This window comes from Salmo salar, chromosome 12, assembly GCF_965601325.2.
Source record: "Salmo salar chromosome 12, fSalSal1, whole genome shotgun sequence".
Lineage (NCBI taxonomy): Eukaryota > Metazoa > Chordata > Actinopteri > Salmoniformes > Salmonidae > Salmo > Salmo salar.
Window position 1 is genome coordinate 105,988,819 of NC_138302.1, and position 72,089 is coordinate 106,060,907.

General features: G+C 44.4%; 2 protein-coding genes across 6 annotated transcripts in view; both read left to right on the forward strand.

Moving 5' to 3' along the window:
• The first annotated feature begins 444 nt into the window (after positions 1-444).
• On the forward strand, positions 445-15,791 carry LOC106566270 (cleavage stimulation factor, 3' pre-RNA, subunit 1). 2 transcript variants are annotated; one of them, XM_045692001.2, is made up of 7 exons: positions 445-550; positions 1,110-1,307; positions 1,510-1,787; positions 3,495-3,692; positions 5,617-5,798; positions 13,728-13,936; positions 14,770-15,791. In XM_045692001.2, the coding sequence occupies exons 2-7, from the start codon at positions 1,139-1,141 to the stop codon at positions 15,027-15,029; spliced, it is 1,296 nt and encodes a 431-aa protein (XP_045547957.1). In that variant the 5' UTR covers positions 445-550; positions 1,110-1,138; the 3' UTR covers positions 15,030-15,791. The 2 variants fall into 2 exon arrangements, with proteins under 2 accessions (XP_045547957.1, XP_045547958.1); XM_045692002.2 differs by having other exon boundaries at positions 501-579.
• A 15,033-nt stretch (positions 15,792-30,824) lies between these two features.
• The window catches only part of LOC106566264 (lysine-specific demethylase phf2), a 215,829-nt gene continuing 174,564 nt past the window's right edge, over positions 30,825-72,089 (forward strand). Inside the window, exon 1 of one of the 4 annotated variants that reach the window (XM_082959534.1) lies at positions 30,825-31,500. In XM_082959534.1, the coding sequence (XP_082815660.1) occupies positions 31,403-31,500 (98 nt within the window). In that variant the 5' untranslated portion in view covers positions 30,825-31,402. The remainder of the gene's footprint in view (positions 31,501-72,089) is intronic. The other 3 variants (XM_082959532.1, XM_082959536.1, XM_082959535.1) reach the window with 3 other exon arrangements.

Below are 72,089 nucleotides of genomic sequence, written 5' to 3' on the forward strand. Positions count from 1 at the left end.
TCTAAGTTTGACATATTATTTTACTACACTGATTCCACAATTGAACGTATGTCATAAATCTCTTTATTTTATTAGGAAAATGTTTCATACACAAATCAACATTTATGAAGAAAAAGCCCCTTTTCTTAATTTTCTTTAAAACGTCTTTAAAACGTATACAAAACAAAATGTCAAAAAATGTATACGCTATATGTCTGTATTTGATTTGATATAATGTGGAATAGTTTTATTTTAAAAAAATTCTCATTTCTTTGGAATCCCTCTGGCTGTTATGTTTATGTTTTGCATGTTACTGTTAATAAAAAACGTTTTTTTTAAAAATACCAGGCAGCCATTTTGAGTGTACCAGCCAGGGTCAGAGCTTCTAAGGATGTTCTATTCATTTATATGGCCAAAACACACGCCCCGTTACGTACCGACGCATAGATGTGACGTAATATTCATTTCTGTGGTCAAAACACACGCCCCGTTACGTACCGACGCATAGATGTGACGTAATACGCAGCGCATGCTTTGTAACCCCCAAGCGCCCCTTTGAACCAAGGCAAAGGTATTTTTGCAACATTTGAAAGGTTTTATGTATGTAGCTAACGTTTCTTTAAGTTTTGATACATTTTCTTGATATTCCTGTTGTGTTATACATAATCGCACTCAATAAAACTAAGTTTTAACCCGTTTGGTGCAGTCGTTGCTTGCACAATGTTGTGCTAGCTAGCTAGCTAGCAGTTGATAACGTTAAATGAAAATGCATTCATTGAACTTATTTGATTTTACTTCCCTAAACTCGGTTGGTTATTATTGCAAACATTTAGGTGCTTGTTAACCGTTTGTACGGCCTACGATTTATGTTTGTAATGTGAATGTTACGAATGGTTTTGTTGTAGCTAACTACAGTAGCTATTTTGCATTGTAGGTCCCGTTGGTATGCTAACGTTAGTTACCGCTAGTTAACCAGCCATAAGTGGGCTTCCATAGTATTCCCATGATAGTTGAGCTTTCTCGCTAGCTAGTTGATATTATAGAAGTTAAGAGTCCATAATAAAAAAAAAACGTTTTATTTTTATTTTATTTATAGCAAATAATGATGACCATGTTTTGATCGATTTCAGCCAAGTTCGTTGAAGAAGCCTGAGCGGAGATGTATCGTCCCAAACCGACGCTGCGGGACCGGCAGCACCTGTACCGGCTGATCATCAGTCAGTTGCTGTATGACGGTTACACCAACATCGCCAACAACCTCATCACAGAGGTGAAGCCACAGAGCGTCGTGTCGCCCTCAGAGAACCTCATGCAGCTGGCCAAGATAGGTGAGTGGGTAGTGGACTAGCTCATATGAGAATGGTAGCGACATGTCTGCAGTGTCGTTGTTTTGAAACTGTACTGCTCCGCTGTTTCTTCCATCCTGTCGTCCCAAGACATTGCGAATGGCGACGGTGTAGTTTGTTAGCTAAACGTCCGTAGTGTTATGTCACTGTTTTTAATCAACTGTATTGCTCCATTCACCTCCAGGCATGGAGAATGATGACAGTGCTGTGCAGTATGCCATCGGCCGGTCTGACACAGTGGCACCAGGCGTTGGCATCGACCTGGAGTTTGACGCTGACGTCCAGTCCATGTCCCCCGAGGCGTCTGAGTACGAGACTTGTTACGTGACGTCTCATAAGGGTCCGTGTCGCGTGGCCACCTATAGCCGGGACGGACAGCTCATTGCTACGGGCTCTGCAGACGCCTCCATCAAAGTCCTGGACACAGAACGGATGCTGGCCAAGAGTGCCATGCCCATAGAGGTGAGACAGAGAGCTATGTCTGTCATTGTATCCTATTCCCTGTGTAGCGCACTACTTTTGACCAGAGCCGTGGTTGTATTCACTAGCAACTAAACAGAAGCGGTCGGGGACGAAACAGAGAGGGTAGTGTTGTCACGATACCAGAATTTTGACTTCGAATACCAGGTTTAGTATCACAATACTCGATACCACAAAAAAAGGCCTATTAGCCAAAGTCACAGAATGGCACTCGATCCAGACACACTCAGCTACTGCTCTGATCAATCATTGGCCATCTTTTTGAGTTCAATATCATTTACATTTGAACATTTGTATGAAAAACATTTTAGACAGCCATGTATGCATTAGTTGAATCATTTATACAATCAATTTGATTTTTTTTTTTTTACCAATCTAACCACAAAACAACAATGGTAATCATTTATTTGAAGGACATATAATTTTATTGTACTTCTCAACATTTGCATAGAAGAAGCAATCTCTTATTTTATTTTTTAAGTGTGCTTGGCTCTTTAAGAAATTAGTGATGTCATCGGGAGGCAGAATGTGGCTGTATAATCTGACTTTGTAGCTGTGGAATCTAGCAGAAACCAGACGCGAGGAAGCCATCTTTGAAATCAGTATATACTGCCTTATGGTTTCATATCACAAACAATGTACTAGGGTGGTGAATTCAGCTGTCGACTAGCATGGAAAGTTAGCCTACATTTAAAGCTGGAAGATATCAGTATGGTCTTGAATTGTAAAGTGTTGTAGCCTGTATGGACATTGTTTTACTAACAGTTTGAACATCTTCACATGCCGTGTTGCATTATTCAAGTAGGTTAACTTGTGTGCAACATGAGCGGGGAGATAATGCAGCCAGACAGATGGTAATGAATGATGAAGTGGAGCAGGCACTGCTCTTCGTTCTATAAAGGGGCTGCTCTGATAGACAGACTTGAACCTCTCAAACACATGAGACATTTGACAGATGGACCGAATGTAACAAATTCTAGCACCGGAACATAGTTTTTTTTGTACCGGAGGGGGGGAAATACAGACGTTTTGGTATTCCATGCAACACTACGAGAGAGACCTACCTGTGTTTGTCTATTAAGAACACCTGTTTTAGTTGTTTTAATAAGACCTAGGTGATCAGAACGTTCTGAAAGACATTGTGATGTAGGAATGTTCAGAACGTTCTGAAAGACATTGTGATGTAGGAATGTTCAGAACGTTCTGAAAGACATTGTGATGTAGGAATGTTCAGAACGTTCTGAAAGACATTGTGATGTAGGAATGTTCAGAACGTTCTGAAAGACATTCTGATGTAGGAATGTTCAGAACGTTCTGAAAGACATTGTGATGTAGGAATGTTCAGAACGTTCTGAAAGACATTCTGATGTAGGAATGTTCAGAACGTTCTGAAAGACATTCTGATGTAGGAATGTTCAGAACGTTCTGAAAGACATTCTGATGTAGGAATGTTCAGAACGTTCTGAAAGACATTGTGATGTAGGAATGTTCAGAACGTTCTGAAAGACATTCTGATGTAGGAATGTTCAGAACGTTCTGAAAGACATTCTGATGTAGGAATGTTCAGAACGTTCTGAAAGACATTGTGATGTAGGAATGTTCAGAACGTTCTGAAAGACATTGTGATGTAGGAATGTTCAGAACGTTCTGAAAGACATTCTGATGTAGGAACGTTCCTGTGTGTTCTAGGTGATGATGAATGAGACGGCCCAGCAGAACATGGAGAACCACCCTGTGATCAGAACACTGTACGACCACGTGGATGAGGTCACGTGCCTGGCGTTCCACCCCACCGAACAGATCCTGGCGTCGGGGTCACGTGACTACACACTCAAACTGTTTGACTACTCCAAGCCCTCTGCCAAGAGAGCCTTCAAACATGTACAGGTAACAACGGAGGCGGGGCCTTTAGACGGGTAACAACGGAGGCGGGGCCTTTAGACGGGTAACAGTGGAGGCGGGGCCTTTAGACGGGTAACAACGGAGGCGGGGCCTTTAGACGGGTAACAACGGAGGCGGGGCCTTTAGGCGGGTAACAACGGAGGCGGGACCTTTAGACGGGTAACAACGGAGGCGGGGCCTTTAGGCGGGTAACAACGGAGGCGGGACCTTTAGACGGGTAACAACGGAGGCGGGGCCTTTAGACGGGTAACAACGGAGGCGGGGCCTTTAGACGGGTAACAACGGAGGCGGGGCCTTTAGACGGGTAACAGTGGAGGCGGGGCCTTTAGACGGGTAACAACGGAGGCGGGACCTTTAGACGGGTAACAACGTTATCTCTCAGATTGTATGTTTGTGTAGACAGTGATGGGAGCTGGGGGGGTATGCAGAACCTATAGAAAACAGGAAGTTACATTTAATGTGTTGAGTAGAGATATCAGGGGTTTGGGCAGAACCTATAGAAAACAGGAAGTTACATTTAATGTGTTGAGTAGAGATATCAGGGGTTTGGGCAGAACCTATAGAAAACAGGAAGTTACATTTAATGTGTTGAGTAGAGATATCAGGGGTTTGGGCAGAACCTATAGAAAACAGGAAGTTACATTTAATGTGTTGAGTAGAGATATCAGGGGTTTGGGCAGAACCTATAGAAAACAGGAAGTTACATTTAATGTGTTGAGTAGAGATATCAGGGGTTTGGGCAGAACCTATAGAAAACAGGAAGTTACATTTAATGTGTTGAGTAGAGATATCAGGGGTTTGGGCAGAACCTATAGAAAACAGGAAGTTACATTTAATGTGTTGAGTAGAGATATCAGGGGTTTGGGCAGAACCTATAGAAAACAGGAAGTTACATTTAATGTGTTGAGTAGAGATATCAGGGGTTTGGGCAGAACCTATAGAAAACAGGAAGTTACATTTAATGTGTTGAGTAGAGATATCAGGGGTTTGGGCAGAACCTATAGAAAACAGGAAGTTACATTTAATGTGTTGAGTAGAGATATCAGGGGTTTGGGCAGAACCTATAGAAAACAGGAAGTTACATTTAATGTGTTGAGTAGAGATATCAGGGGTTTGGGCAGTTACCTATAGAAAACAGGAAGTTACATTTAATGTGTTGAGTAGAGATATCAGGGGTTTGGGCAGTTACCTATAGAAAACAGGAAGTTACATTTAATGTGTTGAGTAGAGATATCAGGGGTTTGGGCAGAACCTATAGAAAACAGGAAGTTACATTTAATGTGTTGAGTAGAGATATCAGGGGTTTGGGCAGAACCTATAGAAAACAGGAAGTTACATTTAATGTGTTGAGTAGAGATATCAGGGGTTTGGGCAGTTACCTATAGAAAACAGGAAGTTACATTTAATGTGTTGAGTAGAGATATCAGGGGTTTGGGCAGTTACCTATAGAAAACAGGAAGTTACATTTAATGTGTTGAGTAGAGATATCAGGGGTTTGGGCAGTTACCTATAGAAAACAGGAAGTTACATTTAATGTGTTGAGTAGAGATATCAGGGGTTTGGGCAGTTACCTATAGAAAACAGGAAGTTACATTTAATGTGTTGAGTAGAGATATCAGGGGTTTGGGCAGTTACCTATAGAAAACAGGAAGTTACATTTAATGTGTTGAGTAGAGATATCAGGGGTTTGGGCAGAATAGAAAACAGGAACAGGTGTGCTGGGCTGGCGGGGCAAATCCGTGGTATCATCATACTACTTGGTGAGAATTGGCCTTGTATCACATGGTTAGTAAAATGTTGGTATTGTAACAACGCTGCTCTGAAACATAATAATATAATTGTCACCTTTTTGGGCCCAGCAGTTAGATATACTAACAGTAGTGTGTGTCTGTGTGTCTGCTCTCCGCAGGAAGCGGAGATGCTGCGGGCCATCTCTTTCCACCCGTCAGGAGACTTCCTATTGGTGGGGACGCAGCATCCGACCCTCCGCCTCTACGACGTTAACACTTTCCAATGCTTCGTCTCCTGCAACCCTCTAGACCAGCATACGGACACCATCAGTGGAGTCAATTACAACCCTAATGCTAACAGGTAGCCCTGACCTTTAACCCCTCTAGACCAGCATACTGACACCATCAGTGGTTAACTACAACCCTAATGCTAACAGGTAGCCCTGACCTTTAACCCCTCTAGACCAGCATACTGACACCATCAGTGGTTAACTACAACCCTAATGCTAACAGGTAGCCCTGACCTTTAACCCCTCTAGACCAGCATACTGACACCATCAGTGGTTAACTACAACCCTAATGCTAACAGGTAGCCCTGACCTTTAACCCCTCTAGACCAGCATACTGACACCATCAGTGGTTAACTACAACCCTAATGCTAACAGGTAGCCCTGACCTTTAACCCCTCTAGACCAGCATACTGACACCATCAGTGGTTAACTACAACCCTAATGCTAACAGGTAGCCCTGACCTTTAACCCCTCTAGACCAGCATACTGACACCATCAGTGGTTAACTACAACCCTAATGCTAACAGGTAGCCCTGACCTTTAACCCCTCTAGACCAGCATACTGACACCATCAGTGGTTAACTACAACCCTAATGCTAACAGGTAGCCCTGACCTTTAACCCCTCTAGACCAGCATACTGACACCATCAGTGGTTAACTACAACCCTAATGCTAACAGGTAGCCCTGACCTTTAACCCCTCTAGACCAGCATACTGACACCATCAGTGGTTAACTACAACCCTAATGCTAACAGGTAGCCCTGACCTTTAACCCCTCTAGACCAGCATACTGACACCATCAGTGGTTAACTACAACCCTAATGCTAACAGGTAGCCCTGACCTTTAACCCCTCTAGACCAGCATACTGACACCATCAGTGGTTAACTACAACCCTAATGCTAACAGGTAGCCCTGACCTTTAACCCCTCTAGACCAGCATACTGACACCATCAGTGGTTAACTACAACCCTAATGCTAACAGGTAGCCCTGACCTTTAACCCCTCTAGACCAGCATACTGACACCATCAGTGGTTAACTACAACCCTAATGCTAACAGGTAGCCCTGACCTTTAACCCCTCTAGACCAGCATACTGACACCATCAGTGGTTAACTACAACCCTAATGCTAACAGGTAGCCCTGACCTTTAACCCCTCTAGACCAGCATACTGACACCATCAGTGGTTAACTACAACCCTAATGCTAACAGGTAGCCCTGACCTTTAACCCCTCTAGACCAGCATACTGACACCATCAGTGGTTAACTACAACCCTAATGCTAACAGGTAGCCCTGACCTTTAACCCCTCTAGACCAGCATACTGACACCATCAGTGGTTAACTACAACCCTAATGCTAACAGGTAGCCCTGACCTTTAACCCCTCTAGACCAGCATACTGACACCATCAGTGGTTAACTACAACCCTAATGCTAACAGGTAGCCCTGACCTTTAACCCCTCTAGACCAGCATACTGACACCATCAGTGGTTAACTACAACCCTAATGCTAACAGGTAGCCCTGACCTTTAACCCCTCTAGACCAGCATACTGACACCATCAGTGGTTAACTACAACCCTAATGCTAACAGGTAGCCCTGACCTTTAACCCCTCTAGACCAGCATACTGACACCATCAGTGGTTAACTACAACCCTAATGCTAACAGGTAGCCCTGACCTTTAACCCCTCTAGACCAGCATACTGACACCATCAGTGGTTAACTACAACCCTAATGCTAACAGGTAGCCCTGACCTTTAACCCCTCTAGACCAGCATACTGACACCATCAGTGGTTAACTACAACCCTAATGCTAACAGGTAGCCCTGACCTTTAACCCCTCTAGACCAGCATACTGACACCATCAGTGGTTAACTACAACCCTAATGCTAACAGGTAGCCCTGACCCAACGGGGCTGTATGTTTGGCTGAGGGTTTTTCCTTTCGCCTGAGTTGCCTCGTTTCACTGCCAAAAATACAATTTAACCATCTGGTGTTCAGCAAAATAACAACACAATGTCAAATACAGGTAGCCGAGTCAAATAATGAACATCCAATCACATTAAGCGTTACTCTCTCGCGGGAAACCTTCGCTCTTACACAGACATTTAGAAACGAAACATGACAATTTGAAAAATAATCCACGGGTGTTTTTTTGAGCGAGAATCAAGACGACTTTCGAGTAGTAAGACATGTATAAAAGCAACAGACTACATTAATCAGAAGGGGCTAGAAGCGTCTTATATGGTGAGCTACCGAGTGGCTAGGACAGGCAAGCCCCATACTATTGTGGAGGACTTCATTCTTCCTGCTGCCGTGGATACGGCTGGGATAATGCTGGGGGGAAAAGGCCCAAACAGACAATGTCTTCATCAAACAACACTGTTTCACGACGCATCAGAGACATGGCAGGAGATGTTTTGAAACAATTACTGCTTCGCATACAAGCCAGTGAATTATATGCGTTACAGCTGGATGAGTCAACAGACGTGGCCGGCCTGGTACAGCTCCTGGTATATGGATGAGTTAACAGGCCTGGTACAGCTCCTGGTATATGGATGAGTTAACAGGCCTGGTACAGCTCCTGGTATATGGATGAGTTAACAGGCCTGGTACAGCTCCTGGTATATGGATGAGTTAACAGGCCTGGCACAGCTCCTGGTATATGGATGAGTTAACAGGCCTGGTACAGCTCCTGGTATATGGATGAGTTAACAGGCCTGGCACAGCTCCTGGTATATGGATGAGTTAACAGGCCTGGTACAGCTCCTGGTATATGGATGAGTTAACAGGCCTGGTACAGCTCCTGGTATATGGATGAGTTAACAGGCCTGGTACAGCTCCTGGTATATGGATGAGTTAACAGGCCTGGTACAGCTCCTGGTATATGGATGAGTTAACAGGCCTGGTACAGCACCTGGTATATGGATGAGTTAACAGGCCTGGTACAGCTCCTGGTATATGGATGAGTTAACAGGCCTGGTACAGCTCCTGGTATATGGATGAGTTAACAGGCCTGGTACAGCTCCTGGTATATGTCCGTTACGTTTATGGGGGGTCAATTATTAAGGAAGACATCCTCTTCTGCAAACCACTGGAATCCAGGACAACAGGAGAGGATATTTTTAAAGTACAGGACAGCTTTATGACATCAAATGTACTTTGGTGGTGAAGATGTGTTGGTATCTGTACTGATGGAGCAAAAGCCATGACAGGGAGACATAGTGGAGTGGTTACGCGGCACTTGGGTGCACTGCAGCATCCACCAAGAGGCTCTTACTGACAAGGGAATGACTGACAGCTTGAAAGACGTTTGACACTACAGAGAAAATGGTTAACTTTGTTAAAGCAAGGTCCCTGAACTAGTGTATTTTCTGCACTATGCAATGATATGGGCAGCGACCATGTAACACTTTTACAACATACAGAAGTGCGCTGGTTATCAAGGGGCAAAGTATTGGCACGGTTTTTAAATCGAGAGACGAGCTTCAAGTTTTCTTTACTGACCATAATTTTCACTTGTCTGACCTCTTGCATGATGACAGGTTTCTCACATGACTGGCCTATCTGGGTGAGGTTTTTTAATCTGAAGCCAATGCCAGATTTCTGGATTGGGCTGCGCTCAGAGTATCCTGCCTTGGCAAATCCTGCTGTTAAGACACTGATGCCCTTTCCAACCACGTACCTATGTGAGAGTGGACTCTCGGCCCTCACTAGCATGAACACTAAATACAGGCACAGACTGTGTGGGAAATGATTTAAGACTGAGTCTCTCTCCAATACAACCCAACATTACAGAGTTATGTGCATCCTTTCAAGCACACCCTTCACATTAACCTGTGGTGAGTTATTCACCATTTTAGATGAACAAATAAGGTTTTATATGTAAGATGGTTAAATTTATAGCATAATTATTAATTATTATTATTTGTGCCCTGGTCCAATAAAGAGCTCTTTGTCATTTCCCACGAGACGGGTTGTGACAAACATTCACTAATTCTTATGTTTAATAAATGTATCGTATAGTGTGTGTGTGTGACAGGCTTACAATGATGGCAAAAAACAGCATTTGAGAGTACACTGACCCTGGTGCTAGAGGGGGTACAGCTGGAGGGTGAATGTTTGAAGGGGTACAGCTGGAGGGTGAATGTTTGAAGGGGTACAGCTGGAGGGTGAATGTTTGAAGGGGTACAGCTGGAGGGTGAATGTTTGAAGGGGTACAGCTGGAGGGTGAATGTTTGAAGGGGTACAGCCGGAGGGTGAATGTTTGAAGGGGTACGGCTGGAGGGTGAATGTTTGAAGGGGTACAGCTGGAGGGTGAATGTTTGAAGGGGTACAGCTGGAGGGTGAATGTTTGAAGGGGTACAGCTGGAGGGTGAATGTTTGAAGGGGTACAGCTGGAGGGTGAATGTTTGAAGGGGTACAGCTGGAGGGTGAATGTTTGAAGGGGTACAGCTGGAGGGTGAATGTTTGAAGGGGTACAGCTGGAGGGTGAATGTTTGAAGGGGTACAGCTGGAGGTTGAATGTTTGAAGGGGTACAGCTGGAGGTTGAATGTTTGAAGGGGTACAGCTGGAGGGTGAATGTTTGAAGGGGTACAGCTGGAGGGTGAATGTTTGAAGGGGTACAGCTGGAGGGTGAATGTTTGAAGGGGTACAGCTGGAGGGTGAATGTTTGAAGGGGTACAGCTGGAGGGTGAATGTTTGAAGGGGTACAGCTGGAGGGTGAATGTTTGAAGGGGTACAGCTGGAGGGTGAATGTTTGAAGGGGTACAGCTGGAGGGTGAATGTTTGAAGGGGTACAGCTGGAGGGTGAATGTTTGAAGGGGTACAGCTGGAGGGTGAATGTTTGAAGGGGTACAGCTGGAGGGTGAATGTTTGAAGGGGTACAGCTGGAGGGTGAATGTTTGAAGGGGTACGGCTGGAGGGTGAATGTTTGAAGGGGTACGGCTGGAGGGTGAATGTTTGAAGGGGTACAGCCGGAGGGTGAATGTTTGAAGGGGTACGGCCGGAGGGTGAATGTTTGAAGGGGTACGGCTGGAGGGTGAATGTTTGAAGGGGTACGGCTGGAGGGTGAATGTTTGAAGGGGTACGGCTGGAGGGTGAATGTTTGAAGGGGTACGGCTGGAGGGTGAATGTTTGAAGGGGTACGGCTGGAGGGTGAATGTTTGAAGGGGTACAGCTGGAGGGTGAATGTTTGAAGGGGTACAGCTGGAGGGTGAATGTTTGAAGGGGTACAGCTGGAGGGTGAATGTTTGAAGGGGTACAGCTGGAGGGTGAATGTTTGAAGGGGTACAGCTGGAGGGTGAATGTTTGAAGGGGTACAGCTGGAGGGTGAATGTTTGAAGGGGTACAGCTGGAGGGTGAATGTTTGAAGGCGTACAGCCGGAGGGTGAATGTTTGAAGGGGTACAGCCGGAGGGTGAATGTTTGAAGGGGTACAGCCGGAGGGTGAATGTTTGAAGGGGTACAGCCGGAGGGTGAATGTTTGAAGGGGTACAGCCGGAGGTTGAATGTTTGAAGGGGTACAGCTGGAGGGTGAATGTTTGAAGGGGTACAGCTGGAGGGTGAATGTTTGAAGGGGTACAGCTGGAGGGTGAATGTTTGAAGGGGTACAGCTGGAGGGTGAATGTTTGAAGGGGTACAGCTGGAGGGTGAATGTTTGAAGGGGTACAGCTGGAGGGTGAATGTTTGAAGGGGTACAGCCGGAGGGTGAATGTTTGAAGGGGTACAGCCGGAGGGTGAATGTTTGAAGGGGTACAGCTGGAGGGTGAATGTTTGAAGGGGTACAGCTGGAGGGTGAATGTTTTAAGGGGTACGGGACTATAAGAAGGTTTGGGAACCACTGGGCTGGTGCATACGGATGACATTCCCCTGCCCTTGTCCCTGTCCGTTTCATAACAGACCATTCTAAACATTTAACATATTAGCAAAGACCAGATTAAACTGAGAATAGTCTGAATAGTGAAAATATGATCACTGGATGAGAGACCAGCCTGAGGAACAGTGCTGTTCATCATGAATAGCTAGTCATCAGTACAGGAGTATGTGGACACCCCTTCAAATGAGTGGATTCTGCTATTTCAGCCACAGCCGTTGCTGACAGCTACAGTGGGGAGAACAAGTATTTGATACACTGCCGATTTTGCAGGTTTTCCTACTTACAAAGCATGTAGAGGTCTGTCATTTCTATCATAGGTACACTTCAACTGTGAGAGACGGAATCTAAAACTGGTATTACCGGGAGACCCGGCAGTCTGCTGGTATTACCGGGAGACCCGGCAGTCTGCTGGTATTACCGGGAGACCCGGCAGTCTGCTGGTATTACCGGGAGACCCGGCAGTCTGCTGGTATTACCGGGAGACCCGGCAGTCTGCTGGTATTACCGGGAGACCCGGCAGTCTGCTGGTATTACCGGGAGACCCGGCAGTCTGCTGGTATTACCGGGAGACCCGGCAGTCTGCTGGTATTACCGGGAGACCCGGCAGTCTGCTGGTATTACCGGGAGACCCGGCAGTCTGCTGGTATTACCGGGAGACCCGGCAGTCTGCTGGTATTACCGGGAGACCCGGCAGTCTGCTGGTATTACCGGGAGACCCGGCAGTCTGCTGGTATTACCGGGAGACCCGGCAGTCTGTTGGTATTACCGGGAGACCCGGCAGTCTGCTGGTATTACCGGGAGACCCGGCAGTCTGCTGGTATTACCGGGAGACCCGGCAGTCTGTTGGTATTACCGGGAGACCCGGCAGTCTGCTGGTATTACCGGGACACCCGGCATCAGGTGGGTTCACTAGACTAGCTCAGCCCTCAGGTCCCTGACCCCTGACCTTAACCCTGACAGTGCCAACAGGTAGGTTCACTAGACTAGCTCAGCCCTCAGGTCCCTGACCCCTGACCTTAACCCTGACAGTGCCAACAGGTGGGTTCACTAGACTGGCTCAGCCCTCAGGTCCCTGACCTTAACCCTGACAGTGCCAACACGTGGGTTCACTAGACTGGCTCAGTCCCTGACCCCTGACCTTAACCCTGACAGTGCCAACAGGTGGGTTCACTAGACTGGCTCAGCCCTCAGGTCCCTGACCCCTGACCTTAACCCTGACAGTGCCAACAGGTGGGTTCACTAGACTGGCTCAGTCCCTGACCCCTGACCTTAACCCTGACAGTGACAACAGGTGGGTTCACTAGACTGGCTCAGCCCTCAGGTCCCTGACCTTAACCCTGACAGTGCCAACAGGTGGGTTCACTAGACTGGCTCAGCCCTCAGGTCCCTGACCTTAACCCTGACAGTGCCAACAGGTGGGTTCACTAGACTGGCTCAGCCCTCAGGTCCCTGACCTTAACCCTGACAGTGCCAACAGGTGGGTTCACTAGACTGGCTCAGCCCTCAGGTCCCTGACCCCTGACCTTAACCCTGACAGTGCCAACAGGTGGGTTCACTAGACTGGCTCAGCCCTCAGGTCCCTGACCTTAACCCTCACAGTGCCAACAGGTGGGTTCACTAGACTGGCTCAGTCCCTGACCCCTGACCTTAACCCTGACAGTGCCAACAGGTGGGTTCACTAGACTGGCTCAGTCCCTGACCCCTGACCTTAACCCTGACAGTGCCAACAGGTGGGTTCACTAGACTGGCTCAGCCCTCAGGTCCCTGACCCCTGACCTTAACCCTGACAGTGCCAACAGGTGGGTTCACTAGACTGGCTCAGCCCTCAGGTCCCTGACCTTAACCCTGACAGTGCCAACAGGTGGGTTCACTAGACTGGCTCAGCCCTCAGGTCCCTGACCCCTGACCTTAACCCTGACAGTGCCAACAGGTGGGTTCACTAGACTGGCTCAGCCCTCAGGTCCCTGACCCCTGACCTTAACCCTGACAGTGCCAACAGGTGGGTTCACTAGACTGGCTCAGCCCCTGACCCCTGACCTTAACCCTCACAGTGCCAACAGGTGGGTTCACTAGACTGGCTCAGCCCCTGACCCCTGACCTTAACCCTGTGTTATTGTCTCCAGCTACGTGACGTGCAGTAAGGACGGCAGTATAAAGCTATGGGACGCTGTGTCTAACCGCTGTGTGATGACGTTCGATAAGGCTCATGATGGGGCGGAGGTCTGCTCCGCTGTCTTCTCCAAGAACTCCAAGTACGTCCTCTCCACCGGGAAGGACTCTGTCGCCAAGCTGTGGGAGATCTCCACCGGGCGCCCCCTGGTCAAATACACAGGTACCCCCTAACCTCAGACACTAGCCTTAACCCCCAGGCACTAGCCTTAACCCCCAGACACTAGCCTTAACCCCCAGGCACTAGCCTTAACCCCCAGGCACTAGCCTTAACCCCCAGACACTAGCCTTAACCCCCAGGCACTAGCCTTAACCCCCAGACACTAGCCTTAACCCCCAGGCACTAGCCTTAACCCCCAGGCACTAGCCTTAACCCCCAGGCACTAGCCTTAACCCCCAGACACTAGCCTTAACCCCCAGGCACTAGCCTTAACCCCCAGACACTAGCCTTAACCCCCAGGCACTAGCCTTAACCCCCAGGCACTAGCCTTAACCCCCAGGCACTAGCCTTAACCCCCAGGCACTAGCCTTAACCCCCCAGACACTAGCCTTAACCCCCAGACACTAGCCTTAACCCCCAGGCACTAGCCTTAACCCCCAGACACTAGCCTTAACCCTCAGACACTAGCCTTAACCCCCAGACACTAGCCTTAACCCCCAGGCACTAGCCTTAACCCCCAGGCACTAGCCTTAACCCTCAGGCACTAGCCTTAACCCCCAGGCACTAGCCTTAAACTAGCCTTAACCCCCAGGCACTAGCCTTAACCCCCAGGCACTAGCCTTAACCCCCAGACACTAGCCTTAACCCCCAGGCACTAGCCTTAACCCCCAGGCACTAGCCTTAACCCCCTTCTATCTCCCCCTATGATGAGTGTGTTATTGGGGAGTAGACGGGGAGAGAGGCTGAGGAGGTCCTGGGTGGTGTTGGTTGAGTTCGGACGGTGTTACTCTGATGTGGAATCATTCTTACCCGTATCCGTGTTTTGGTCCCGCCAGGCGCTGGTCTGAGTGGGCGGCAGATGCACCGCACCCAAGGTGTTTTCAACCACACGGAGGACTATGTTCTGTTGCCTGATGAGAGGACCATCTCTCTCTGCTGCTGGGACTCCCGCTCTGCCGAGAGGAAGAACCTTCTGTCCCTGGGTCACAATAACATCGTCCGCTGTATCGTTCACTCCCCCACCAACCCGGGGTTCATGACCTGTAGTGATGACTTCAGGGCCCGCTTCTGGTACAGACGTACCACCACCGACTGAGACCTCTCTGACCCCTCTGTTGTACCCCTGACCTCTCTGACCCCTCTGTTGTACCCCTGACCTCTCTGACCCCTCTGTTGTACCCCTGACCTCTCTGACCCCTCTGTTGTACCCCTGACCTCTCTGACCCCTCTGTTGTACCCCTGACCCCTCTGACCTCTCTGTTGTACCCCTGACCTCTCTGACCCCTCTGTTGTACCCCTGACCTCTCTGACCCCTCTGTTGTTCCTCTGACCTCTCTGACCCCTCTGTTGTACCAACACACTTCCACAGAGCCCAAACCAAATCCCTCACCGCTGGGTGAACCCCCATTGACTACGACTCCACAGCCAAACGGCTCCTTACCGGACACCATCAGGGTCCCGCAGTCTCAGACGTTACAACAAACCAGTGTCTTTTGAGTCGACCACCCTGGCTCCATCTTTGATTTCAGTGGAGTCTTTCAGATGACTCTGTAATGGCTGGTCCTGACTGCAGTAGCCTGGTACGACAGCCAGGTGGCCGTGTTGGACCGGAGAGTTTCTATCTGAGCCTGGTTTCACCATGTTGGTAGAGAACACTGCTGATTGGCTGGCTGATGACATGAACAGCGTTGTTGGGAATAGTAATCGATGCTTCTAGATATATTGGAGACCGCGAGCAACATGCTCATTTAATACGTTTCTTTAATCTTTTGATAAAAACAACTAGTTGAGTTTGTGGTTTTCTAACTTTTGTTTGTCTTTCCGATGTTATACATGTTTATTAAAACATTGAAGAAAATAGGTTTTCCTGTCAGTTCTTTGACTTGAAATTAGTCTTGAAAATCTTAGACTTAAATGTTCTAGTATAAAGTTAATCGTTGTTCTATAGCACGCCTGGTAATTATTTTCCATGGAGGGCCACATTAGAAAATATTTTTGCCAGAATCGGGCGGCAGCGTAGCCTAGTGGTTAGAGCGTTGGACTAGTAACCGGAAGGTTGCTAGATCGAATCCCCGAGCTGACAAGGTATAAATCTGTCGTTCTGCCCCTGAACAAGGCAGTTAACCCACTGTTCCGAGGCCGTCATTGTAAATAACAATTTGTTCTTAACTGACTTGCCTACTTAAATAAAGGTAAAATAATAAAAATAAAAATATTACAGGATTCTACATCATGTGTATGACTGTGTTGTCAGATATATCTACTGTAAATCACGTCCAGATTTGCTACTTATTTTACTTGTTTAACATGTAGGGAAATAAACCACATCCATGTTCTCCTTTTGGTAGGTATTTTCATTATTAAACATGCAATGAACTACACAGAGGGAAAAATACACGGACAGAAGTCTTGTTAACGGATATGCACAAAAACACAAAGAGAGAGCTCAACATTACATTCAACTAGTCAATCAGTGAGCAGTGTAGTCTGATGGGTATTGACTAGAGCAGTGTAGTCTGATGGGTATTATTGACTAGAGCAGTGTAGTCTGATGGGTATTATTGACTAGAGCAGTGTAGTCTGATGGGTATTGACTAGAGCAGTGTAGTCTGATGGGTATTATTGACTAGAGCAGTGTAGTCTGATGGGTATTGACTAGAGCAGTGTAGTCTGATGGGTGTTGACTAGAGCAGTGTAGTCTGATGGGTATTATTGACTAGAGCAGTGTAGTCTGATGGGTGTTGACTAGAGCAGTGTAGTCTGATGGGTATTATTGACTAGAGCAGTGTAGTCTGATGGGTATTATTGACTAGAGCAGTGTAGTCTGATGGGTATTGACTAGAGCAGTGTAGTCTGATGGGTATTATTGACTAGAGCAGTGTAGTCTGATGGGTATTATTGACTAGAGCAGTGTAGTCTGATGGGTATTGACTAGAGCAGTGTAGTCTGATGGGTGTTGACTAGAGCAGTGTAGTCTGATGGGTATTGACTAGAGCAGTGTAGTCTGATGGGTATTATTGACTAGAGCAGTGTAGTCTGATGGGTATTATTGACTAGAGCAGTGTAGTCTGATGGGTATTGACTAGAGCAGTGTAGTCTGATGGGTATTATTGACTAGAGCAGTGTAGTCTGATGGGTATTATTGACTAGAGCAGTGTAGTCTGATGGGTGTTGACTAGAGCAGTGTAGTCTGATGGGTGTTGACTAGAGCAGTGTAGTCTGATGGGTATTGACTAGAGCAGTGTAGTCTGATGGGTATTATTGACTAGAGCAGTGTAGTCTGATGGGTATTATTGACTAGAGCAGTGTAGTCTGATGGGTGTTGACTAGAGCAGTGTAGTCTGATGGGTGTTGACTAGAGCAGTGTAGTCTGATGGGTATTATTGACTAGAGCAGTGTAGTCTGATGGGTATTATTGACTAGAGCAGTGTAGTCTGATGGGTATTGACTAGAGCAGTGTAGTCTGATGGGTATTATTGACTAGAGCAGTGTAGTCTGATGGGTATTATTGACTAGAGCAGTGTAGTCTGATGGGTATTGACTAGAGCAGTGTAGTCTGATGGGTATTATTGACTAGAGCAGTGTAGTCTGATGGGTATTGACTAGAGCAGTGTAGTCTGATGGGTGTTGACTAGAGCAGTGTAGTCTGATGGGTATTATTGACTAGAGCAGTGTAGTCTGATGGGTGTTGACTAGAGCAGTGTAGTCTGATGGGTATTATTGACTAGAGCAGTGTAGTCTGATGGGTATTATTGACTAGAGCAGTGTAGTCTGATGGGTATTGACTAGAGCAGTGTAGTCTGATGGGTATTATTGACTAGAGCAGTGTAGTCTGATGGGTATTATTGACTAGAGCAGTGTAGTCTGATGGGTATTGACTAGAGCAGTGTAGTCTGATGGGTGTTGACTAGAGCAGTGTAGTCTGATGGGTATTGACTAGAGCAGTGTAGTCTGATGGGTATTATTGACTAGAGCAGTGTAGTCTGATGGGTATTATTGACTAGAGCAGTGTAGTCTGATGGGTATTGACTAGAGCAGTGTAGTCTGATGGGTATTATTGACTAGAGCAGTGTAGTCTGATGGGTATTATTGACTAGAGCAGTGTAGTCTGATGGGTGTTGACTAGAGCAGTGTAGTCTGATGGGTGTTGACTAGAGCAGTGTAGTCTGATGGGTATTGACTAGAGCAGTGTAGTCTGATGGGTATTATTGACTAGAGCAGTGTAGTCTGATGGGTATTATTGACTAGAGCAGTGTAGTCTGATGGGTGTTGACTAGAGCAGTGTAGTCTGATGGGTGTTGACTAGAGCAGTGTAGTCTGATGGGTATTATTGACTAGAGCAGTGTAGTCTGATGGGTATTATTGACTAGAGCAGTGTAGTCTGATGGGTATTGACTAGAGCAGTGTAGTCTGATGGGTATTGACTAGAGCAGTGTAGTCTGATGGGTATTATTGACTAGAGCAGTGTAGTCTGATGGGTATTATTGACTAGAGCAGTGTAGTCTGATGGGTATTATTGACTAGAGCAGTGTAGTCTGATGGGTATTGACTAGAGCAGTGTAGTCTGATGGGTATTATTGACTAGAGCAGTGTAGTCTGATGGGTATTATTGACTAGAGCAGTGTAGTCTGATGGGTGTTGACTAGAGCAGTGTAGTCTGATGGGTATTATTGACTAGAGCAGTGTAGTCTGATGGGTATTGACTAGAGCAGTGTAGTCTGATGGGTATTATTGACTAGAGCAGTGTAGTCTGATGGGTATTATTGACTAGAGCAGTGTAGTCTGATGGGTATTATTGACTAGAGCAGTGTAGTCTGATGGGTATTGACTAGAGCAGTGTAGTCTGATGGGTATTGACTAGAGCAGTGTAGTCTGATGGGTATTATTGACTAGAGCAGTGTAGTCTGATGGGTATTATTGACTAGAGCAGTGTAGTCTGATGGGTGTTGACTAGAGCAGTGTAGTCTGATGGGTGTTGACTAGAGCAGTGTAGTCTGATGGGTATTGACTAGAGCAGTGTAGTCTGATGGGTATTATTGACTAGAGCAGTGTAGTCTGATGGGTATTATTGACTAGAGCAGTGTAGTCTGATGGGTGTTGACTAGAGCAGTGTAGTCTGATGGGTGTTGACTAGAGCAGTGTAGTCTGATGGGTATTATTGACTAGAGCAGTGTAGTCTGATGGGTATTATTGACTAGAGCAGTGTAGTCTGATGGGTATTGACTAGAGCAGTGTAGTCTGATGGGTATTGACTAGAGCAGTGTAGTCTGATGGGTATTGACTAGAGCAGTGTAGTCTGATGGGTATTATTGACTAGAGCAGTGTAGTCTGATGGGTATTATTGACTAGAGCAGTGTAGTCTGATGGGTATTATTGACTAGAGCAGTGTAGTCTGATGGGTATTGACTAGAGCAGTGTAGTCTGATGGGTATTATTGACTAGAGCAGTGTAGTCTGATGGGTATTATTGACTAGAGCAGTGTAGTCTGATGGGTGTTGACTAGAGCAGTGTAGTCTGATGGGTATTATTGACTAGAGCAGTGTAGTCTGATGGGTATTATTGACTAGAGCAGTGTAGTCTGATGGGTATTATTGACTAGAGCAGTGTAGTCTGATGGGTATTGACTAGAGCAGTGTAGTCTGATGGGTATTGACTAGAGCAGTGTAGTCTGATGGGTGTTGACTAGAGCAGTGTAGTCTGATGGGTATTGACTACAGCAGTGTAGTCCGGTATAGTTTCTGACGTCGCTATGCGCAGGATTGGTGGGAGTCTAACAGATAATCTGTGCTTTGCCTTGTTAGCCTACCTGGTTAAATAAAGGTGAAGTAAAATACATTTTTAAAATTAATATTTCATCACTGAAAATGTCTGTTTACGTACATAGATTGACCCAAACAGTAGAAACATCTTCTGATCGTGACTCCTAATCTTTGGAAAGTTTTGTTCATCGAGAGATGCATAGAACCTCGTCAGTGAACATTGATTTGAATAGTTCTCCAATCACAGCATCAGATTGAAGATCGAAAAGGTCAAGTTGCAGGTCAGTGGGAGCGTTGTCCACATTGAAGGTGAAAGGAGAGGAAACCAACAGCATGTCATTTTCCAACACTTTGAAATCCTCAAAACGACGAAAAAAACTCACCATTCAAAGCACGCAGCAGCGATGTATACTTCTCCCGCTGGTCATCTGATAGGGAACAGACTAGTAGTGTGGGAAGGTGGGTGAGATTGTTCTCATCTGATAGGGAACAGACTAGTAGTGTGGAAAGGTGGGTGAGATTGTTCTCATCTGATAGGGAACAGACTAGTAGTGTTGGAAGGTGGGTGGGTGAGATTGTTCTCATCTGATAGGGAACAGACTAGTAGTGTTGGAAGGTGGGTGAGATTGTTCTCATCTGATAGGGAACAGACTAGTAGTGTTGGAAGGAAGGTGGGTGAGATTGTTCTCATCTGATAGGGAACAGACTAGTAGTGTTGGAAGGTGGGTGAGATTGTTCTCATCTGATAGGGAACAGACTAGTAGTGTTGGAAGGTGGGTGAGATTGTTCTCATCTGATAGGGAACAGACTAGTAGTGTGGGAAGGTGGGTGAGATTGTTCTCATCTGATAGGGAACAGACTAGTAGTGTGGGAAGGTGGGTGAGATTGTTCTCATCTGATAGGGAACAGACTAGTAGTGTTGGAAGGAAGGTGGGTGAGATTGTTCTCATCTGATAGGGAACAGACTAGTAGTGTGGGAAGGTGGGTGAGATTGTTCTCATCTGATAGGGAACAGACTAGTAGTGTTGGAAGGTGGGTGAGATTGTTCTCATCTGATAGGGAACAGACTAGTAGTGTTGGAAGGAAGGTGGGTGAGATTGTTCTCATCTGATAGGGAACAGACTAGTAGTGTTGGAAGGTGGGTGAGATTGTTCTCATCTGATAGGGAACAGACTAGTAGTGTTGGAAGGTGGGTGGGTGAGATTGTTCTCATCTGATAGGGAACAGACTAGTAGTGTGGGAAGGTGGGTGAGATTGTTCTCATCTGATAGGGAACAGACTAGTAGTGTTGGAAGGAAGGTGGGTGAGATTGTTCTCATCTGATAGGGAACAGACTAGTAGTGTTGGAAGGTGGGTGAGATTGTTCTCATCTGATAGGGAACAGACTAGTAGTGTTGGAAGGTGGGTGAGATTGTTCTCATCTGATAGGGAACAGACTAGTAGTGTTGGAAGGTGGGTGAGATTGTTCGCATCTGATAGGGAACAGACTAGTAGTGTTGGAAGGTGGGTGAGATTGTTCTCATCTGATAGGGAACAGACTAGTAGTGTGGGAAGGTGGGTGAGATTGTTCTCATCTGATAGGGAACAGACTAGTAGTGTTGGAAGGTGGGTGAGATTGTTCTCATCTGATAGGGAACAGACTAGTAGTGTTGGAAGGTGGGTGGGTGAGATTGTTGGCTTCTACTTGTCATTGAGGAAAGAGTCATTTTCCCTTGAAGGCTTTGACATGGCTGTACATCTGATAGGGAACAGACTAGTAGTGTTGGAAGGTGGGTGAGATTGTTGTCTTCTACTTGGCATTGAGGAAAGAGTAATTTTCCCTTGAAGGCTTTGACATGGCTGTACATCTGATGTGCAAAAAGGCCCTTCCCTTGTAGTTTGGAATTCAGTTAATTCATGAGGGCCATGATGTCCACGGGAAGGAAAAATCAGCCAACCATTCTTTATCTTGCAGTTGAGGGAAATCCACATATTTTCCTTTCATTTGCAAAAACTCTGCAATCTCTGACTTCAGGTCCCACACCGTTTTAGTCACCTTCCCCAAACTCAGCCATCTCACGTTTGTGTGGTAGGGGAGATCTGCATGACCCAACTCTGTCTCTTCCAACAGTGAGACAAACTGCCTGTGGTTTAAAGATTTTTCTCTTATGAAGTTTACCACTTTAGTGACTGTATCCACAACATGGCTCATTTTCAGAACACATTTCCAGAGCACCTCCTGATGAATAATGCAATGCAGGAAAATCCTTTTCTGATCTGGGTTCAGCTCAGCTACTTGATCTTATATCCTTTTCAAAAGGCCAATGTTTTTTCCTGTCAAGTTTGGGAACCCATCAGTGGTCACACTGGATAACTTCTCAAAACTCAGTCCCAGCTTTGCCACACACTTATTAACCTCCTCCAATAAATCTTTCCCTGTGGTTGTGCTCTTCAGTGAAGCAAGCTCCTCTGTAATTTCAAAGTCTGGGGTTCTGGAGTTCTGGAGTTATGGAGTTCTGGAGTTCTGGGGTTATGGGGTTCTGGAGTTATGGGGTTATGGGGTTCTGGGGTTCTGGAGTTATGGGGTTCTGGGGTTCTGGAGTTATGGGGTTATGGGGTTATGGGGTTATGGGGTTATGGGGTTCTGGGGTTATGGAGTTATGGGGTTCTGGAGTTATGGAGTTCTGGGGTTCTGGAGTTATGGAGTTATGGGGGTTATGGGGTTATGGGGTTATGGGGTTCTGGGGTTCTGGAGTTATGGGGTTATGGAGTTATGGGGTTCTGGAGTTATGGGGTTATGGGGTTAGGGAGTTCTGGGGTTATGGAGTTATGGGGTTCTGGGGTTATGGAGTTCTGGGGTTATGGGGTTCTGGGGTTCTGGAGTTCTGGAGTTATGGAGTTATGGGGTTCTGGAGTTCTGGGGTTCTGGGGTTCTGGAGTTATGGGGTTCTGGGGTTCTGGAGTTCTGGGGTTCTGGGGTTATGGAGTTCTGGGGTTATGGGGGTTCTGGGGTTCTGGAGTTCTGGAGTTATGGAGTTCTGGGGTTTTGCCTCATAACAATATCAACAACTGTCCCGTGCCACGTGCATCACTGCTCTCATCCAGGGCCGAGGAGAAATAGGAGAAATCCTTTACCTTCTTTCAACTGTTGTTCCATATTCTCTGTGATGTCCTCAACACGCTGTGTCACTGTTAGTGTTGACAGAGAAACATTTTCAAACAGCTCCTTCTTGTGGCAAATTATTGCTGCAAAGTCAATTAAACATTCTTTAATGAATTCGCCCTCAGCGAATGGCTTGCTATGTTGAGCAATTTTGTGGGGCAGTACATAGCTTGCTCTCGCAATTCCGTCGTTTGCTGAATGCAGTTTTGTGAAAAGTCCTTGCTGCTTTTGCAACGGAGAAAGCAGCTCTTTCGATGCACTTGCCCTCTGCTCAGAAGACATATTCCTGGGATAACAACTGCTGAGGGCCCAAAATGGTGACACTTTCTTTTTGCAGTGAAACATGCAGTAAATCCCTGCTAGGGGGAAATGCAGGTTTTAAATAATTAAACAACAGAATATAATCTACATGATCAGTCTCTGTGTGTAAAATAAAAAGTGGTTCATGTGAACCGAACTCACAGCTAAAAAGAAATGTAAAGAAAACAATCCAATGTTATTTGTTGCCTAAACTTTACTGCAAATGACACTCAAGTCTTGAGTAAAAAATGTAATAATCCCCCCTCACTCATACAGGTGTTACTGTCAAGTTCAACACAACTAAAACAATATATTTTGTCTGCACATTATTACATTGTACACTTTCTGCCTGTGGACGTCTGTTCTACAACGTGCCAGCAGAGCATGGTACCCTTTGTTGGTATAATTGATCTCTTTCAGGCAGAGAGTACACCTGGCATACCCCTTTGTATCCACTGTATTGAAGAAGTGAGACAGAGGGAAAGTGTGTGGTGTTTCTTTCACCTCTATAGAGGCGTCCAGTTTAAACCAGGACCAACTCCAGCTACACTTCATCCCTGAATCCACCTGTTGAACAAGCAACGCCTCATTTAGCGCATCAACGTTCGCTGTCTGACTTGTGATTTTTTTTTCACCTGTCCGGTGTGTTTACAGGTGATTAGAACGCTTGTTATGGTCATTTCTACACACGTTTATTACACCTGTTCTGTGTTCATTACACCTGTTCATTACACCTGTTCAGTGTCATTACACCTGTTCAGTGTTCATTACACCTGTTCATTACACCTGTTCAGAACAGGTGTAATGAACACTGAACAGGTGTAATGAACACTGAACAGGTGTAATGAACACTGAACAGGTGTAATGAACACTGAACAGGTGTAATAAACACTGAACAGGTGTAATGAACACTGAACAGGTGTAATGAACACTGAACAGGTGTAATGAACACTGAACAGGTGTAATGAACAGGTGTAATGAACACTGAACAGGTGTAATGAACACTGAACAGGTATAATGAACACTGAACAGGTGTAATGAACACTGAACGGGTATAATGAACACTGAACAGGTGTAATGAACAGGTGTAATGAACACTGAACAGGTGCAATGAACACTGAACAGGTGTAATGAACACTGAACAGGTGTAATGAACACTGAACAGGTGTAATGAACACTGAACAGGTGTAATGAACACTGAACAGGTGCAATGAACACTGAACAGGTGTAATGAACAGGTGTAATGAACACTGAACAGGTATAATGAACACTGAACAGGTGTAATGAACAGGTGTAATGAACACTGAACAGGTGTAATGAACACTGAACAGGTGTAATGAACAGGTGTAATGAACACTGAACAGGTATAATGAACACTGAACAGGTGTAATGAACAGGTGCAATGAACACTGAACAGGTGTAATGAACACTGAACAGGTGTAATGAACACTGAACAGGTGTAATGAACACTGAACAGGTGTAATGACACTGAACAGGTGTAATGAACAGGTGCAATGAACACTGAACAGGTGTAATGAACACTGAACAGCTGTAATGAACACTGAACAGGTGTAATGAACAGGTGTAATGAACACTGAACAGGAATAATGAACAGGTGTAACGAACACTGAACAGGTGCAATGAACGGTGTAATGAACACTGAACAGGTGTAATGAACACTGAACAGGTGTAATGAACACTGAACAGGAGTAATGAACAGGTGTAACGAACACTGAACAGGTGTAATGAACACTGAACAGGTGTAATGAACACTGAACAGGTGTAATGAACACTGAACAGGTGTAATGAACACTGAACAGGTGTAATGAACGGTGTAATAAACACTGAACAGGTGTAATGAACACTGAACAGGTGCAATGAACACTGAACAGGTGTAATGAACACTGAACAGGTGTAATGAACAGGAGTAATGAACACTGAACAGGTGTAATGAACACTGAACAGGTGTAATGAACACTGAACAGGTGTAATGAACGGTGTAATGAACACTGAACAGGTGTAATAAACGTGTGTAGAAATGACCATAACAAGCGTTCTAATCACCTGTAAACACACCGGACAGGTGAAAAAAATCATATGTACAAAAAAATGTCATTTGACACTTGAAAAAAGCAAGTGAAAAATTATAATTTCAAGTATTAAGACTTGTCTTGCTAAGACGATTTGAACCTTTTGGCCTTCCATACAAACGCGCTTCACTCATTCGCTTACAGCCAGTAGTGATCCCTCCCAAACTTTTCTCATCGGATCTACTCGAATCACGTGATTCATCTATTTTGGATTCAAAACGGCGAATTTTACCGAAAGGTGACTAGTTTGTATCCCTGATATTCCTATACTTCATCTGGAAGTGTCGGGACAAGTTGTAATCTTTCAAGACAGTGATGCTCTCTTTGCACCCAGCTTTTCCTGATACCTTAATAAATAAATATTTCAACGTCCACTCTGCTGGAACACCCTACATTCATTGTCTAATTAAATTTTCTTTGAAAAACATTTTTTTTTGCGCAAGCCTAGCTTTATGTGATCATGATTCCGCGGGCCGTATTGAATCAGGTCGAGGGCCGAATACGCCCCCGGGCCGGCCTTTGCCCAGGCCTGTTCAATAGCATAAAGTTATCAAATCAAATTGTATTTGTTACATGCGCAGAATACCTTACCGTGAAATGCTTACTTACAAGCCGTTAACCTACAATGCAGTTCTAGAAAAAGAGTTAAAGAAAATATGATAATAATGTTTTTTTAAATACACACAATAAAATAACTAAAACAAGGCTATACACATGGTAGCGAGTTAATGCGCGGGGGTACAGGTTAGTCGAGGTAATTTGTACAGTGACTATGCATAGATGATAAACAGAGAGTAGCAGCAGTGTAAAAACAAGGCAAATAGTCCAGGTGGCCATTTTATTCATTGTTCAGCAGTCTGATGGCTTGGGGGTAAAAGCTGTTAAGGAGCCTTTTGGTCCTAGACTTGGCGCTCCGGTACCACTTGCTGTGCGGTAGCAAAGAGAACAGTCTATGACTTGGGTGACTGGAGTCTTTGACAATTTATTTGAGCCTTCCTCTGACACCGCCTTCCTCTGACACCGCCAAGCTTCCTGGATGGAAGGAAGCTTGGCCCCAGTGATGTACTGGGCTGTACGCACTACCCTCTGTAGTGCCTTACAGTCGGGTACCGAGCATTTGCCGAGCATTTGCCATATCAGGCAGTGATGGAACCGGTCAGGATGCTCTCGATGGTGCAGCTGTTGAACTTTTTGAGGATCTGGGGACCCATGCCAAATCTTTTCTCCTGAGGGAGAAAATATGTTGTCGTGGCCTCTTCACGACTGTCTTGGTGTGTTTGGACCATGATAGTTCGTTGGTGATGTGGACACCAAGGAACTTAAAACTCTCGACCTGCTCCTCTACAGCCCCGTGGATGTTAATGGGGGCCTGTTCGGCCCTCCTTTTCCTGTAGTCCACGATCAGCTCCTTTGTCTTGCTCACGTTGAGGGAGAGGTTGTTGTCCTGGCACCACACTGCCAGGTCTCTGACCTCCTCCCTATAGGCTGTCTCATCATTGTCGGTGATCAGGCCTACCACCTTTGTGGCGTCAGCAAACTTAAAGTAATGAAACTTTTTTTGTTGTCTGTTCAATGTGTGTCCCTCCCCTTTGAATAATACAAAGTTGGTTTGAGGTGCCTAGGTCATGTGATCAAAGAGCTATTGAATGTTAAGGGATTTTTATAAATGTGTGTATATATATATATATAAATGTTATTTTGAGAAAACCAAAGAGTGTGCAACACGCCTCTCTATGTAACATGCTGACCACACCGCTCACGCCGCAAAAATACATTTACACATGTAATTCAATAATTGCACCCACTCTGCTCGCGCGCGTCTGCGTGGCCAGGCGCTAAAATAGAACTTGGTTCTATTTGTGACACTCAACGCGCTGCAAGTCCAGCCTCTCCCATCTCATTGGTTTTTAGGAGCATATACCCACATAGGTGATTGAAAGATGAACTGAGGTCCACACTCAGTTCATCTTTGTGGTAATACACTGTAAAGTTGGTTGCCAAAGAAGAAAAAGAAGCCGGAAGGAAGGAGATGATGAGAAACAAATTCGTTTTATTGTTTTATCTGTGGATTAATTGTCGGTGTCGTTGACCTTGAGCATTTCAGGTAAAATAACAACCCAATGTTTATATCCCAGGACAAATTAGCTAGCAACAGCAAGCTAGCTAGCTAAATTGACATGAATGTTTAATGGTTTTCGACCTGTCCCCAAATTATTATAATTGGTTTGGAGTTTGTTTTGACCTGCATGTCCTGATAATGTCTGGTGTGGGTGAACAAAATCAACTTGTGCGCGATGGCGCACGCGTTTGGTCAGCAAGTAAGGAATAATGGACAATTGAAATGAGTTTGCTAAGAGCTATTGAATTTTGCATATTGTGATCATGCACTTTGTGGACAGTCCCTAAATAGTTGAGTTGACGGTCCGCCAGGCTGCTTATATCGTTGCCGTGTGATTATGAAACTCGGGTCGGAATTGGGAAAATACTTATTTTCCTCCATAGGGAGCCTAACCTGAGATATGTAGCTCAAATCGTTCGTGACTTATTGAAGTTTTGAAGGTTCGAATATTGAAACTCCAACCAACTTTAACAAGGTTTTAATTTGAGAGTAATTGCGTACCAGTTCCTCTATAAAGCAAAGTAGCCTTTCGCGTCACAGATTCACAAACGGAGGCAAAGAAAAGGTTGATCAAAGCAGAATGAAGGCGGGATCTGCATTGAATAGCAATGTAGAGTGGGCATTCATTTCCTGATTCCGTTTTGTTCACATTTATTTGCAGCTAGTCTGTGAATCTATGCGTGACAGTAGACTGTTGGAGATATGCGCAGATTGAAAATGCGCCAGCCTGAATGAGCAAAATGCGCTGTTCTAAGGTCATGAAAAGTAAAAAAGAATTGTTAAAAGTCATTCATAAAGGCACACTTTAAAATATTATCAATCAGTTAAAAATAAACACACCAGCCATTATCGTAATGACCCTTCAGTGCGTGTCTGAGGGGCCATAATTCAGCAGCCGTTTCTCTCTCGTTAACCATAGATAACTACGCATTCATGTCGTTGTCGCCTTTCCACAGTCACTGTAGAGCCTAAATAAACCTGGACCATTGGAAAGATGGGATCCCTCTCTATTAAACAGTAGCCATGTAAATGCGGCAACGTTAAAACACATTCTAAGAAAAGTCTAATTGACAAACATCTTGCTCTGCATAGATTTTTCCCCTAAAACATGATTATTTGAGCCTGATACTGTATAAACATGTCTACTTAGATAACTTGCTTTGAAGTACATTTACATTTTACATTTTAGTCATTTAGCAGACGCTCTTATCGAGAGCGATTTACAGTAGTGAATATATTTCATTAAAAAAATTCCCGTGCATAGCCTGCCTTCTCCATTTGATCCCGATTCATTAAATGAGGGAATCATTTTATAAAAACAAAAGTATTTGGCTGTGTTGTTGTAATATTTTATATCAACGGTGGCCAACCATCCTCCAGGATAGCTACTGGGTGTGCAGGCTTTTGTTCCAGCTCTGCTCTAACTACATTGTAGCCTGAACATCATCTGTTCAACAGGAAGTTGATAAGCAGACTTGGGTGTTTCAGCGCTGGATCAAAAGCCAAGCGTGCACAGCCCTGCACAGACAGCCCTGCACAGCCCTGCACAGACAGCCCCGCACAGCCCTGCACAGCCCTGCACAGACAGCCCTGCACAGCCCTGCACAGACAGCCCTGCACAGCCCTGCACAGACAGCCCCGCACAGCCCTGCACAGCCCTGCACAGACAGCCCCGCACAGCCCTGCACAGCCAGCCCCGCACAGCCCTGCACAGCCAGCCCTGCACAGCCCTGCACAGACAGCCCTGCACAGCCCTGCACAGACAGCCCTGCACAGCCCTGCACAGACAGCCCCGCACAGCCCTGCACAGCCCTGCACAGACAGCCCCGCACAGCCCTGCACAGCCAGCCCTGCACAGCCCTGCACAGCCCTGCACAGACAGCCCCGCACAGCCCTGCACAGCCAGCCCTGCACAGCCCTGCACAGCCCTGCACAGACAGCCCCGCACAGCCCTGCACAGCCCTGCACAGACAGCCCTGCACAGCCCTGCACAGACAGCCCCGCACAGCCCTGCACAGCCCTGCACAGACAGCCCCGCACAGCCCTGCACAGCCAGCCCCGCACAGCCCTGCACAGCCCTGCACAGACAGCCCCGCACAGCCCTGCACAGCCAGCCCTGCACAGCCCTGCACAGCCCCGCACAGCCCCGCACAGCCCTGCACAGCCAGCCCCGCACAGCCCTGCACAGCCAGCCCTGCACAGCCCTGCACAGCCCCGCACAGCCCTGCACAGACAGCCCCGCACAGCCCTGCCCTGCACAGCCCAGCACAGCCCCGCACAGCCCTGCACAGCCCCCTGCACAGCCCTCCACAGCCCTCTCCACAGCCCTGCCCTCCACAGCCCTCCACAGCCCTCCACAGCCCTCTCCACAGCCCTGCCCCTCCACAGCCCTGCACAGCCAGGATCTCTCCAGATGGAGGGTTGACCACATGTGACTAACAGTTCAGTTGTACTTTGTTGGGGGGTGAAGTGCCTTGATCAAGGGCACAACGGCAGGAGATGGTAGGTCTGCATGGGATCAGACACAGCAGCCTTCCAGTGTCAATCATGCTTAGTTTATTAAGGCTATAACAATAGTCATGAAAATGTGAATAAACCCTTAATTAAGTGTGAATAAACAGGTGTCTATAGCATAATGTCATTTGTGAATTTCGGTGAACATAGTTTAATGGACCGACTTGGAAAAAGACAGCTCCTACACTTCTTTCACCCCAAATCAAGAGTAGATGTAATATTCATATTTATTCATTCCTATGTTGTTAATAAATCAAACAGATTGATATCATAAAAGACAAAATGTAGGTTATAGGAGGATTTTAATCATAACTGTTGGCATTTCATCTCCATCATCATGTCTCGCGGTGATACGGAAACGATCTGTATTTGATCAGGTAAAGAATCGGTAATTTTGGTCGATTCCGGTTGCTCGATTTCTACCGATAAAAAGCAAAGCTCGAGCTTGTCGGTTTGGAAAGTCCCGGGATGCCCGGTTAATGCCATTCATTGATCTGATGCGAGCCATCCAGGACGACCGCTGACGTAACATATATTACAACGCAACAAGGATACATTTGATGTTACATTTGATGTTACATTTGATATTACATTTGATGTTACATTTGATGTTACATTTGATATTACATTTGATATTACATTTGATGTTACATTTGATGTTACATTTGATATTACATTTGATGTTACATTTGATGTTACATTTGATATTACATTTGATGTTACATTTGATGTTACATTTGATATTACATTTGATGTTACATTTGATGTTACATTTGATATTACATTTGATGTTACATTTGATGTTACATTTGATATTACATTTGATATTACATTTGATGTTACATTTGATATTACATTTGATATTACATTTGATGTTACATTTGATGTTGGTTTATGAGCGGCTGGATATTACAGGCACCAGGGGGCAGGGAAACAATGATGCACTTCAGGAACACTATCGACCTCTGTGCTAAATCAGCACGATAACCAAGTCAATGCAAGAGCAGCGGATCATGGACTTCTGGATTTAATGTCCAGCGGAACTGACTAGCTTCTGCTTGTGGAAGATCTTCATATTGCATTTTGTTGCAGTAGAGTTGCTGCTGCCCGGTCTCTCTCTCTCCCTCCGTCTCTCTCCTTCTCTCTTCCTCTCCGTCTCTCTCTCTCCCTCTCCGTCTCTCTCTCTCCGTCTCTCTCCCCGTCTCTCTCTCCCTCCGTCTCTCTCCCTCCGTCTCTCTCCCTCTCCGTCTCTCTCCCTCTCTCCCTTCGTCTCTCTCTCTCCCCCCGTCTCTCTCCCTCTCCGTCTCTCTCTCTCCCCCTCCGTCTCTCTCCCTCTCTCCCTTCGTCTCTCTCTCCCCGTCTCTCTCTCCCTCCCTCCGTCTCTCTCTCTCCCCGTCTCTCTCTCCCTCCCTCCGTCTCTCTCTCTCCCCGTCTCTCTCTCCCTCCCTCCGTCTCTTCCTCTCCGTCTCTCTCCCCCGTCTCTCTCTCTCTCTCTCTCTCTCCCCGTCTCTCTCTCCGATCCAACGTTGTTGTCAGTGATCTAACATGGCGACTGTACCAGTATATTGCATCTGCAGATTACCGTACGACGTTACCCAGTTTATGATCGAATGTGACGCGTGCAAGGACTGGTTTCACGGAAGGTAAACGCCTGAATGTATCGTGTTGTTTTTCTGTCCGTCCACGGTGTGTTTTGCAGGGGGATTTGAACGTTTGACAGGTTATCTTTGTCGACATGTGAATTTACCAGAAAAACGAGGCCGCTGAAGAAGGAAGGCGGAGTTAAACATACATGACTGGGTCGGGACATTTTACCGAATAACACCGATATATTTACTCTGTAATATATTCACCTAAATACGAAGCTTTGTTCGGATAACTGGGTTGTATTTCATGCTGGTTTTCCATCTGTATGTGCTGTGGTGTTTTATGGTCTGTGGACGTTATAAAAGTCCTCTGACAGCAGGACAGACAGTAGCTAAACATCTCCATCATGTTTTAGCCTGTCCCGTCGTTAAACCACACAGTACTGTGGTGTTTTATGGTCTGTGGACGTTATAAAAGTCCTCTGACAGCAGGACAGACAGTAGCTAAACATCTCCATCATGTTTTAGCCTGTCCCGTCGTTAAACCACACAGTACTGTGGTGTTTTATGGTCTGTGGACGTTATAAAAGTCCTCTGACAGCAGGACAGACAGTAGCTAAACATCTCCATCATGTTTTAGCCTGTCCCGTCGTTAAACCACACAGTACTGTGGTGTTTTATGGTCTGTGGACGTTATAAAAGTCCTCTGACAGCAGGACAGACAGTAGCTAAACATCTCCATCATGTTTTAGCCTGTCCCGTCGTTAAACCACACAGTACTGTGGTGTTTTATGGTCTGTGGACGTTATAAAAGTCCTCTGACAGCAGGACAGACAGTAGCTAAACATCTCCATCATGTTTTAGCCTGTCCCGTCGTTAAACCACACAGTACTGTGGTGTTTTATGGTCTGTGGACGTTATAAAAGTCCTCTGACAGCAGGACAGACAGTAGCTAAACATCTCCATCATGTTTTAGCCTGTCCCGTCGTTAAACCACACAGTACTGTGGTGTTTTATGGTCTGTGGACGTTATAAAAGTCCTCTGACAGCAGGACAGACAGTAGCTAAACATCTCCATCATGTTTTAGCCTGTCCCGTCGTTAAACCACACAGTACTGTGGTGTTTTATGGTCTGTGGACGTTATAAAAGTCCTCTGACAGCAGGACAGACAGTAGCTAAACATCTCCATCATGTTTTAGCCTGTCCCGTCGTTAAACCACACAGTACTGTGGTGTTTTATGGTCTGTGGACGTTATAAAAGTCCTCTGACAGCAGGACAGACAGTAGCTAAACATCTCCATCATGTTTTAGCCTGTCCCGTCGTTAAACCACACAGTACTGTGGTGTTTTATGGTCTGTGGACGTTATAAAAGTCCTCTGACAGCAGGACAGACAGTAGCTAAACATCTCCATCATGTTTTAGCCTGTCCCGTCGTTAAACCACACAGTACTGTGGTGTTTTATGGTCTGTGGACGTTATAAAAGTCCTCTGACAGCAGGACAGACAGTAGCTAAACATCTCCATCATGTTTTAGCCTGTCCCGTCGTTAAACCACACAGTACTGTGGTGTTTTATGGTCTGTGGACGTTATAAAAGTCCTCTGACAGCAGGACAGACAGTAGCTAAACATCTCCATCATGTTTTAGCCTGTCCCGTCGTTAAACCACACAGTACTGTGGTGTTTTATGGTCTGTGGACGTTATAAAAGTCCTCTGACAGCAGGACAGACAGTAGCTAAACATCTCCATCATGTTTTAGCCTGTCCCGTCGTTAAACCACACAGTACTGTGGTGTTTTATGGTCTGTGGACGTTATAAAAGTCCTCTGACAGCAGGACAGACAGTAGCTAAACATCTCCATCATGTTTTAGCCTGTCCCGTCATTAAACCACACAGTACTGTGGTGTTTTATGGTCTGTGGACGTTATAAAAGTCCTCTGACAGCAGGACAGACAGTAGCTAAACATCTCCATCATGTTTTAGCCTGTCCCGTCGTTAAACCACACAGTACTGTGGTGTTTTATGGTCTGTGGACGTTATAAAAGTCCTCTGACAGCAGGACAGACAGTAGCTAAACATCTCCATCATGTTTTAGCCTGTCCCGTCGTTAAACCACACAGTACTGTGGTGTTTTATGGTCTGTGGACGTTATAAAAGTCCTCTGACAGCAGGACAAGACAGTAGCTAAACATCTCCATCATGTTTTAGCCTGTCCCGTCGTTAAACCACACAGTACTGTGGTGTTTTATGGTCTGTGGACGTTATAAAAGTCCTCTGACAGCAGGACAGACAGTAGCTAAACATCTCCATCATGTTTTAGCCTGTCCCGTCGTTAAACCACACAGTACTGTGGTGTTTTATGGTCTGTGGACGTTATAAAAGTCCTCTGACAGCAGGACAGACAGTAGCTAAACATCTCCATCATGTTTTAGCCTGTCCCGTCGTTAAACCACACAGTACTGTGGTGTTTTATGGTCTGTGGACGTTATAAAAGTCCTCTGACAGCAGGACATGACAATAGCAGCCCGCTGTCCTCCACACAGACACTCTGAACAACTGGCCGTTCATACACATTGCAGTGCTGGCTTGCTGTCTACATTTTCTCTGGAAAATGATCCAAATGGCTTCAACATTTTCACAGCATGTATTTGAAAGTAATTCTATTCTCTGGAGTGTGTTTCACCAAGCCAGGTTCATCAGTTTAGCTCGTCGATAATAATGGAAGTCTGACAGGTCTTTTTTTGCTTTATTTTAAATGTTGTTACGACGTCATTTGTACGTTTAATTATCCGTCACTGATCGATCACTTTCTTTTTTCGATCACTTATTGCAAACAGGCGTTTTCAAATCAGGAGAAGATATTTAGGCGCGTTAACATTAACCCTTTGGTGCAAGACTACAATGTGTCATTCAGTATTACGCTGCCCTGCTTCACTGTATCATCTGCTGAACAGGGGCAACACACCTCTCAAACCTCTCTCACATCTCTCTCAAACCTCTCTCACATCTCTCTCACGTCTCTCACACACCTCTCTCATCTCTCTCTCACATCTCTCTCAAATCTCTCTCTCTCAAATCTCTCTCTCTCAAATCTCTCTCTCAAATCTCTCTCTCAAATCTCTCTCTCAAATCTCTCTCACATCTCTCTCTCACATCTATCTCTCTCAAATCTCTCTCAAATCTCTCTCACATCTCTCTCACATCTATCTCTCTCAAATCTCTCTCACATCTCTCTCACATCTCTCTCACATCATGGATGCCAGTTGAGCGATGCGTTATTATTCGTGCGAATATCACGAAACCTGGCCGATACCAGAAATATTCAAAGTAATGAAGGTGTAGCTGTGATCCTTGTTTTGATGATGTGTTTTATGGAGGCTGTCTGTCGTAGCTCATTTGAAATGATCCCTGGGTTGCCACCTGCTGAATCCCAGTAGCCTGGTAACCCAAACGGTCTCCATTATTCCCACTTCATGCTAGGGGTTAGCCATTACACTACTTTATTACTGTATTAGAAAACTAGGCATCAACCCGATATACACTACATGATCAAAAGTATGTGGACACCTGCTCGTCGAACTTCTCATTACAAAATTATGGGCATTGATATGGACTTGGTCCCCCTTCGCTGCTATAACAGCCTCCACTCTTCTGGGAAGGATTTCCACTAGATGTTGGAACATTGCTGCTATAACAGCCTCCACTCTTCTGGGAAGGCTTTCCACTAGATGTTGGTACATTGCTCCTATAACAGCCTCCACTCTTCTGGGAAGGCTTTCCACTAGATGTTGGAACATTGCTGCTATAACAGCCTCCACTCTTCTGGGAAGGCTTTCCACTAGATGTTGGATCATTGCTGCTATAACAGCCTCCACTCTTCTGGGAAGACTTTCCACTAGATGTTGGAACATTGCTGCTGGGATTTGCTTCCATTCAGCCACATGAGCATTAGTGAGGTCGGGCACTGATGTTGGGCGATTAGGCCTGGCTCGCAGTCGGTGTTCCAATTCATTCCAAAGGTGTTCAATGGGGTTGAGGTCAGGGCTCTGTGCAGGCCAGTCAAGTTCCCTACACACCGATCTCGACAAACCATTTCTGTATGGACCTCGCTTTGTGCACAGGGGCATTGTCATGCTGAAACAGGAAAGGGTCTTCCCCAAACTGATGCCACAAAGTTGGAAGCACAGAATCATCTAGAATGTCATTGTATGCTGTAGTGTTAAGATTTCCCTTCACTGGAACTAAGGGGCCTGAACCATGAAAAACTGTCCCAGACCATTATTCCTCCTCCACCAAACTTTACAGTTGGCACTATGCATTGGGGCAGGTAGTGTTCTCCTGGCATCCGCCAAAACCAGATTTGTCTGTCAGACTGCCAGATGGTGAAGCGTGATTCGTCACTCCAGAGAACGCGTTTCCACTGCTCCAGAGTCCAATGGCAGCGAGCTTTACACCCCTCCTGCCGACGCTTGGCATTGAGCATGGTGATCTTAGGCGGCTGCTCGGCCCTGGAAACCCATTTCATGAAGCTCCCGAAAAAACTGTTATTGTGCTGACGTTGCTTCCAGAGGCAGTTTAGTACCGTAGTGAGTGTTGGAACTGAGGACAGATCATTTTTACTTGCTTCAGTACTCGGCGGTCCCGTTCTGTGAGCTTGTGCGGCCTACCACTTCGCGGCTGAGCCGTTTTTGCTCCTAGTTGTTTTCACTTCACAATGACAGCACTTACAGTTGACCAGGGGGGAGGCTCTAAATCTGACGAACTGACTGGCTGGAAAGGTGGCATCCTATGATGATGCCATGTTGAAATTCACAGAGCTCTTCAGTAAGGGCCATTCTACTGCCAATGTTTGTCTATGGAGATTGCATGGCTGTGTGCTCAATTTTATACACCTGTCAGCAACGGGTGTGGCTGAAATAGCCAAATGCACTAATTTGAATGGGTGTCCACATACTTTTGTATATATAGTGTACCTGCCTGGTAGGGTGCATACTCATAGTTGTGTGTGTGTATATATATATATATATACAGACAAGATGACGTCCCTCTCCCCCCGCCGTCCCTCTCTTATAGGCTATATATGAGGGGTATATACAGGGTATTACGGTACAGAGTCAATGTGGAGGCTATATACAGGGTATTACGGTACAGAGTCAATGTGGAGGCTATATACAGGGGGCACCGGTACAGAGTCAATGTGGAGGCTATATACAGGGGGTACCGGTACAGAGTCAGTGTGGAGGCTATATACAGGGGGTACCGGTACAGAGTCAATGTGGAGGCTATATACAGGGGGCACCGGTACAGAGTCAATGTGGAGGCTATATACAGGGGGTACCGGTACAGAGTCAATGTGGAGGCTATATACAGGGTGTTACGGTACAGAGTCAATGTGGAGGCTATATACAGGGGGTACCGGTACTGAGTCAATGTGGAGGCTATATACAGGGGGTACCGGTACAGAGTCAATGTGGAGGCTATATACAGGGGGTACCGGTACAGAGTCAATGTGGAGGCTATATACAGGGGGTACCGGTACAGAGTCAATGTGGAGGCTATATACAGGGGGCACCGGTACAGAGTCAATGTGGAGGCTATATACAGGGGGTACCGGTACAGAGTCAATGTGGAGGCTATATACAGGGTGTTACGGTACAGAGTCAATGTGGAGGCTATATACAGGGTGTTACTGTACAGAGTCAATGTGGAGGCTATATACAGGGGTTACCGGTACAGAGTCAATGTGGAGGCTATATACAGGGGGGTAGCGGTACAGAGTCAATGTGCATGCGGGGATTCAGGTTAGTCGAGGTAATGTGTACAATAGATAGATAATAAACGGCGAGTAGCAGCAGGGTACGAACTCTGAGTCCCGAGTCGCTCAGCGGTCTAAGGCACCGTATCTCAGTGCTAGAGGCGTCACTACAGACCCTGGTTCAATTCCAGGCTGTATCACAACTGGCCGTGATTGGGAGTCCCATAGGGCGGTGCACAATTGGCCCAGCGTCGTCCGGGGAAGGCAGTCATTGTAAATAACAATTTGTTCTTATTGACTGACTTGCCTGGTTAAATAGAAAACAAAAGGGGGGGGGGTCAATGTAAATAGTCCGTTGGCCATTTGATTCAGCAGTCTGATGGTTTGGGGGTAGAAGCTGTTAAGGAGCCTTTTGGACTTAGACTTGGCAGAGAGGAGAGTCTATGATTTGGGTGACTGGAGTCTCTGACGATGTTTTGGACCTTCCTCTCCTTGAAAGCGGCAACTCTAGCCTTTTAGCTCGGTGCGGATGTTACCTGTAATCCATGGCTTCTGGTTGGGATATCAGCTTGTTAATGATATTGTCTCGATATCAGTAGCATGGTTGTTTCTATCCTAAATATAACTACAGTAACTCCCATGGAAGTGTTTCGGTTTAGTGCCAGGCTCGCTAGTCTAGTGTTGTCTGCCTGGCTGGAATCACTAACACTACATCATAATGTAATGTCATAGTAATGACATAAGGCTGTTATTAACATGATTTAGAGCTTGTAAAGCTGTTCTGAACCATGTCTGTCAGATCTGCTATTTGTATTTATTATGGATCCCCATTAGTTCCTGCCAAGGCAGCAGCTACTCTTCCTGGGGTTTATTATGGATCTCCATTAGTTCCTGCCAAGGCAGCAGCTACTCTTCCTGGGGGTTTATTATGGATCATCATTAGTTCCTGCCAAGGCAGCAGCTACTCTTCCTGGGGTTTATTATGGATCCCCATTAGTTCCTGCCAAGGCAGCAGCTACTCTTCCTGGGGTTTATTATGGATCCCCATTAGTTCCTGCTAAGGGTGCAGCTACTCTTCCTGGGGTTTATTATGGATCCCCATTAGTTCCTGCCAAGGCAGCAGCTACTCTTCCTGGGGTTTATTATGGATCCCCATTAGTTCCTGCCAAGGCAGCAGCTACTCTTCCTGGGGTTTATTATGGATCCCCATTAGTTCCTGCCAAGGCAGCAGCTACTCTTCCTGGGGTTTATTATGGATCCCCATTAGTTCCTGCCAAGGCAGCAGCTACTCTTCCTGGGGTTTATTATGGATCCCCATTAGTTCCTGCCAAGGCAGCAGCTACTCTTCCTGGGGTTTATTATGGGTCCCCGTTAGTTCCTGCCAAGGCAGCAGCTACTCTTCCTGGGGTTTATTATGGATCCCCGTTAGTTCCTGCCAAGGCAGCAGCTACTCTTCCTGGGGTTTATTATGGATCCCCGTTAGTTCCTGCCAAGGCAGCAGCTACTCTTCCTGGGGTTTATTATGGATCCCCATTAGTTCCTGCCAAGGCAGCAGCTACTCTTCCTGGGGTTTATTATGGATCCCCATTAGTTCCTGTCAAGGCAGCAGCTACTCTTCCTGGGGTTTATTATGGATCCCCATTAGTTCCTGCCAAGGCAGCAGCTACTCTTCCTGGGGTTTATTATGGATCCCCATTAGTTCCTGCCAAGGCAGCAGCTACTCTTCCTGGGGTTTATTATGGATCCCCATTAGTTCCTGTCAAGGCAGCAGCTACTCTTCCTGGGGTTTATTATGGATCCCCATTAGTTCCTGTCAAGGCAGCAGCTACTCTTCCTGGGGTTTATTATGGATCCCCATTAGTTCCTGCCAAGGCAGCAGCTACTCTTCCTGGGGTTTATTATGGATCCCCATTAGTTCCTGTCAAGGCAGCAGCTACTCTTCCTGGGGTTTATTATGGATCCCCATTAGTTCCTGCCAAGGCAGCAGCTACTCTTCCTGGGGTTTATTATGGATCCCCATTAGTTCCTGCCAAGGCAGCAGCTACTCTTCCTGGGGTTTATTATGGATCCCCATTAGTTCCTGTCAAGGCAGCAGCTACTCTTCCTGGGGTTTATTATGGATCCCCATTAGTTCCTGCCAAGGCAGCAGCTACTCTTCCTGGGGTTTATTATGGATCCCCATTAGTTCCTGCCAAGGCAGCAGCTACTCTTCCTGGGGTTTATTATGGATCCCCATTAGTTCCTGCCAAGGCAGCAGCTACTCTTCCTGGGGTTTATTATGGATCCCCATTAGTTCCTGCCAAGGCAGCAGCTACTCTTCCTGGGGTTTATTATGGATCCCCGTTAGTTCCTGCCAAGGCAGCAGCTACTCTTCCTGGGGTTTATTATGGATCTCCATTAGTCCCTGCCAAGGCAGCAGCTACTTTTCCTGGGGTCCAGAAAAACTAAGGCCGTTTATACAATTTTAACAACATTACAATACCTTCAGACTGTGTGCCCTCAGACCACTCCACTATCACATATGTACAATTCAAAATCTATGTGTACGTGTGTGTGTGTGTATGCTCCTATGTTTGTGTCTCTTCACAGTCCCCGCTGTTCCATAAGGTGTATTTTTACCTGCTTTTTAAATCTGATTCTCCTGCTGCATCAGTTACCTGATGTGGAATAGAGTTCCATGTAGTCATGGCTCTATGTAGTACTGTGTGCCTCCCATAGTCTGTTCTGGACTTGGGGACTGTGAAGAGACCTCTGGTGGCATGTCTTGTGGGGTATGGATGGGTGTCTGAGCTGTGTGCTAGTATTTTAAACTGACACCTTTTACAAAAACAAGTAGTGATGAAGTCAATCTCTCCTCCACGTTGAGCAGTGAGAGATTAACATGCATGTCATTAATATTAGCTCCCCGTGTACATTTAAGGGATAGCTGTGCTGCCCTGTTCTGAGCCAACTGCAATTTTACCAAGTCCCTCTTTGTGGCACCTGACCACACGACTGAACAGTAGTCCAGGTGTGACAAAACTAGGGCCTGTAGGACCTGCCTTGTTGATAGTGTTGTTAAGGTAGAAACTAGGGCCTGTAGGACCTGCCTTGTTGATAGTGTTGTTAAGAAGGTAGAAACTAGGGCCTGCAGGACCTGCCTTGTTGATTGTGTTGTTAAGAAGGTAGAAACTAGGGCCTGTAGGACCTGCCTTGTTGATAGTGATGTTAAGAAGGTAGAAACTAGGGCCTGTAGGACCTGCCTTGTTGATAGTGATGTTAAGAAGGTAGAAACTAGGGCCTGTAGGACCTGCCTTGTTGATAGTGTTGTTAAGAAGGTAGAAACTAGGGCCTGTAGGACCTGCCTTGTTGATAGTGTTGTTAAGAAGGTAGAAACTAGGGCCTGTAGGACCTGCCTTGTTGATAGTGATGTTAAGAAGGTAGGAACTAGGGCCTGTAGGACCTGCCTTGTTGATAGTGATGTTAAGAAGGTAGAAACTAGGGCCTGTAGGACCTGCCTTGTTGATAGTGCTGTTAAGAAGGTAGAAACTAGGGCCTGTAGGACCTGCCTTGTTGATAGTGTTGTTAAGAAGGTAGAAACTAGGGCCTGTAGGACCTGCCTTGTTGGTAGTGTTGTTAAGAAGGTAGAAACTAGGGCCTGTAGGACCTGCCTTGTTGATAGTGTTGTTAAGAAGGTAGAAACTAGGGCCTGTAGGACCTGCCTTGTTGATAGTGATGTTAAGAAGGTAGGAACTAGGGCCTGTAGGACCTGCCTTGTTGATAGTGTTGTTAAGAAGGTAGAAACTAGGGCCTGTAGGACCTGCCTTGTTGATAGTGTTGTTAAGAAGGTAGAAACTAGGGCCTGTAGGACCTGCCTTGTTGGTAGTGTTGTTAAGAAGGTAGAAACTAGGGCCTGTAGGACCTGCCTTGTTGATAGTGATGTTAAGAAGGTAGAAACTAGGGCCTGTAGGACCTGCCTTGTTGATAGTGTTGTTAAGAAGGTAGAAACTAGGGCCTGTAGGACCTGCCTTGTTGATTGTGTTGTTAAGAAGGCAGAGCATCTCTTTATTATGGACAGACTTCTCCCCATCTTATCTAACGTTGTATCAATATGTTTTGACCATGACAGTTTACAATCCAGGGCTACTCCAAGCTGTTTAGTCTCCTCAACTTTCTCAATTTCCACATTTATTTATTACAAGATTGAGTCGAGGTTTAGGTTTAGTGAATGATTTGTCCCAAATACATTGCTCTTAGTTTAGTTAGTTAGTTTAGTTAGTTAGTTTAGTTAGTTTAGTTTCTTTTAGTTTTAGAAATATTTAAGATGAATTTGTTCCTTTCCACCCATTCTGAAACTAATTGCAGCTTAAATCAAATCCAATGCTGAATACAACAGGTGTAGTAGACCTCACAGTGAAATGCTGAATACAACAGGTGTAGTAGACCTTACAGTGAAATGCTGAATACAACAGGTGTAGTAGACCTCACAGTGAAATGCTGAATACAACAGGTGTAGTAGACCTCACAGTGAAATACTGAATACAACAGGTGTAGTAGACCTTACAGTGAAATGCTGAATACAACAGGTGTAGTAGACCTCACAGTGAAATGCTGAATACAACAGGTGTAGTAGACCTTACAGTGAAATGCTGAATACAACAGGTGTAGTAGACCTTACAGTGAAATGCTGAATACAACAGGTGTAGTAGACCTCACAGTGAAATGCTGAATACAACAGGTGTAGTAGACCTCACAGTGAAATGCTGAATACAACAGGTGTAGTAGACCTTACAGTGAAATGCTGAATACAACAGGTGTAGTAGACCTCACAGTGAAATGCTGAATACAACAGGTGTAGTAGACCTCACAGTGAAATGCTGAATACAACAGGTGTAGTAGACCTCACAGTGAAATGCTGAATACAACAGGTGTAGTAGACCTCACAGTGAAATGCTGAATACAACAGGTGTAGTAGACCTCACAGTGAAATACTGAATACAACAGGTGTAGTAGACCTTACAGTGAAATGCTGAATACAACAGGTGTAGTAGACCTCACAGTGAAATGCTGAATACAACAGGTGTAGTAGACCTCACAGTGAAATGCTGAATACAACAGGTGTAGTAGACCTCACAGTGAAATGCTGAATACAACAGGTGTAGTAGACCTCACAGTGAAATGCTGAATACAACAGGTGTAGTAGACCTCACAGTGAAATACTGAATACAACAGGTGTAGTAGACCTTACAGTGAAATGCTGAATACAACAGGTGTAGTAGACCTCACAGTGAAATGCTGAATACAACAGGTGTAGTAGACCTTACAGTGAAATGCTGAATACAACAGGTGTAGTAGACCTCACAGTGAAATGCTGAATACAACAGGTGTAGTAGACCTCACAGTGAAATGCTGAATACAACAGGTGTAGTAGACCTCACAGTGAAATGCTGAATACAACAGGTGTAGTAGACCTTACAGTGAAATGCTGAATACAACAGGTGTAGTAGACCTCACAGTGAAATGCTGAATACAACAGGTGTAGTAGACCTCACAGTGAAATGCTGAATACAACAGGTGTAGTAGACCTCACAGTGAAATGCTGAATACAACAGGTGTAGTAGACCTTACAGTGAAATGCTGAATACAACAGGTGTAGTAGACCTCACAGTGAAATGCTGAATACAACAGGTGTAGTAGACCTTACAGTGAAATGCTGAATACAACAGGTGTAGTAGACCTCACAGTGAAATGCTGAATACAACAGGTGTAGTAGACCTCACAGTGAAATGCTGAATACAACAGGTGTAGTAGACCTCACAGTGAAATGCTGAATACAACAGGTGTAGTAGACCTCACAGTGAAATGCTGAATACAACAGGTGTAGACCTCACAGTGAAATGCTGAATACAACAGGTGTAGTAGACCTCACAGTGAAATGCTGAATACAACAGGTGTAGTAGACCTCACAGTGAAATGCTGAATACAACAGGTGTAGTAGACCTCACAGTGAAATGCTGAATACAACAGGTGTAGTAGACCTCACAGTGAAATGCTGAATACAACAGGTGTAGTAGACCTCACAGTGAAATGCTGAATACAACAGGTGTAGTAGACCTCACAGTGAAATGCTGAATACAACAGGTGTAGTAGACCTCACAGTGAAATGCTGAATACAACAGGTGTAGTAGACCTCACAGTGAAATGCTGAATACAACAGGTGTAGTAGACCTCACAGTGAAATGCTGAATACAACAGGTGTAGTAGACCTCACAGTGAAATGCTGAATACAACAGGTGTAGTAGACCTCACAGTGAAATGCTGAATACAACAGGTGTAGTAGACCTTACAGTGAAATGCTGTATACAACAGGTGTAGTAGACCTTACAGTGAAATGCTGAATACAACAGGTGTAGTAGACCTCACAGTGAAATGCTGAATACAACAGGTGTAGTAGACCTCACAGTGAAATGCTGAATACAACAGGTGTAGTAGACCTCACAGTGAAATGCTGAATACAACAGGTGTAGTAGACCTCACAGTGAAATGCTGAATACAACAGGTGTAGTAGACCTCACAGTGAAATGCTGAATACAACAGGTGTAGTAGACCTCACAGTGAAATGCTGAATACAACAGGTGTAGTAGACCTCACAGTGAAATGCTGAATACAACAGGTGTAGTAGACCTCACAGTGAAATGCTGAATACAACAGGTGTAGTAGACCTCACAGTGAAATGCTGAATACAACAGGTGTAGTAGACCTCACAGTGAAATGCTGAATACAACAGGTGTAGTAGACCTCACAGTGAAATGCTGAATACAACAGGTGTAGTAGACCTCACAGTGAAATGCTGAATACAACAGGTGTAGTAGACCTCACAGTGAAATGCTGAATACAACAGGTGTAGTAGACCTCACAGTGAAATGCTGAATACAACAGGTGTAGTAGACCTCACAGTGAAATGCTGAATACAACAGGTGTAGTAGACCTCACAGTGAAATGCTGAATACAACAGGTGTAGTAGACCTCACAGTGAAATGCTGAATACAACAGGTGTAGTAGACCTCACAGTGAAATGCTAAATACAACAGGTGTAGTAGACCTCACAGTGAAATGCTGAATACAACAGGTGTAGTAGACCTCACAGTGAAATGCTGAATACAACAGGTGTAGTAGACCTCACAGTGAAATGCTGAATACAACAGGTGTAGTAGACCTCACAGTGAAATGCTGAATACAACAGGTGTAGTAGACCTCACAGTGAAATGCTGAATACAACAGGTGTAGTAGACCTTACAGTGAAATGCTGTATACAACAGGTGTAGTAGACCTTACAGTGAAATGCTGAATACAACAGGTGTAGTAGACCTCACAGTGAAATGCTGAATACAACAGGTGTAGTAGACCTCACAGTGAAATGCTGAATACAACAGGTGTAGTAGACCTCACAGTGAAATGCTGAATACAACAGGTGTAGTAGACCTCACAGTGAAATGCTGAATACAACAGGTGTAGTAGACCTCACAGTGAAATGCTGAATACAACAGGTGTAGTAGACCTCACAGTGAAATGCTGAATACAACAGGTGTAGTAGACCTCACAGTGAAATGCTGAATACAACAGGTGTAGTAGACCTCACAGTGAAATACTGAATACAACAGGTGTAGTAGACCTTACAGTGAAATGCTGAATACAACAGGTGTAGTAGACCTCACAGTGAAATGCTGAATACAACAGGTGTAGTAGACCTTACAGTGAAATGCTGAATACAACAGGTGTAGTAGACCTCACAGTGAAATGCTGAATACAACAGGTGTAGTAGACCTCACAGTGAAATGCTGAATACAACAGGTGTAGTAGACCTCACAGTGAAATGCTGAATACAACAGGTGTAGTAGACCTTACAGTGAAATGCTGAATACAACAGGTGTAGTAGACCTCACAGTGAAATGCTGAATACAACAGGTGTAGTAGACCTCACAGTGAAATGCTGAATACAACAGGTGTAGTAGACCTCACAGTGAAATGCTGAATACAACAGGTGTAGTAGACCTCACAGTGAAATACTGAATACAACAGGTGTAGTAGACCTTACAGTGAAATGCTGAATACAACAGGTGTAGTAGACCTCACAGTGAAATGCTGAATACAACAGGTGTAGTAGACCTTACAGTGAAATGCTGAATACAACAGGTGTAGTAGACCTCACAGTGAAATGCTGAATACAACAGGTGTAGTAGACCTCACAGTGAAATGCTGAATACAACAGGTGTAGTAGACCTCACAGTGAAATGCTGAATACAACAGGTGTAGTAGACCTCACAGTGAAATGCTGAATACAACAGGTGTAGTAGACCTCACAGTGAAATGCTGAATACAACAGGTGTAGTAGACCTCACAGTGAAATGCTGAATACAACAGGTGTAGTAGACCTCACAGTGAAATGCTGAATACAACAGGTGTAGTAGACCTCACAGTGAAATGCTGAATACAACAGGTGTAGTAGACCTCACAGTGAAATGCTGAATACAACAGGTGTAGTAGACCTCACAGTGAAATGCTGAATACAACAGGTGTAGTAGACCTCACAGTGAAATGCTGAATACAACAGGTGTAGTAGACCTCACAGTGAAATGCTGAATACAACAGGTGTAGTAGACCTCACAGTGAAATGCTGAATACAACAGGTGTAGTAGACCTCACAGTGAAATGCTGAATACAACAGGTGTAGTAGACCTCACAGTGAAATGCTGAATACAACAGGTGTAGTAGACCTCACAGTGAAATGCTGAATACAACAGGTGTAGTAGACCTCACAGTGAAATGCTGAATACAACAGGTGTAGTAGACCTCACAGTGAAATGCTGAATACAACAGGTGTAGTAGACCTCACAGTGAAATGCTGAATACAACAGGTGTAGTAGACCTCACAGTGAAATGCTGAATACAACAGGTGTAGTAGACCTCACAGTGAAATGCTGAATACAACAGGTGTAGTAGACCTCACAGTGAAATGCTGAATACAACAGGTGTAGTAGACCTCACAGTGAAATGCTGAATACAACAGGTGTAGTAGACCTTACAGTGAAATGCTGAATACAACAGGTGTAGTAGACCTTACAGTGAAATGCTGAATACAACAGGTGTAGTAGACCTCACAGTGAAATGCTGAATACAACAGGTGTAGTAGACCTCACAGTGAAATGCTGAATACAACAGGTGTAGTAGACCTCACAGTGAAATGCTGAATACAACAGGTGTAGTAGACCTCACAGTGAAATGCTGAATACAACAGGTGTAGTAGACCTCACAGTGAAATGCTGAATACAACAGGTGTAGTAGACCTCACAGTGAAATGCTGAATACAACAGGTGTAGTAGACCTCACAGTGAAATGCTGAATACAACAGGTGTAGTAGACCTCACAGTGAAATACTGAATACAACAGGTGTAGTAGACCTTACAGTGAAATGCTGAATACAACAGGTGTAGTAGACCTCACAGTGAAATGCTGAATACAACAGGTGTAGTAGACCTTACAGTGAAATGCTGAATACAACAGGTGTAGTAGACCTCACAGTGAAATGCTGAATACAACAGGTGTAGTAGACCTCACAGTGAAATGCTGAATACAACAGGTGTAGTAGACCTCACAGTGAAATGCTGAATACAACAGGTGTAGTAGACCTTACAGTGAAATGCTGAATACAACAGGTGTAGTAGACCTCACAGTGAAATGCTGAATACAACAGGTGTAGTAGACCTCACAGTGAAATGCTGAATACAACAGGTGTAGTAGACCTCACAGTGAAATGCTGAATACAACAGGTGTAGTAGACCTCACAGTGAAATACTGAATACAACAGGTGTAGTAGACCTTACAGTGAAATGCTGAATACAACAGGTGTAGTAGACCTCACAGTGAAATGCTGAATACAACAGGTGTAGTAGACCTTACAGTGAAATGCTGAATACAACAGGTGTAGTAGACCTCACAGTGAAATGCTGAATACAACAGGTGTAGTAGACCTCACAGTGAAATGCTGAATACAACAGGTGTAGTAGACCTCACAGTGAAATGCTGAATACAACAGGTGTAGTAGACCTCACAGTGAAATGCTGAATACAACAGGTGTAGACCTCACAGTGAAATGCTGAATACAACAGGTGTAGTAGACCTCACAGTGAAATGCTGAATACAACAGGTGTAGTAGACCTCACAGTGAAATGCTGAATACAACAGGTGTAGTAGACCTCACAGTGAAATGCTGAATACAACAGGTGTAGTAGACCTCACAGTGAAATGCTGAATACAACAGGTGTAGTAGACCTCACAGTGAAATGCTGAATACAACAGGTGTAGTAGACCTCACAGTGAAATGCTGAATACAACAGGTGTAGTAGACCTCACAGTGAAATGCTGAATACAACAGGTGTAGTAGACCTCACAGTGAAATGCTGAATACAACAGGTGTAGTAGACCTCACAGTGAAATGCTGAATACAACAGGTGTAGTAGACCTCACAGTGAAATGCTGAATACAACAGGTGTAGTAGACCTCACAGTGAAATGCTGAATACAACAGGTGTAGTAGACCTCACAGTGAAATGCTGAATACAACAGGTGTAGTAGACCTCACAGTGAAATGCTGAATACAACAGGTGTAGTAGACCTCACAGTGAAATGCTGAATACAACAGGTGTAGTAGACCTCACAGTGAAATGCTGAATACCTCACAGTGAAATGCTGACTTACAAGCCCTTAATAACCAACAATGCAGTTTTAAGAAAATTCCCCCCAAAAAGTAAGAAATAACAATAACAAATAATTAAAGAGCAGCAGTAAATAACTATATACAGGGGGTACCGGTACAGAGTCAATGTGGAGGCTATATACAGGGGGTACCGGTACAGAGTCAATGTGGAGGCTATATACAGGGTATTACGGTACAGAGTCAATGTGGAGGCTATATACAGGGGGTACCGGTACAGAGTCAATGTGGAGGCTATATACAGGGTATTACGGTACAGAGTCAATGTGGAGGCTATATACAGGGTATTACGGTACAGAGTCAATGTGGAGGCTATATACAGGGGGTACCGGTACAGAGTCAATGTGGAGGCTATATACAGGGGGTACTGGTACAGAGTCAATGTGGAGGCTATATACAGGGTATTACGGTACAGAGTCAATGTGGAGGCTATATACAGGGGGTACCGGTACAGAGTCAATGTGGAGGCTATATACAGGGGGTACCGGTACAGAGTCAATGTGGAGGCTATATACAGGGGGTACCGGTACAGAGTCAATGTGGAGGCTATATACAGGGGGTACCGGTACAGAGTCAATGTGGAGGCTATATACAGGGGGTACCGGTACAGAGTCAATGTGGAGGCTATATACAGGGGGTACCGGTACAGAGTCAATGTGGAGGCTATATACAGGGGGGTACCGGTACAGAGTCAATGTGGAGGCTATATACAGGGGGTACCGGTACAGAGTCAATGTGGAGGCTATATACAGGGATGTACCGGTACAGAGTCAATGTGGAGGCTATATACAGGGGGTACCGGTACAGAGTCAATGTGGAGGCTATATACAGGGGGTACCGGTACAGAGTCAATGTGGAGGCTATATACAGGGTATTACGGTACAGAGTCAATGTGGAGGCTATATACAGGGGGGTACCGGTACAGAGTCAATGTGGAGGCTATATACAGGGGGTACCGGTACTGAGTCAATGTGGAGGCTATATACAGGGGGTACCAGTACAGAGTCAATGTGGAGGCTATATACAGGGGGTACCGGTACAGAGTCAATGTGGAGGCTATATACAGGGGCTACCGGTACAGAGTCAATGTGGAGGCTATATACAGGGGGTACCGGTACAGAGTCAATGTGGAGGCTATATACAGGGGGTACCGGTACAGAGTCAATGTGGAGGCTATATACAGGGGGTACCGGTACAGAGTTAATGTGGAGGCTATATACAGGGGGTACCGGTACAGAGTCAATAGTGGGGCTATATACAGGGGGTACCGGTACAGGAAATGTGCGCCGGTGTCGAGGTAATTGAGGTAATATGTACATGTAGGTAGAGTTATTAAAGTGAATATGCACAGATAATAAACAGAGAGGAGGTGGGGGGGGGGGGGGCAATGCAAAAAGTGTTGCAGTCATTTCAGTCGCTGTAGTCGCTGACGTGTATAGTGTTGAGTCATCCGCATACATAGACACTCTGGCTTTACTCAAAACCAGTGACATGTCGTTAGTAAAAATTTAAAAAGGAGCCTAGACAGCTGCCCTGGGGAATTCCTGATTCTAACTGGATTGTGTTGGAGAGGCTTCCATTAAAGAACACCCTCTGTGTTCTGTTAGACAGGTAACTCTTTATCCACATTATAGCAGGGGGTGTAAAGCCATTATAGCAGGGGGTGTAAAGCCATTATAGCAGGGGGTGTAAAGCCATAACACATACGTTTTTCCAGCAGCAGATTATGATCGATAATGTCAAAAGCCGCACTGAAGTCTAACAAGACAACCCCCTCAATCTTTTTATTATCAGCCAATCATCAGTAATTTCTGTAAGTGCTGTGCTTGTTGAATGTCCTTTCCTATAAGCATGCTGGAATTCTGTTGTCAATTTGTTTACTGTGAAATAGCATTGTATCTGGTCAAACACTAAGAGTTGAAGTTTACTAATGGTTGGTAACAGGCTGATTGGTCGGCTATTTGAGCCAGTAAAGGGGGCTTTACTATCCTTAGGTAGCGGATTGACTTTTGCTTCCAGGCCTGAGGGCACATGCTCTCTAGTAGGCTTAAATTGAAGATGTGGCAAATAGGAGTGGCAATATCGTCCTCTATTATCCTCAGTAACTTTCCATCCAGATTGTCAGACCCAGGTGGCTGGTCTTAGTTGATAGACAACAACAACAAAAAATTCACCTCTTTCACAATGACTTTACGGAATTCTTGTCTTTCATATTTTGGTCCGATATACTTGGATGTGTAGTGTCAGCGTTTGTTGCTGGCATGTCATCGATACGTTTGTTTATCTTGCCAATTAAAGAAATCTATAAAGTAGTTGTCAATATCAGTGGGTTTAGTGATGAATGAGCATCTGGTTCAATGAACGAAGGAGCAGTTTCCTTTTTTGCCCAACATTTAATTTAAGGTGCTCCAAAAGCTTTTTATATAATTAATTTTTGTTTCATAGTATATTTTATTTTTTATTTAGTTTAGTCGCATGATTTCTTAATTTGCACAACGTTTTCCAATAGGATGTACTGCCAGAATTATTTGCCTTTTGACTCAATTGATCAATTCCTCATCAATCCACGGGGGTTTTTACAGTCATTTTCTTAATTGGTGCTTATTATTAAATGGAAAAAGCAATTACATAAATGTGTCAAGTGCAGCGTCTGTTTGCTCCTCATTACCAGCAAATATTCTTTACATCATCATAAGATGAAAATTACTACAAAACTTATTGTATGACCTCTTATACACTATATTAGGCCCAGCCTTTGGAACTTTGGTTTTCCTAGATATGGCTATTATATTGTGATCACTATATCCTATGGATTTGGATACTGCTTTAAAGCAAATATCTGCAGCATTAGTAAAGATGTGATCAATACATGTTGATGATTTAATTCCTGTGCTGTTTGTAACTACCCTGGTAGGTTGGCTGATAACCTGATCCAGGTTGCAGACACTGGTTACAGTTTGAAGGTTTTTCTTCAGTGGGCGGCTTGACGAAAGCCAGTCAATATTTAAATCACCCTGAAAATATACCTCTCTGTTGATATCACATACATTATCAAACATTTCACACACATTATCCAGATACTGACTGTTAGCACTTGGTGGTCTATAGCAGCTTCCCACCAGAATGGGCTTTAGGTGAGGACAGATGAACCTGTAGCCATATTACTTCAACAGTATTTAACATGAGATCCACTCTAATCTTTACAGGAATGTGGTTCTGAATATAGACCGTAACATCACCCCCATTGGCTTTTCTGTCGATGTTATAACTATGTGTCGCTACCGCTGTATCATCAAAGGTGTTATCTAAGTGAGTTTCAGAGATAGTCAGAATATGAATGTCATCTGTTACAAGCAAGTTATTGACTTCATGGACCTGTTTTTTTTCTGGGCTATTATTTAGGACTTTTCTGCTTTGCTTGATTGTTTTTATTGCTTTACTAGAAAGCTTATCAGAAGTAGACTTGCTCATGTTATTTATATTGGAGATGATAGTGCAGGGTGAGCTGCATAAAGTGGTCTTCCTACTAGGGCACACCGCCTCAGTGTTAACAGTATAACTCTGGTTCATAGGCACATGATTACTGCATACAATAGCTGTAGGATCAACAGAAATATTCAGAGCAGTTCGGGAGACATAAATGAAGTTCATTATATTGAGTCTGCCAACGCCCCTGGGATAATGTACATTTGATGAGGCATTATGACAACTCATTGTCACAAAGGTAGGGATTAAGTGAGCTGGTCCTGGATCATTTACCAGTCATGGCTTCAACTCAACCTTGAAATGCCTGAGCCCAGATGGACTCTGTAATTTCTATAGAGTATCTTCTGTTTCCAGGTGCCAAAGTTATCTATAAAAGGGATTCCAACAGAGCTTTTTATTTTACCAGGTAAGTTGACTGAGAACACATTCTCATTTACAGCAACGACCTGGGGAATAGTTTCAGGGGAGAGGAGGGGAATGAGCCAATTGGAAGCTGGGGATGATTAGGTGGCCGTGATGGTATGAGGGCCAGATTGGGAATTTCGCCAGGACACCGGGGTTAACACCCCTACTCTTACCATAAGTGCCATGGGATCTTTAGTGACCACAGAGAGTCAGGACACTCATTTAACATCCCATCCGAAAGACAGCACCCTACACAGGGCAACGTCCCCAATCACTGCCCTGGGGCATTGGGATATGTTTTAGACCAGAGGAATGAGTGCCTCCTACTGGCCCTCCATCACCACTTCCAGCAGCATCTGGTCTCCCATCCAGGGACCGACCAGGACCAACCCTGCTTCGCTTCAGAAGCAAGCCAGCAGTGGGATGCAGGGTGTTATGCTGCTGGCTACAGTACTATTTTAGCCAGGTGTGTAATGCCAGTAGCTTGCTGAATCTTTCATACCCGCAGCTCAACCATGGTGCCGGACCTGAAATAATTGGCCGCTTATTGGAATCTTTCAGCGCTAGAATCAGTTCTTTAAAATCAATTGTCAGAAGTTCCGAGCCAACCCTCCTGAAGTCATTTGACCCCACATGGACTACGAAAAAGAACGCACTTGGTAGTGTGTACCGATGCTCAACCACATGACTTTAATGGATTTCGCCTTTTGAGTTGTCGTCTCGTTGAAATGTTCTTACTCTTTGAAATGACTGCTGGACTTGTTGACTGCTCGATCCACACAGCAGACCCTTATCATAAACGACACTGGTCTGGTCGTGTGTCACCTGTTCGGGAAGATTCAACTCTCAACGTGATGTAGTCCTATACTCATTTATTTCCATGATGGTGGAGAAGCTGAGTCACATTAGCCTCCATCTCCTCCCTTCATCTCCAACGACCCCATCAGTCCCTGTTGCCCTCATTCACTCAGAGGAATACTGTGTTGCACATGTAGCGCGAGATTTTATGTGCCGTCATTACGTCATGTACCTACGTTATAAAGGTATACACGGTAGCTTTGACATCGGTTTTTAACATCGGCGTTAAACTCGACATCAGGCCGATACCGATGTTGGCTTTTTTTTTAGCTAATATCGTCCGATTCCGATACGTTAACTGATATATCGTGCATCCCTGAAGGAAACATTGTCACAACTTTACAAGGTCTCTCGTTCAGCGTTCAACATACGTCTCTGATGGTGTAGCAGTATAGTATAGTATAGTATAGTATAGTATAGTATAGTATAGTATACAGACATAAGATGGTAAAGAATTAGGCCAACGGTTATGGATGAAGACCGTCCTGAAAATAAACACGTCTATGGCAGCACATGTAGTCAGGATGAGAAGAGAGGAGAAAAGTCGGGAGGAGAAGAGAGAAGAAAATGATTTTTATAAACATGGTATTTAATTGTTTATTTTTGGAACGATTCCTACGGAGACAGCGGGTCGTTAGTCTTCTGTCACAGCCCTAGTTAAAATGCGCTGTGTGTCATAAACATGTTGCTTTGTGGCTAATTAATGTTTGACTGAGAGTTATTGGACCGTGAGTGTGGCTACGTTATGACAGGGACAAGGTCTGTGTGGAGCCACTACATGCTGATGAAGCTTCAGCAGAACTCAAGCCATGACTCAACGCTGAACTCTGGCACCACTGGCTGGTGTTCAGAAAGCCTCAGACATTGGCCAGTTTTATGTTAAAGAAGCTATGGGTCCTACAGGTTTTAAATAAGCTGTGGTGATTTATTCACAAGACACAGTCGGACATTGTTTTGACTGGGATGAAGCCAGCTTTGATGTGATTCTATTAATCTGCTATTTTAAACATGAGTTAACGACAGACAGTAAACAGAGTTGTTCGGTGCTCTGCTGAGGGTCTGTCATCCAGTGATCACATCCAACATCTTTTACTGTGTTGCAATGCACTTTCAATAACGTTTGATTCGATTTGAGCAGAGAGGAATCCCTTGTAGTTCTGTCTCAGCCATAGAGGACTCTAAATCAAATCAAATGACATTTATTTATATAGCCCTTCTTACATCAGCTGATATATCAAAGTGCTGTACAGAAACCCAGCCTAAAACCCCAAACAGCAAGCAATGCAGGTGTAGAAGCACGGTGGCTAGGAAAAACTCCCTAGAAAGGCCAAAACCTAGGAAGAAACCTAGAGAGGAACCAGGCTATGAGGGGGTGACCAGTCCTCTTCTGGCTGTGCCGGGTGGAGATTATAACAGAACTTGGCCAAGATGTTCAAATGTTAATAAATGACCAGCAGGTTAAAATAATAATAATCATAGTAGTTGTCGAGGGTGCAACAAGTCAGCACCTCAGGAGTAAATGTCAGTTGGCTTTTCATAGTCGATCATTGAGTGTATCTCTACCGCTCCTGCTGTCTCTAGAGAGTTGAAAACAGCAGGTCTGGGACAGGTATCACGTCCGGTGAACAGGTCAGGGTTCCATAGCCGCAGGCAGAACAGTTGAAACTGGAGCAGCAGCACGGCCAGGTGGACTGAGGACAGCAAGGAGTCATCATGCCAGGTAGTCCTGAGGCATGGTCGTAGGGCTCAGGTCCTCCGAGAGAGAGAGAGAAAGAAAGAAAGTGAGAATTAGAGAGAGCATATTAAAATTCACACAGGACACCGGATAAGACAGGAGAAATACTCCAGATATAACAGACTGACCCTAGCCCCCCGACACATAAACTACTGCAGTATAAATACTGGAGGCTGAGACAGGAGTGGTCAGGAAACACTGTGGCCCCATCCGATGATACCCCCGGACAGGGCCAAACAGGAAGGATATAACCCCACCCACTTTGCCAAAGCACAGCCCCCACACCACTACAGGGATATCTTCAATCACCAACTTACCATCCTGAGACAAGGCCGAGTATAGCCCACAAAGATCTCCGCCATGGCACAACCCAAGGGGGGGCGCCAACCCAGACAGGAAGACCACGTCAGTGACTCAACCCACTCAAGTGATGCACCCCTCCTAGGGACGGCATGGAAGAGCACCAGTAAGCCAGTGACTCAGCCCCTGTAATAGGGTTAGAGGCAGAGAATCCCAGTGGAGAGAGGGGAACTGGCCAGGCAGAGACAGCAAGGGCGGTTCGTTGCTCCAGAGCCTTTCTGTTCACCTTCACACTCCTGGGCCAGACTACACTCAATCATATGACCTACTGAAGAGATGAGTCTTCAGTAAAGACTTAAAGGTTGAGACCGAGTCTGCGTCTCTCACATGGGTAGGCAGACCATTCCATAAAAATGGATCTCTATAGGAGAAAGCCCTGCCTCCAGCTGTTTGCTTAGAAATTCTAGGGACAATTAGGAGGACAAAAGCATGGATTAATTTTTCTGCGTCATTTTTGGACAGAAGGTTTCTGATTTTTGCAATGTTACGTAGATGGAAAAAAGCTGTCCTTGAGACAGTCTTGATATGTTCGTCAAAAGAGAAATCATGGTCCAGAGTAACGCCGAGGTCCTTCACAGTTTTATTTGAGACGACTGTACAACCATCAAGATTAATTGTCAGATTCAACAGAAGATCTCTTTGTTTCTTGGGACCTAGAACAAGCATCTCTGTTTTGTCCGAGTTTAAAAGTAGAAAGTTTGCAGCCATCCACTTCCTTTTGTCTGAAACACAGGCTTCTAGCGAGGGCAATTTTGGGGCTTCACCATGTTTCATTGAAATGTACAGCTGTGTGTCGTCCGCATAGCAGTGAAATTTAACATTATGTTTTCGAATGACATCCCCAAGAGGTAAAATATATAGTGAAAACAGTAGTGGTCCTAAAACGGAACCTTGAGGAACACCGAAATTTACAGTTGATTTGTCAGAGGACCAACCATTCACAGAGACAAATTGATATCTTTCCGACAGATAAGATCTAAACCAGGCCAGAACTTGTCCGTGTAGACCAATTTGGGTTTCCAATCTCTCCAAAAGAATGGGGTGATTGATGGTATCAAAAGCAGCACTAAGGTCTAGGAGCACGAGGACAGATGCAGAGCCTCGGTCTGACGTCATTAAAAGGTCATTTACCACCTTCACAAGTGCCGTCTCAGTGCTATGATGGGGTCTAAAACCAGACTGAAGCATTTTGTATACATTGTTTGTCTTCAGGAAGGCAGTGAGTTGCTGCGCAACAGCTTTTTCAATTTTTTTTGAGAGGAATGGAAGATTCGATATAGGCCGATAGTTTTTTATATTTTCTGGGTCAAGGTTTAGCTTTTTCAAGAGAGGCTTTATTACTGCCACTTTTAGTGAGTTTGGTTCACATCCGGTGGATAGAGAGCCGTTTATTATGTTCAACATAGGAGGGACAGGAAGCAGCTCTTTCAGTAGTTTAGTCGGAATAGGGTCCAGTATGCAGCTTGAAGGTTTAGAGGCCATGATTATTTTCATCATTGTGTCAAGAGATATAGTACTAAAACACTTTATCTCCCTTGATCCTAGGTCCTGGCAGAGTTGTGCAGACTCAGGACAACAGAGCTTTGGAGGAATACGCAGATTTAAAGAGGAGTCTGTAATTTGCTTTCTAATGATCATGATCTTTTCCTCAAAGAAGTTCATAAATTTATTACTGCTGAAGTGAAAGCCATCCTCCATTTGCGAAGGCTGCTTTTTAGTTAGCTTTGCGTTAGTATCAAAAAGAAATTTCGGATTGTTCTTATTTTCCTCAATTAAGTTGGAAAAATAGGATGATCGAGCAGCAGTGAGGGCTCTTCGATACTGCACGGTACTGTCCTTCCAAGCTAGTCGGAAGACTTCCAGTTTGGTGTGGCGCCATTTCCGTTCCAATTTTCTGGAAGCATGCTTCAGAGCTCGTGTATTTTCTGTATACCAGGGAGCTAGTTTCTTATGACAAATGTTTTTAGTTAACTGATTTTTGTCCTCTGACGTCCTTGGGTAGGCAGAGGGAGTCTGGAAGGGCATCAAGGAATCTTTGGGTTGTCTGAGAATTTATAACATGCCTTTTGATGCTCCTTGGTTGGGGTCTGAGCAGATTATTTGTTGCGATTGCAAACGTAATAAAATGGTTGTCCGATAGTCCAGGGTTATGAGGAAAAACATTAAGATCCACAACATTTATTCCATGGGACAAAACTAGGTCCAGAGTATGACTGTGGCAGTGAGTAGGTCCAGAGACATGTTGGACAAAACCCACTGAGTCGATGATGGCTCCGAAAGCCTTTTGGAGTGGGTCTGTGGACTTTTCCATGTGAAAATTAAAGTCACCAAAAATTTGAATATTATCTGCTATGACTACAAGGTCCGATAGGAATTCAGGGAACTCGGTGAGGAACGCTGCATATGGCCCAGGAGGCCTGTAAACAGTAGCTATAAAAAGTGAGTGAGTAGGCTGCATAGATTTCATGACTAGAAGCTCAAAAGACGAAAACGTTATATATTTTTTTTGTTGGTACACATCCGGTGGATAGAGAGCCGTTTATTATGTTCAACATAGGAGGGCCAAGCACAGGAAGCAGCTCTTTCAGTAGTTTAATTGGAATAGGGTCCAGATTGAAATTTGCTATCGTAAATGTTAGCAACACCTCCGCCTTTGCCGGATGCACGGGGGGTATGGTCACTAATGTAACCAGGGGGTGAGGCCTCATTTAACACAGTAAATTCATCAGGCTTAAGCCATGTTTCAGTCAGGCCAATCACATCAAGATTATGATCAGTGATTAGTTCATTGACTATAACTGCCTTGGAAGTGAGGGATCTAACATTAAGTAACCCAATTTTGAGATGTGAGGTATCACAATCTCTTTCAATAATGGCAGGAATGGAGGAGGTCTTTATTCCAGTGAGATTGCTCAGGCAAACACCGCCATGTTTAGTTTTGCCCAACCTAGATCGAGGCACAGACACGGTCTCAGTGGGGATAGCTGAGCTGACTACGCTGACTGTGCTAGTGGCAGACTCCACTAAGCTGGCAGGCTGGCTAACAGCCTGCTGCCTGGCCTGCACCCTACTTCATTGTGGAGCTAGAGGAGTTAGAGCCCTGTCTATGTTCGTAGATAAGATGAGAGCACCCCTCCAGCTAGGATGGAGTCCGTCACTCCTCAACAGGCCAGGCTTGGTCCTGTTTGTGGGTGAGTCCCAGAAAGAGGGCCAATTATCTACAAATTCTATCTTTTGGGAGGGGCAGAAAACAGTTTTCAACTAGCGATTGAGTTGTGAGACTCTGCTGTAGAGCTCATCACTCCCCCTAACTGGGAGGGGGCCAGAGACAATTAATCGATGCCGACACATCTTTCTATCTGATTTACACGCTGAAGCTATGTTGCGCTTGGTGACCTCTGACTGTTTCATCCTAACATCGTTGGTGCCGACGTGGATAACAATATCTCTATACTCTCTACACTCGCCAGTTTTAGCTTTAGCCAGCACCGTCTTTAGATTAGCCTTAACGTAGCCCTGCCCCCTGGTAAACAGTGTATGATCGCTGGATGATTTGTTTTAAGTCTAATACTGCGGGTAATGGAGTCGCCAATGACTAGGGTTTTCAATTTGTCAGAGCTAATGGTGGGAGCCGTCGGCGTCTCAGACCCCGTAACGGGAGGAGTAGAGACCAGAGAAGTCTCGGCCTCCGACTCCGACTCGCTTAATGGGGAGAACCGGTTGAAAGTTTCTGTCGGCTGAATAAGCGACACCGGTTGAGCATTCCTACAGCGTTTCCCTCCAGAAGCCATGAGAAAGTTGTCCGGCTGCGGGGACCGTGCGAGGGGGTTTATACTAACGTTACTATCTGTACTTACTGGTGGCACAGACGCTGTTTCATCCTTTCCTACACTGAAATTACCCTTGCCTAACGATCGCGTCTGAAGCTGGGCTTGCAGCACAGCTATCCTTGCCGTAAGGCGATCGTTCTCCTGTATATTATAAGTACAACGACTGCAATTAGAAGGCATCATGTTAATGTTACTTAGCTTCGGCTGTTTGAAGTCCTGACGAACCATGTCCAGATAAAACGTCCGGAGTGAAAAAGTTGAATGAAAAAAAAGTTGAGTGAGGGAGAAACTAAAAATATAAACGGTAATTAAAAAGTAAAACCCGTAAAGTTGTCAGGTAGCAAAGTAAGGTTGGCAACAAAACGCACAGCAGCACGTAAACAAGTGTGACCGGAAATGAAATGCAATCACTGGTGAGAGAGATTGCCCAAAATCCCATTTTAGCATTGAGGACTTTCACCATGTTGAAGTAACCCATAGGTAGGACTTCCTATGGGTTATGGAAGGATCACATACTTCTATCAAGGTCATCAGGAGGGATCAGCCAATGAATGATAGTTGTGAGAAAACATTCCAGAACTGCAGGTGGCAGTAAATCACCAACCTTGTCTTTTATACCTGTTCACACAAGGTCCAGACTGTACCATATGGCTGTATAGGTCCAGACTGTACCATATAGCTGTATAGATCCTGACTGTACCATATAGATCCTGACTGTACCATATAGCTGTATAGATCCAGACTGTACCATATAGATCCAGACTGTACCATATAGATCCAGACTGTACCATATAGCTGTATAGATCCAGACTGTACCATATAGATCCAGACTGTACCATATAGCTGTATAGATCCAGACTGTACCATATAGCTGTATAGATCCAGACTGTACCATATAGCTGTATAGATCCAGACTGTACCATATAGCTGTATAGATCCAGACTGTACCATATAGCTGTATAGATCCAGACTGTACCATATAGCTGTATAGGTCCAGACTGTACCATATAGCTGTATAGGTCCAGACTGTACCATATAGCTGTATAGATCCAGACTGTACCATATAGCTGTATAGATCCAGACTGTACCATATAGGTCCAGACTGTACCATATTGCTGTATAGATCCAGACTGTACCATGTTGCTGTATAGGTCCAGACTGTACCATATTGCTGTATAGGTCCAGACTGTACCATGTAGCTGTATAGATCAAGACTGTACCATATAGCTGTATAGATCCAGACTGTACCATATAGCTGTATAGGTCCAGACTGTACCATATAGCTGTATAGGTCCAGACTGTACCATATAGCTGTATAGGTCCAGACTGTACCATATAGCTGTATAGATCCAGACTGTACCATATAGCTGTATAGATCCAGACTGTACCATATAGGTCCAGACTGTACCATATTGCTGTATAGATCCAGACTGTACCATGTTGCTGTATAGGTCCAGACTGTACCATATTGCTGTATAGGTCCAGACTGTACCATGTAGCTGTATAGATCAAGACTGTACCATATAGCTTTATAGATCCAGACTGTACCATATAGCTGTATAGATCCAGACTGTACCATATTGCTGTATAGGTCCAGACTGTACCATATAGCTGTATAGATCCAGACTGTACCATATAGCTGTATAGATCCAGACTGTACCATATAGGTCCAGACTGTACCATATAGCTGTATAGATCCAGACTGTACCATGTTGCTGTATAGGTCCAGACTGTACCATATTGCTGTATAGGTCCAGACTGTACCATATAGCTGTATAGATCCAGACTGTACCATATAGGTCCAGACTGTACCATGTAGCTGTATAGGTCCAGACTGTACCATATAGCTGTATAGATCCAGACTGTACCATATAGATCCAGACTGTACCATGTAGCTGTATAGATCCAGACTGTACCATGTAGCTGTATAGATCCAGACTGTACCATATAGCTGTATAGGTCCAGACTGTACCATATAGCTGTATAGATCCAGACTGTACCATGTAGCTGTATAGGTTCTGACTGTACCATATAGATCCAGACTGTACCATATAGCTGTATAGGTCCAGACTGTACCATATAGCTGTATAGGTCCAGACTGTACCATATAGCTGTATAGATCCAGACTGTACCATATAGCTGTATAGATCCAGACTGTACCATATAGATCCTGACTGTACCATGTACAGTACCAGTCAAAGGTTTGGACACACCTACTCATTCCAGGGTTTTTCATAATTTTTACTGTTTTCTGCATTGTGGAATAATATTGATGACATGTACTATGAAATAACATGTGGAATCATGCAGTAACCAAAAAAGTGATAAACAAATCAAAATATATTTTATATTTGCAATTCTTCAAGTTAGCCACCCTTTGCCTTGATGACAGCTTTGCACACTCTGGTTGGCATTCTCTCAACCAGCTTCATGAGTTAGTCACCTGGAATGCGTTTCCAAACGTCTTGAAGGAGTTCCCACATATGCTGAGCACTTGTTGACTGCTTTTCCTTCACTCTGCGGTCCAATGTAAATGTGATATTTCCTTTTTTTTTATACAATTGCCAAGATTTCAAAAAAACTGTTTTTGCTTTATAATTAGACTGGTTATCATAGACTGGTTAGACTGTAAACACTCCTTCCAGACTCACATTAAGCATCTCCAATCCAAAATTAAATCTAGAATCGGCTTCCTATTTCGCAACAAAGCATCCTTCACTCACGCTGCCAAACATACCCTCGTAAAACTGACTCTCCTACCGATCCTTGACTTCGGCGATGTCATTTACAAAATAGCCTCCAACACTCTACTCAGAAAACTGGATGCAGTCTATCACAGTGCCATCCGTTTTGTCACCAAAGCCCCATATACTACCCACCACTGCGACCTGTATGCTCAAGTCGGCTGGCCCTCGCTACATATTCGTCGCCAGACCCACTGGCTCCAGGTCATCTACAAGTCTCTGCTAGGTAAAGCCCCGCCTTATCTCAGCTCACTGGTCACCATAGCAGCACCCACCTATAGCAGGCGCTCCAGCAGGTATATCTCACTGCTCACCCCCAAAGCCAACTCCTCCTTTGGCCGCCTTTCCTTCCAGTTCTCTGCTGCCAATGACTGGAACGAATTGTAAAAATCACTGAAGCTGGAGACTCACATCTCCCTCACTAGCTTTAACCACCAGCTGTCAGAGCAGCTCACAGATCACTGCACCTGTACACAGCCCATCCAACTACCTCATCCCCATACTGTATTTATTTTATTTATTTTGCTCCTTTGCACCCCAGTGTCTCTACTTGCACATTCATCTTCTGCACATCTACCAGTCCAGTGTTTAATTAGTAAGTTGTAATTATTTCACCACTATGGCCTATTTATTGGCTTACTTCCCTTATCTCACCTCATTTGCACACACTGTATATAGACGTTTTCTACTGTATTATTGACTGTATGTTTGTTTATTCCATGTGTAACTCTGTGTTGTTGTTTGTGTCGAACTGCTTTGCTTTATCTTGGCCAGGTCGTATTTGTAAATGAGAACTTGTTCTCAACTGGCCTACCTGGTTAAATAAAGGTGAAATAAAATAAATAAAAATCATTATGGGGTATTGTGTGTAGATTGATGAGGGGGGGGGGAAACAATTTAATCAATTTAAGAACAAGGCTGTAACGTAACAAAATCCAGAAAAAGTCAAGGGGTCTGAATACTTTCCCAATGCACTGTAGTCAAAGCATCCTGCTATTGGCTAAAGGCATCCAAGCATACTGCTATTGGCTAACAGACGCATCAAAGCATACTGCTATTGGCTAAAGGCATCAACACATACTGCTATTGGCTAAAGGCATCAAAGCATACTGCTATTGGCTAACAGACGCATCAAAGCATACTGCTATTGGCTAAAGGCATCAACACATACTGCTATTGGCTAAAGGCATCAAAGCATACTGCTAAATGCATCAAAGCGTACTGCTATTGGCTAAAGGCATCAAAGCATACTGCTAAATGCATCAAAGCGTACTGCTATTGGCTAACAGACACACAAAGCATACTGCTATTGGCTAAAGGCATCAAAGCATACCGCTATTGGCTAAAGGCATCAAAGCATACTGCTATTGGCTAAAGGCATCAAAGCATACTGCTATTGGCTAAAGGCATCAAAGCATACTGCTATTGGCTAACAGACGCATCAAAGCATACTGCTATTGGCTAAAGGCATCAACACATACTGCTATTGGCTAAAGGCATCAAAGCATACTGCTAAAGGCATCAAAGCATACTGCTATTGGCTAAAGGCATCAAAGCATACTGCTAAATGCATCAAAGCGTACTGCTATTGGCTAAAGGCATCAAAGCATACTGCTAAATGCATCAAAGCGTACTGCTATTGGCTAACAGACACACAAAGCATACTGCTATTGGCTAAAGGCATCAAAGCATACCGCTATTGGCTAAAGGCATCAAAGCATACTGCTATTGGCTAAAGGCATCAAAGCATACTGCTATTGGCTAACAGACGCATCAAAGCATACTGCTATTGGCTAAAGGCATCAAAGCGTACTGCTATTGGCTAAAGGCATCAAAGCGTACTGCTATTGGCTAACAGACACACAAAGCATACTGCTATTGGCTGAAGGGACACAAAGCATACTGCTATTGGCTAAATGGACTCAAAGCATACTGCTATTGGCTAAAGGGACACAAAGCATACTGCTAAAGGCATCAAAGCATACTGCTATTGGCTAACAGACACATGGTTATGGGCGATTCCATGCTAACAGGGTGATGCTGAGGCTCATTTTAAAATGTATCTCAATCAAAATCCATTGATTGCAAAGTTGAACAAACCATACACCTATATGCAGAAGTCTACTTTAAACAATTACCACTAAACATGAATAATAAATAAATAATAATAAACAATCATAGATTGGATCTATATTTCAGAAGTTTGGACATTGCAGCACATCACAGTAGAGTTCAGTACAGTAAAGTAAAGTACTGTAAAGTACTGTAAAGTACATTATACTGGTCTGAGCTCTACTGAACTACACTCTTTCCATGACATAGACTGACCAGGTGAAATCTATGATCCCTTATTGATGTCACTTGTTAAATCCAATTCAAATCCGTGTAGATGAAGGGGAGGAGACAAGTTAAAGAAGGATTTATAAACCTTGAGACATGTAACCTTTATTTAACGAGGCAAGTCAGTTAAGAACAAATTCTTATTTTCAATGACGGCCTAGGAACAGTGGGTTAACTGCCTTGTTCAGGGGCAGAACAACAGATTTCTACCTTGTCAGCTCGGGGACTCGATCCAGCAACCTTTCGGTTACTAGTCCAACGCTCTAACCACTAGGCTACCTGCCGCCCCAGATGTGGTTAGTGTATGTGTGCCGTTCAGATTGAAGTTCCTTTGAACGGGGTATGGTGCCAGGCACACCAGTTTGACTGTGTCAAGAACTGTAACGCTGCTGGGTTTTTCACCCTCAACAGTTTCCTGTGTGTATTAAGAATGGTCCCCCACCCAAAGGACATCCATCCAACTTGACACAACTGTGGAAAGAATTGGAGTCCACATGGGCCAGCATCCCTGTGGAACCCAGTTATAACTAAAAGCATTGTGTTTGGGACAAATCATAAACTAAACCCTAAACGAATTGGAGTCCACATGGGCCAGCATCCCTGCGTAAAGCTTTCGACAGTTGTAGAGTCCATATCCCGACGAATTGAGGCTGTTCTGAGGGCAAAGGGGGTGCAACTCAATATTAGGAAGGGTGATCCTAATGTTTTGTACACTCGGTGTATAGTGTTGGTTTTAGTTGGCAGGGGTCTTTACGTCAACTTTCATGTGTTTTGATGTATTTCTTTTACCTTTTAAAGACTTTCTCTGGTAGATGTTTTTCAATATCCCTTTTCCATCTGTTTATCCAGAAATCAAAGCCTTTACATATTTCTCATTTTTAGGATGGAAAATTGTAGGTTCTTCGCTTTCATTTGACACCAAATTTGACATACTCCTATTTACATTTTTAGTCATTTAGCAGACGCTCTTATCCAGAGCGACTTACAGTAGTGAATGCATACATTTCATTTCATGCATATTTTTTATATACTTTTTAAAAGTTTTTTTGTACTGGCCCAGCGTGGGAATCGAACCCACAACGCTGGCGTTGCAAACACCATGCTCTACCAACTGAGCCACAGGGAAGACTATAAACTTCACATATTGGTACTCATGGGTCCTTTTACATGCTGATGACCTTATTGAACACAGCGGACTGTATTGGCACATGGTGATTCATACTGCAGGCCAGGGTGAGTTCTGATGGGAGTCAGGTTATTGGTTATTATTGGAATCCAACAGGAAAATCAGCAGAGTTGGTGCAATAATACGGAGACGTGTAGTCTGGGTTTCTCTGTTTCAGCCGTGTCCATGTAGTCTGGGTTTCTCTGTTTCTCTGTTTCAGCCGTGTCCATGTAGTCTGGGTTTCTCTGTTTCAGCCGTGTCCATGTAGTCTGGGTTTCTCTGTTTCAGCCGTGTCCATGTAGTCTGGGTTTCTCTGTTTCTCTGTTTCAGCCGTGTCCATGTAGTCTGGGTTTCTCTGTTTCAGCCGTGTCCATGTAGTCTGGGTTTCTCTGTTTCTCTGTTTCAGCCGTGTCCATGTAGTCTGGGTTTCTCTGTTTCAGCCGTGTCCATGTAGTCTGGGTTTCTCTGTTTCTCTGTTTCAGCCGTGTCCATGTAGTCTGGGTTTCTCTGTTTCAGCCGTGTCCATGTAGTCTGGGTTTCTCTGTTTCAGCCGTGTCCATGTAGTCTGGGTTTCTCTGTTTCAGCCGTGTCCATGTAGTCTGGGTTTCTCTGTTTCAGCCGTGTCCATGTAGTCTGGGTTTCTCTCTGTTTCAGCCGTGTCCATGTAGTCTGGGTTTCTCTGTTTCTCTGTTTCAGCCGTGTCCATGTAGTCTGGGTTTCTCTGTTTCAGCCGTGTCCATGTAGTCTGGGTTTCTCTGTTTCAGCCGTGTCCATGTAGTCTGGGTTTCTCTGTTTCAGCCGTGTCCATGTAGTCTGGGTTTCTCTGTTTCAGCCGTGTCCATGTAGTCTGGGTTTCTCTGTTTCAGCCGTGTCCATGTAGTCTGGGTTTCTCTGTTTCAGCCGTGTCCATGTAGTCTGGGTTTCTCTGTTTCAGCCGTGTCCATGTAGTCTGGGTTTCTCTGTTTCAGCCGTGTCCATGTAGTCTGGGTTTCTCTGTTTCAGCCATGTCCATGTAGTCTGGGTTTCTCTGTTTCAGCCATGTCCATGTAGTCTGGGTTTCTCTCTGTTTCAGCCGTGTCCATGTAGTCTGGGTTTCTCTCTGTTTCAGCCGTGTCATTTTAGAATAAGGCTGTAAAGTAACAAAATGTGGAAAATGTAAAGGGGTCTGAATACTTTCCGAATGCTCTGTATATGCTGTCATTAGTATATTACCATTGTATTTATATATTCCTGCTACCAGCCTCTTTTCAGCCCTGTTTACATGACACTCTTGAGCGCGCACACGCACACACACACACACACACACACACACACACACACACACACACACACACACACACCTCCAAGCACACACCACATATGCTGTTGCCATACTGTTTATTATTATTATTTATCCTGCTACCAGTCACATTCTTCTAATCCCTTTCACAAATACTCCAGTATCCCTGCACATTGTATATAGCTTCCTGTTTTATTAGTTATTTCTTGTGTTTTTTCAACATTATTTTCCTGTTAGTTATACTTTTTAATATTGAATACTGCACTGTTGGGTTGGGCTTGAAATTAAAGCATTTTACTGCACTGTTGGGTTGGGCTTGAAATTAAAGCATTTTACTGCACTGTTGGGTTGGGCTTGAAATTAAAGCATTTTACTGTGCATGTGAAAAAATAACTTCACTTGAAGATAGAAACATTGAAGGAGTAGTTTGAACATTACAGTTGAGCAAAGCTTCGTCTAGTATAGAAATGATGCATGCATCCCTCCTCCTTGCCCAACCTGGTCTCAGAGCATTTTGTATTATTCTGTACGTAAATCAGGGACACTCCATTTAGTGTGATAATGTTTTGTTTCTTATGGTATGTATTAATTTGTGGATGTCCATCACCCACTTCGTATGACGTTACAAATTACAATTCGTATTATATTGGACGAATTTTCAAAACGTACAGTATGTTACGAATTTGCTAAACGTATGATATGTTACAAATTCCGTCTAGGTGGCTAACGTTAACTAGCTGGTTTACATTAGCTAGCCTAGGGGTTAGAGTTAGGTTTAAGCTAAGAGTTAAGTTTAGGAGTTAGGTTAGGTTTAGGGGAAGGGTTAGATAGAAAGGTTAGGGTTAGTTAACATGCTAAGTAGTAGCTAAAAAGTAGTAAGTAGTTGAAAAGTTCCTAAAATACTAAAGTTGTCCGTGATGATATTCCTTTGGGCGTTATATGCCCACCCATCCAACCACCCTACTCTCATTTTTGCCTTAAGGAACCATCTGTCTTATGTAACCATACCAAACGTATCTAATTAGAATGGCCCGGACTTACGTTTACTATGTTACGTCTAGTCTATGACACCAGGCTGCCTTGCCGTTGGAAATCCTACTCCAACGAATTAAAATATCCCATCAAAACCGTTAAACTCCCACACCAGTAGAAATCCACTCTTTTGAGCTGAAAGACAATGTCCAGAGGTTATCCATGACGATTTAAGTCAATAAGTCATAATTTTAGTCTTATTATGATACAGTTGAAGTGGGAAGTTTACACCCTATTAGGTTGGGTCATTATTAGGTCATTAAAACTCGTTTTTCAACCACTCCACAAATTTCTTGTTAACAAACTATAGTTTTGGCAAGTCGGTTAGGACATTTACTTTGTGCAGGACACAAATCATTTTTCCAACAGTTGTTTACAGACAGATTATTTCACTTATTTACTGTATCACAATTCCAGTGGGTCAGAAGTTTACATCCACTAAGTTAACTGGTGTCTTTAAACCGCTTGGACAATTCCAGAAAATTATGTAATGGCTTTAGTATCTTCTGATAGGCTAATTGACATAATTTGTGTCAATTGGAGGTGTACCTGTGGATGTATTTCAAGGCCTACATTCAAACTCAGTGCCTCTTTGCTTGACGTCATGGGAAAATCAAAAGAAATCAGCCAAGACCTCAGAAAAACAATTGTGGACCTCCACAAGTCTGGTTCATCCTTGGGAGCAATTTCCAAACGCCTGAAGGTACCACGTTCATCTGTACAAACAATAGTACGCAAGTATAAACACCATGTGACCACGCAGCCGTCATACCGCTCAGGAAGGAGACGCGTTCTGTCTCCTAGAGATGAACGTACTTTGGTGCGAAAAGTGCAAATCAATCCCAGATCAACAGCAAAGGACCCTGGGAAGATGCTGGAGGAAACAGGTACTATAGTATCTATATCCACAGTAAAACGTGTCCTATATTGTCATAACCTGAAAGGCCGCTCAGCAAGGAAGAAGCCACTGCTCCAAAACCGCCATAAAAAAGCCAGACTACAGTTTGCAACTGCACATGGGGACAAAGATCGTACTTTTTGGAGAAATGTCCTCTGGTCTGATGAAACAAAATTAGAACTGTTTGGCCATAATGACCATTGTTATGTCTGGAGGAAAAAGGGGGAGGCTTGCAAGCCAAAGAACACCATCCAAACCGTGAAGCACGGGGGTGGCAGCATCATGTTGTGGGGGTGCTTTGCTACAGGAGGGACTGGTGCACTTCACAAAATAGATGGCATCATGAGGGAGGAAAATTGTGTATATATTGAAGCAACATCTCAAGACATCAGTCAGGAAGTTAAAGCTTGGTCGCAAATGGGTCTTCTAAATGGACAATGACCCCAAGCATACTTCCAAAGTTGTGGCAAAATGGCTTAAGGACAACAAAGTCAAGGTATTGGAGTGGCCATCACAAAGCCCTGACCTCAATCCTATAGAAAATGTGTGGGCAGAACTGAAAAAGCGTGTGCGAGCAAGGAGGCCTACAAACCTGACTCAGTTACACCAGCTCTGTCAGGAGGAATGGGCCAAAATTCACCCAACTTATTGTGGGAAGCTTGTGGAAAGCTACTTGAAACGTTTGACCCAAGTTAAACAATTTAAAGGCAATGCTGCCAAATACTAATTGAGTGTATGTAAACTTCTGACCCACTGGGAATGTGATGAAAGAAATAAAAGCTGAAATAAATCATTCTCTCTACTATTATTCTGACATTTCACATTCTTAAAATAAAGTGGTGATCCTAACTGACCTACGACAGGGAATTTTTACTAGGATTAAATGTCAGGAATTGTGAAAAACTGAGTTTAAATGTATTTGGCTAAGGTGTATGTAAACTTCCCACTTCAACTGTATATTTGGGATTGAAGTGACGAGACCTAACTGCCCACTTCGTGCAAATCTGTGTGAATGCGGTGTCTTTTCCTATGATATTACAAAAGAATAATAATGTTAAGCCTATGTTTGTTTGCAGGGCTGGGTTTTATTTGAATGTTACCACCCAACAGCATGTTTATTCATCAGAAACAGCTGTTAAGTTCTTCCTCTTGGTGACTGAGATGAACCAAACAGCCTTGTGTCCACTGGGCCTTCTGAGCAATGGATTAAAATATGGGGGGGGGGGGGGGGGAATCTGTTTTTTTGCACTTCCGTTTTTTTTGGGGGGGGGCGTGAAAATTATCAGAATTCATCGGATAATTTATCAATGTTAACTTCTTTTTTAGCTATTTTTTTTTAATTAAAAATATATATGACAATTTTATAAATGGTATAATTGCGTGATATGTCAGCATTTCGCAAACCCTCTCCCCCCCCCATGTATGGTTTTGACCACTAAAGTTCTGCTTCACTACACTGCTTTGATTGGTGTAACTTTAGAATCTGTCCAGATAAAGAACTTTCTAGGAATTTATACTTTGTTACATGTCATTTGATCATTCCACTTCCTGTGTGAGAACCATGCACAAGGTCTGCCGAGGCCTGCCAGCGTCCTACCGAAGGTTGTTCCATTACGGTGTGGAACAGCTTATCAGCTGTCTTTCAGTAGTTATCCATATTACTGAGCTTCATCTTATTCTTTCTAACTATTTCTAAAACAGATTTTAAACAGAACAAACCTATGGAAATGCCGATACTGTGGACGTCATCGATGGCGGAGTCAAAGAATGGCCAGTGTGTGTTTCCATCTTTTGCTAAATTCATCTCCAGAACCAGTCATAGAGTAGGTGTGTCCAAACTTTTGACTGGTACCAACCCCGTCTGTTTTGACCCATAGTTGCGCACATGTTGGTTTTGTTGGCAACAAAAACAAAAAAAAACGTCCGTATGTTATAAAATACATTTTACTAAGACAAATATGATTATTCACGTTCTGAATCGTTCAGTTCTTTCTCTATTTAACTTATCATTAACATTCTATCCAGAAAGTCAGATTTCGTAACACATCCCATAATACGCACAGAGCTCTGTTGACATAACGTTAATGTCAACGAATACCTGGGATAGGATAAAGTCATCCTAAAACGCTTGGTATATGCGCAATGCTCCGTTGACGTTTCACAGAGGTATGCCTGTTCGTTTTTTTAGAAGTAAATAAAAAATAACAGGAATTTTGAATTAATATGAAAAGCATATACTACAAATGAACATACGACATGTCATGTCTCAAAATATCCATCATACCTCTATGATGTTTCATGTCCTGCGGATTTGAGATGAAAGATGGCGTGTTCAATGGGAACCTGTCAGGAAGCCAGTAGCCTTCATTCCCTCACAGCATCCAGCCTAGCTGACGAGATGCGATTTTCCAGATTGTTTTTTGACCACTTTATATATCTGGCCTCTATTGATTTGGTCACCCTGATTCTGGCCATCCTACAGGGGTAATAACTTTTGAACAGATTATGATAGACGGGTTGGTTGTTTGGCAACAAAACCTACATGTGCGCAACTATGGGTCAAAATAGACGGGTTGGTACCAGTCAAAAGTTAATCATTCCAGGGTTTTTCTTTAGTCTGACTATTTTCTACATTGTTGAATAATAAGCGAAGACATCAACACTATAAATAACACATATGGAATCATGTTGTCACGTTCTGACCAGTATAAGGGGTTATTATTTATTTTAGTTTGGTCAGGACGTGACAGGGGGGTGTTTGTTTTATGTGGTTCACGGTGTGTGTTTATGTAGAGGGGTGTTTGATTTATGTATTCCGGGGTTTTGGTCTATGTTAGTATATTTCTGTGTTCTAGTCTTTCTAGTTCTATGTTTAGTTCATTGATTTGGCCTTCAATTAGAGGCAACTGTTCCTCGTTATATAGAGGGGTGTTTTGTTTGGGTTTTGTGGGAGGGTGTTCTTTGTACTGCTGTGTGAGCCTACAAGACTGTTCGTTTATTGTTTTGTTTATTAGTCGTGCTCACAATAAAAGTTAAGATGAGCACTCAACCCGCTGCGCCTTGGTCCATTCACTACAACGACCCTTACACATGTAGTAACCAAACAAGTGTTAAACAAATCCAAGTATATTATATATTTGACATTCTTCAAAGTAGCCACCCTTTGCCTTGATGACAGCTTTGTACACACTTGGCATTCTCTCAACCAGCTTCATGAGGTAGTCACCTGGAATGCATTTCAATGAACAGGTGTGCCTTGTTAAACGTACATTTTGTGGAATTTCTTTCCTTCTCAATGCGTTTGAGCCAATCAGTTGTGTTGTGACAAGGTAGGGTTGGTATGCAGATGATTTGGTAAAAGACCATTTTACATTTACATTTTAGTCATTTAGCAGACGCTCTTATCCAGAGCGACTTACAGTAGTGAATGCATACATTTCATACATCTTTTTTTTTCTCTTTTTTTTCTTCTCCGTACTGGTCCCCCGTGGGAATCGAACCCACAAACCTGGCGTTGCAAACACCATGCTCTACCAACTGAGCCACACGGGACCAAAGTCCATATTGTGGCAAGAACAGCTCAAATAAGCAAAGAGAAATGACAGCCCTTCATTACTTTAAGACATGAAGGTCTGTCCATACAGAACATTTCAAGAACTATGAAAGTTTCTTCAAGTGCAGTCGCAAAAACCATAAAACGCTATGATGAAACTGGCTCTCATGAGGACCGCCACAGGAATGGAAGACCCAGAGTTACCTCTGCTGCAGAGGATGAAGAGTTGCCATCCTTAAAAATTGCAGCCCAAATAAATGCTTCACGGAGTTCAAGTAACAGACCCATCCCAACATCAACTGTTCAGAGGAGACTGCGTCCACCAGGTTTCCATGGTCGATAAGCTGTGGCTGGTAACTTCATAGACTGTTCTCTCTGCTGCCGCACGGCAAGCGGTACCGGAGCGCCAAGTCTAGGACCAAAAGGCTCCTTAACAGCTTCTACCCCCCAGCCATA

Coding starts and splice junctions, on each gene's coding strand:
- LOC106566270 (XM_045692001.2), top strand. CDS start 1,139: ATGTATCGTCCCAAACCGACGCTGCGGGACCGGCAGCACCTGTACCGG. Junction 5,799..13,727: donor TACAACCCTAATGCTAACAG/GTAGCCCTGACC, acceptor TATTGTCTCCAG/CTACGTGACGTGCAGTAAGG. Junction 13,937..14,769: donor CCCCCTGGTCAAATACACAG/GTACCCCCTAAC, acceptor TGGTCCCGCCAG/GCGCTGGTCTGAGTGGGCGG.